The sequence below is a fragment of the Oncorhynchus tshawytscha genome, linkage group LG16 (assembly GCF_018296145.1).
Source record: "Oncorhynchus tshawytscha isolate Ot180627B linkage group LG16, Otsh_v2.0, whole genome shotgun sequence".
NCBI lineage: Eukaryota > Metazoa > Chordata > Actinopteri > Salmoniformes > Salmonidae > Oncorhynchus > Oncorhynchus tshawytscha.
In genome coordinates, this window is record NC_056444.1 from 79,851,181 (window position 1) to 79,923,269 (window position 72,089).

Below are 72,089 nucleotides of genomic sequence, written 5' to 3' on the forward strand. Positions count from 1 at the left end.
CTAGGGTACCAATGCCATGATATTGTATTTAATCATATATCGGACTATCCCTAATATGCATGTGTGACATACTTCACATACCTTCGTGATAATACACATATCTGTGGTGGCATGCGTTGTCATAACACCACATCAAGCTTAGATTTCATGGATACCATTTCCATGTCTCTGCATCCAGTATGAAGGAAGCTAGAGGTAGTTTCACGAACCAATGCTAGCAGATACCATAGACTTCCAGGCATTACGCTAACGCTAGTTAGAAATTTCCTTCAAACTGCACGCAGAGACATACAAATGGTATGCACGAGTTAATCTGTCTTTGGGGAAGTAGATAAGGGGCCTCATTTCTGCTGTGCAGGGTAATTCTCAGCAACAAAAGAGTGATCAAATTAAGATCCAACATTTGTATATCATAATGTCACGCTATATCACCAAGCGGTTTATAGACTGACTAAAATAAATAACAGATTCTTTACATGCAGTAAATCGTTATGATACATAACCTATAGTAATGAATCATAATACCATACATCCCCCATTACCCGTGTCTGTGTGGTAACCCATTCTGTGTAGTCATCACATGGAGATGAAGGCTTATCGCTGTCCACTCCATGTAATTGCTCGGTCTGAGAAAGCCTGGCAGTAATACACTGTGTGCAGACGTTCACATTCTTCCCAGTTAATACAGAGCCTGGAGCTCCAACTCTACTGAGCCTTAACTCAACGAAGGAGGAAGGACGTTGGGAAAGAGGGAGCGAGTTTGGTCACAGAGATGACCACATTGAGCTGTAATTGTATTGTTGAGTGTGTGAAGGGCTGGGTGGGAGGGGGTGAATGGGGAGTGGTGTGTGTGTGTGTGTTGTGTGTGTGTGTGTGTGTGTGTGTGTGTGTGTGTGTACTGTGTGTGTACTCTGTGTTGTACTGTGTGTGTGTGTGCACTATGTGTGTGTACTGTGTGTGTGTGTGTTGTACTGTGTGTGTGTGTACATTTGTACTGTGTGTCTGTGTGTGTGTGTGTGTGTGTGTGTGTGTGTGTGTGTGTGTGTGTGTGTACTGTGTGTGTGTTGTTCTGTGTGTGTACTGTGTGTGTGTGTGTGTGTGTGTGTGTGTGTGTGTGTGTGTGTGTGTGTGTGTGTGTGTGTGTGTGTGTGTGTGTGTGTGTGTGTGTGTGTGTGTGTGCACTGTGTGTGTGTGTGTGTGTGTACTGTGTGTGTGTTGTACTGTGTGTGTATGTGTGTGTGTGCACTGTGTGTGTGTGTGTGTACTGTGTGTGTGTTGTACTGTGTGTGCGTGTACTGTGTGTATGTGTGTACTGTGTGTGTGTGTGTGTGTGTGTACTGTGTGTATATGTGTACTGTGTGTGTGTGTGCACTGTGTGTTTGTGTGTGTGTGTGTACTGTGTGTATGTTTGTACTGTGTGTGTGTGTGTGTGTGTGTGTGTGTGTGTGTGTGTGTGTGTGTGTGTGTGTGTGTGTGTGTGTGTGTGTGTGTGTGTGTGTGTGTGTGTGTGTGTGTGTGTTCTGTGTAATATAACATATCCATGTAATATAAATCATTTCATAACCCGACTCATTATATAGTTTATAATTACATCTTGTCTGCTTTTCTAAAAAGTCAGCAATTCCAAATTTATTAATAATATTGAATAATATTGATTGATGAACTGGTCGCCTCTTTCTCACCTCTCTGTCATTCACAGCAGTTTGGCACGGATTCCTCAAACCAGACTATGTGAAAGAGGTGTGGGGTACAGACAGACAGAAGTGTGAGGTACAGACAGACAGAAGTGGGAGGTACAGACAGACAGACAGAAGTGTGAGGTACAGACAACAGAAGTGTGAGGTACAGACAGACAGAAGTGGGAGGTACAGACAGACAGAAGGGTGAGGGTACAGACAGATAGAAGTGTGAGTTACAGACAACATAAGTGTGAGGTACAGACAAACAGAAGTGTGAGGTACAGACAGACAGAAGTGTGAGGTACAGACAACATAAGTGTGAGGTACAGACAGACAGAAGTGTGAGGTACAGACAGACAGAAGTGTGAGGTACAGACAGACAGAAGTGTGAGGTACAGACAGACAGAAGTGTGAGGTACAGACAACATAAGTGTGAGGTACAGACAGACAGAAGTGTGAGGTACAGACAGACAGAAGTGTGAGGTACAGACAGGCAGAAGTGTGAGGTACAGACAGACAGAAGTGTGAAACCTCTTTTTGAGGTGTAATATGTTCAGGGCATATGACTTCAGCCAATCAGAGCCAAGAGCAGCCTGCTGGCACTGACACACTCAAAGACAGACACACCATGCAGCTAGGCAGACACACACACACACACACACACCACACACCACACACACACACCACACTGAATTGTTGTAAACAAGGGTAGACATGGCTTACTGCAGGAGAACTAAGGCCTGTCGGACAAAGCGACAAAACAATGTAATGAAGAACGCTGACCTTGTCACCCCAATATCCAAACTCCGTTATATCTCCAGGTCAATATATCACCACTGCTCAACAATTGAAATGTCTACCTCTTCTTTGTGCTGGATGTGGAGATGGTTACACTATAGTAACCTTCTATGGGAGACAGTTATCAAGGGTTACACTATAGTAACCTTCTATGGGAGACAGTTATCAAGGGTTACACTATAGTAACCTTCTATGGGAGACAGTTAACAAGGGTTACACTATAGTAACCTTCTATGGGAGACAGTTATCAAGGGTTACACTATAGTAACCTTCTATGGGAGACAGTTATCAAGGGTTACACTATAGTAACCTTCTATAGGAGACAGTTAACTAGGGTTACACTATAGTAACCTTCTATGGGAGACAGTTATCAAGGGTTACACTATAGTAACCTTCTATGGGAGACAGTTATCAAGGGTTACACTATAGTAACCTTCTATGGGAGACAGTTAACAAGGGTTACACTATAGTAACCTTCTATGGGAGACAGTTAACTAGGGTTACACTATAGTAACCTTCTATGGGAGACAGTTAACTAGGGTTACACTATAGTAACCTTCTATGGGAGACAGTTATCAAGGGTTACACTATAGTAACCTTCTATGGGAGACAGTTATCAAGGGTTACACTATAGTAACCTTCTATGGGAGACAGTTATCAAGGGTTACACTATAGTAACCTTCTATAGGAGACAGTTAACTAGGGTTACACTATAGTAACCTTCTATAGGAGACAGTTAACTAGGGTTACACTACAGTACAGTAACCTTCTATAGGAGACAGTTATCTAGGGTTACACTACAGTAACCTTCTATGGGAGACAGTTAACTAGGGTTACACTATAGTAACCTTCTATGGGAGACAGTTATCAAGGGTTACACTATAGTAACCTTCTATGGGAGACAGTTATCAAGGGTTACACTATAGTAACCTTCTATAGGAGACAGTTAACTAGGGTTACACTATAGTAACCTTCTATAGGAGACAGTTAACTAGGGTTACACTATAGTAACCTTCTATGGGAGACAGTTATCAAGGGTTACACTATAGTAACCTTCTATAGGAGACAGTTAACTAGGGTTACACTATAGTAACCTTCTATAGGAGACAGTTAACTAGGGTTACACTACAGTACAGTAACCTTCTATAGGAGACAGTTATCTAGGGTTACACTACAGTAACCTTCTATAGGAGAGTGTTAACTAGGGTTACACTACAGTACAGTAACTGTCTATAGGAGACAGTTAACTAGGGTTACACTATAGTAACCTTCTATAGGAGACAGTTAACTAGGGTTACACTATTAGTAAATCAAATCAAATCAAATCAAATCAAATCAAATCAAATTTTATTTGTCACATACACATGGTTAGCAGATGTTAATGCGAGTGTAGCGAAATGCTTGTGCTTCTAGGTTAACGAGCAAGTAATCTAACTAACAATTCCAAAAAAAAACTACTGTCTTATACACAGTGTAAGGGGATAAAGAATATGTACATAAGGATATATGAATGAGTGATGGTACAGAGCAGCATAGGCAAGATACAGTAGACCTACAGTATATACATATGAGATAAGTATGTAAACCAGGTGGCATAGTTAAAGTGGCTAGTGATACATGTATTACATAAGGATGCAGTCGATGATATAGAGTACAGTATCAACGTATGCATATGAGATGAACAATGTAGGGTAAGTAACATTATATAAGGTAGCATTGTTTAAAGTGGCTAGTGATATATTTACATAATTTCCCATCAATTCCCAGGATTAAAGTGGCTGGAGTAGAGTCAGTGTCATTGACAGTGTGTTGGCAGTAGCCACTCAATGTTAGTGGTGGCTGTTTAACAGTCTGATGGCCTTGAGATAGAAGCTGTTTTTCAGTCTCTCGGTCCCAGCTTTGATGCACCTGTACTGACCTCGCCTTCTGGATGACAGCAAATAGATGGTAACCTTCTATAAGAGACAGTTATCTAGGGTTACACTACAGTAACCTTCTATAGGAGATCTCTCAGATATCTTGAATGTTCTTTTTCACAAAATATCCATATTTCAATCTTCAGAGAACCATGGTGTCGCTAATGTACCTCTTTGTAACTCAGACGCAAAACATCACTACCCTGAACTACAGTGCCATAGATACTGAACTACAGTCAATATATAGACTACACACATGGCAAATTGGGGATTTGAACCTGCAACCTTGGTGTTACTAGCATTGTTTTCCAAATAACTGAGCCATCAGAACTTTACAACCTGTCTACTAAGGCATGTTGGATAACAGCCTGCTAGGCCAGGAATCAGCAATTGGCTGGGTTAGTGTGGGTAATTAGAAACCATTGGAGATCTTTAAGCTGTTATATGAATCATGAGGGGTTATAGTACCAAACTACTCGCCTTCAGGCTATTGACTCACCAGGCGTTCGCATCACTGGCTCACATCACCAAGGGACTGGAGAGAACAGCATACCGTTTTATAGGGTGAAAATCCTTAGTTTTCCACAATCTGCCTCGTTTCAACTATTTAACACGGTTCAGTACCCTATTTTGGGTTTCTTTAATTCAAGAAATAATAGCAGAAAGAGTCCTTTGGTACCGAAGTCCTTCTCCGTTGTGTTGGAACGTTCTCCCAGTGAATAGACGCAGTAGAGGAGTCAATGGAACGCAGACGTTTGACCAGACTGGTGCACATTCAACAAATCTGTTCTAACAAAGTGGATATTTGTCAAATCCGTCATGATTATGTATTGTAACAGGCCCACAATGTGGTTACTTAAGTCCGATTTGGATATACTGTATATGGCTGTTTTTACTGCGTGTAACATGTAACTTAGAAGTTGTCCCTTTTCGGGTTTTAGGAAAAGGGACTGCTAAATGCTAACCGTTCGTATAAGCTGGTTAGCATAGCGAGCATACAGAAATCGGTGGTAGTTGATTGGTAATGATGACATGAACATGTGTTTGGGTTGACATCCATACAAGCATTATACAGAGTATCAAAAACATATAAACAATAGTCTAAATATAGGCAAATTTTGCTGGGGGGGACAATGAGGAGACCTCTTTACCGTATCTATATTGAAGTAGGTAGAGATGTCATTTCTGGTTCTGTACGATTCTGTTTAATGTTTGTGTGGAACTTAAAGATTCTGAGATGTAATGGCGACCTCTTTGTTCGTTTGACATGTCTTGAGAGTTTTAGATCTTAGTGGGTTTTTTGCAAAAGTATGTGTAATTTTGCAGAACAGATTTCAGTTTATGGGTGCTGTGCTAAGATTTGACAAGGGGAACAAGTGGTTTGTGAAATGTGCTCAAACAATAGTAAGTAACAACTGTAAGATGATATGGACAAAGTGAGAGGTTTAACTAAAAAGTTCCGTTTTCACTGTTGCAAAAGATTCAAAGCTACAAAAAAAAACTATGATTTTGCTGGAAAGATGAAGCTTTTTTCCTCACATGTTACTTTTTAAAGAGTTCTGTATGAATGATTGATGCCCAAACAAAATAGAGTGATGTGATGCAAGCTATGCACCGTATCAAGCTATACACCCTCAAAGGGAGAAAAAGTGAGTCTTTTTTTTCTCAACACATCTGCCTCTCCTGTCATTTGCCATGTCCTTCATCAGAAAACCTCTGCCAGTAAATGTTCTTGTTTATCACAGAATAAACTAAATGACTGATTTACACACCTGCCAAGACAATGTAAACAAAAGGACAAAAGAGATTTTTTGCACTGACAAAGAAACTTTTCATAGAGATAGCTCTAAGGTTATTTGGGTGAAATTTGATGAATGGCTTTTAAACATAATGTGACAGAATAAAGATTAGCTAGCGGCAGCAATGCTTTCTCAATGATTTAAATAACCTAGCTGACACTTTGCCAAGATCTGCTCTTTCAAAACTCATCAGCATCAACACTATTAAAGAAATGTTGAAGTGATAAATATTTGATTTGTGCCATTTCATTCCATGAACTGCCTTCTGCAATTTACTAAACATGTGGATTCTGCGCTGGTTTTTGTTTCTTCCTTAGTTTTTTCCAGGTGTGTGCATAACCTGATCAATCTGTGACATCAATGAACTGCGAGAGGGAAGAAACAATTAGTAGACCAGAGATTCCCAAAGTCAGTCAGTCCACATCTCATTCAGCTCACCGTGGCCCAGATTGAAAACCGTCATTAAAGTGTATTCTTCTGAATAGGGGTGCTAATGCTGGGTTGGAACCAAAGCCTGTGGCTCTCCTTGAATGGAAATGTTGACCCCCCCTTCCTAGATGAAGTACTTGGACGTCCCACAAATCTAAATACACTAAGGTCAAAAGGGAAACCTTGGCACCATTGCGCTCTTCCTCACATCCCTACTTTCAGTATTCCTGTCGCCGCAGCAACCACACGGGGGCCGCAATTACCTCAGAGCACCGCGCTCCGTTCCTTAGCAGAACAGCTGACTCCTGCATGGCCAGCGGGCTTGGTAACAAATGCAGCATTACTGAGAGGGGAAAAAAACGAGACAAAGAAGAAAGCGGTCCAAATGAATACCAATCAAAGTGAGCGACATGAGACATGAGAGCCGGGGGAACGAGGCACGGAGAAGACAAGTCTCCGACATTATTTATCCACTCGAGTGGCAGAGCCGCCAAAGTGGTGCTTGCCTTGTGGGAAGAGAACTCACTTTTCCAACCAGAGTTAAGAGCCCTTCTGCTGTTACGTTCCTGTTCTCAAACTACAGGCTGAGAGACGAGGGGAACCTCGGGGATACAGGGACTCCTTTTGCATAATTCACAGTAGACTTTCACAGTCACTTAGTAAAAAAAAAACCTTCATGAAAGTCCCAGGATCCCCTAAAAGTAACACAGGGTAACGCCAAATAAAAGTTCCTGAGGAACAAACGCTGTTAAAGTCTTAGGGTCAGCATTTTGGTTGGCAAATGGAAAGCGATCAACTTGAGATCACCGGCCACCGTGATTGTGTACATGCCTGTGATCAGTTTATTTACATATGATGGTGTGTTAAACCCCTAGAGTCGATGTCCGTGCCCCTGCGGAAATCAAATGAACATAATTAACATCTACATAAAAATCTGTCCGTTTAAGCTAGATGTCTCAAACCTCCGCATCCGTCGATGTCGCACTTCCGCATCTGAGGTGAAAGGTGACAGAGCTAAAGCGGTGTTTGTCAGACCATGTGACATCACAATATTTGGTTTTCCCAAAATCGTCTGCAGCATCCAAACTATTATGACCCCTCAATGGAAGGATGAGTCTCGATGGAGACTTGATGGTGTTCTCCGTCTGAAGTCAGTCTGTAGCTTTTGAACAGTTTGGGCTACACACAATGCTCCCCATCCAACCTGACAGAGCTTGAGAGGATCTGCAGAGGTGAACGGGAGAAACTCCCCAAATACAGATGTGCCAAGCTTGTAGCGTCAAACCCAAGAAGACTCGAGGCTGTAATCGCTGCCAAATGTGCTTCAACAAAGTACTGAGTAAAGGGTCTGAATACTCATTTAAATATGATATTTCAGGTTGTTTTTTTAACAATTGGCAAAAAGATGAAAAAAACTGTTTTTGTTTTGTCATTATGGGGTATTGTGTGTAGAGGGATGAGAATATATATTGTTTTTTAGTCTAATTTTAGAATAAGGCTGTAAACTAACAAAATGTGGAAAAAGTCAAGAGGTCTGAATACTTCCCGAAGACACCGTACAGTCGTGGCCAAAAGTTTTGAGAATGACTCAAATATTAATTTTCACAAAGTTTGCTGCTTCAGTGTCTTTAGATATTTTTGTCAGATGTTACTATGGAATACTGAAGTATAATTACAAGCATTTCATAAGTGTCAAAGGCTTTTATTGACAATTACATGAAGTTGATGCAAAGAGTCAATATTTGCAGTGTTGACCCTTCTTTTTCAAAACCTCTGCAAAGCCGCCCTGGCATGCTGTCAATGAACTTCTGGGCCACATCCTGACTGACGACAGCCCATTCTTGCATAATCAATGTTTGGAGTTTGTCAGAATTTGTGGGTTTTTGTTTGTCCACCCATCCCTTGAGGATAGACCACAAGTTCTCAATGTTATTAAGGTCTGGAGAGTTTCCTGGCCATGGACCCAAAACATTGAGCCACTTAGTTATCACTTTTGCCTTATGGCAAGGTGCTCCATCATGCTGGAAAAGGCATTGTTTGTCACCAAACTGTTCCTGGATCTATTGTTCTATGTAGTGAATCTGTTATTCAATCGCACATGCATGAGCTAACAGCAGTAAAACCAAATAAAAACGCTCATCAAATATCTTTTTATCATTTCATTTGATACTTCAAGGGGTCTTAAAATTAGAAATAAAATAGCATAACGATCCTTGGTATGACCTTGTTGGTATGACCTTGTTGGTATGACCCCCGGCTTAGACTGTAATGGGTTGGGCATACTGTTACAGTACTAACACCAGGCACGCCTGGATGTCGTTAGCCTCTAGGAAGTCTGGCCTTCATTTTTATTTTTTTTTACTTTGACAAAGATCTTTGAAGGCCTTTGAGGAACTACTCTTGTTTAATTCATAAAACTAAGACCTTTGTTCATGACAGCATCCCATTTTCTTTCTCAGGGATGCAGTCATATGAAAAAAACATTCCCAAGGGCCTTTGCAATATATGTAAAAGACGCTAAGACACAGCTATTTGTGCTCCCTTAGTGTATTTGGATAAAATAAACAATTGTAATCGTATATCTTTTTTTGCCACCTTGATTATCTTTGAAAAAATAATCAAACAATAATTTACATATTCTTGAACTCTCAATTCACAAACACACACAGACACACACTCACAACGCAAATGGTACCTACTCTGCCAAGGCTGTCGGCAGCGCCCACATACTGGCAATGCTAAAATATTATGGAATTGTAGCATCAGCTTTGAATTCATTTTCATGGTGTAATAGTAGCCTGCAGAGTTTGGGAGATGAACTGGGTATAGCGCCATGCTGATGTGGCTTCGCACATTTGAAAGTCAGAATAGACAGCGCATGCCGCCACGTTACATTGAAAAAGGAACTTCAAGGTTTGTGAAATAAATGCCAAGGCAAAGTTTAATCCTGTCAGGGGATTGACTGTACAACGCCGATGTCTGATGTTTGACATTCTTTAGATTAAACGCCAAGCTCTGTTTGAAAGCCAAAATCAATACTGAAGTGACACTGGGGCCTATGAAATAGCCCCTGAGAGAAAATCATTAAGAGCGAAAGCTTGGGAAGAATCCAATGTGAACTGCAGCTGTAGTTTCTGTGGTAAACCTGTTGCACTCTCGTTCTATAGAATGAAAGATTCACTATAAAGCTGCCAATCAAGTCTACAACATGTAGTTAATATTAAGATAAGTTCTTCATCTTAACATGATTAAAAGCAGTTTTCGGGAGTCACAGAAGGAATTATGTCTTCCACAGGGGCCTTGATTGAGATAGCCGATTCGTTTAGGGTTGAGACAGCTGCATCAATTCATCCCTCGATACCCTTGTCGGGTATTTAACAAATGACACGTCATTGCGGACAACCTCTCTCTATGAACGGGAAGATCTGGAATACTAGGCGAATCCATGGCGCTGTATAAAGAACCACGATTCATTTGTCAACGCCACAGATAAGGGGGAAAAAGCAACAATGGCCAAGAATCTAAATGAGACGAACTTTGTCTATATTGACACTAAATCAAATCAAATCAAATTTTATTTGTCACATACACATGGTTAGCAGATGCTAATGCGAGTATAGCGAAATGCTTGTGCTTCTAGTTCCGACAATGCAGTAATAACCAACAAGTAATCTAACTAACAATTCCAAAACTACTGTCTTATACACAGTGTAAGGGGATAAAGAATATGTACATAAGGATATATGAATGAGTGATGGTACAGAGCAGCATAGGCAAGATACAGTAGCTGATATCGAGTACAGTATATACATATGAGATGAGTATGTAAACAAAGTGGCATAGTTAAAGTGGCTAGTGATACATGTATTACATAAGGATGCAGTCGATGATATAGAGTACAGTATATACGTATGCATATGAGATGAATAATGTAGGGTATGTAAACATTATATAAGGTAGCATTGTTTAAAGTGGCTAGTGATATATTTACATCATTTCCCATCAATTCCCATTATTAAAGTGGCTGGAGTTGAGTCAGTGTCAGTGTCAGTGTGTTGGCAGCAGCCACTCAATGTTAGTGGTGGCTGTTTAACAGTCTGATGGCCTTGAGATAGAAGCTGTTTTTCAGTCTCTCGGTCCCTGCTTTGATGCCCCCGGTGATGCGTTGTGCAGACCTCACTACCCTCTGGAGAGCCTTACGGTTGAGGGCGGAGCAGTTGCCGTACCAGGCGGTGATACAGCCCACCAGGATGCTCTCGATTGTGCATCTGTAGAAGTTTGTGAGTGCTTTTGGTGACAAGCCGAATTTCTTCAGCCTCCTGAGGTTGAAGAGGCGCTGCTGCGCCTTCTTCACGATGCTGTCTGTGTGAGTGGACCAATTCAGTTTGTCTGTGATGTGTATGCCGAGGAACTTAAAACTTGCTACCCTCTCCACTACTGTTCCATCGATGTGGATAGGGGGTGTTCCCTCTGCTGTTTCCTGAAGTCCACAATCATCTCCTTAGTTTTGTTGACGTTGAGTGTGAGGTTATTTTCCTGACACCACACTCCGAGGGCCCTCACCTCCTCCCTGTAGGCCGTCTCGTCGTTGTTGGTAATCAAGCCTACCACTGTTGTGTCGTCCGCAAACTTGATGATTGAGTTGGAGGCGTGCGTGGCCACGCAGTCGTGGGTGAACAGGGAGTACAGGAGAGGGCTCAGAAGGCACCCTTGTGGGGCCCCAGTGTTGAGGATCAGCGGGGAGGAGATGTTGTTGCCTACCCTCACCACCTGGGGGCGGCCCGTCAGGAAGTCCAGTACCCAGTTGCACAGGGCGGGGTAGAGACCCAGGGTCTCGAGCTTGATGACGAGCTTGGAGGGTACTATGGTGTTGAATGCCGAGCTGTAGTCGATGAACAGCATACTCACGTAGGTATTCCTCTTGTCCAGATGGGTTAGGGCAGTGTGCAGTGTGGTTGAGATTGCATCGTCTGTGGACCTATTTGGGCGGTAAGCAAATTGGAGTGGGTCTAGGGTGTCAGGTAGGGTGGAGGTGATATGGTCCTTGACTCACTAATCAATCACTTTTCGTCAGCTCTTTGATGCCGACACGGTCACGTGGTCGGTTTGGTGATCCATCAAGCCACCAATTCTAGTTGTTGTTTTTCAGCATTTATTTTTTCACAGTTTCAGATTCAAAGGTCAGAATAATTGTCAGCACCCCTGTCATCATCGGCCAATGTATGTGCCTCCTTGACCGGAGGCACTGTGAATATGTGGTCATAAATATCAATGCCACTGTCACTAAAGTTATTAACTACTTTACATAAAAGAGGCGAGTACCATTTTACTTGTTTTTTATATTTGGCCTTTCCAATGTTACTTACAGACAATTTAACATATTTTATCCCAGTAATTTTAACATGCATTTAGAGTAAATGTCCCCCCCCCTACGTCATTCGGTATGTGGTCCAAAAAAAAGGTGGTGGTGTAAATGTTAGAAGATATTCCGTATCTACAGGGTAGAATATCTATTATTCATAAGTGTCCATACAGCTCCACACATTGTTATTTTGGCCTGAAGCACACTGGTGAGATTCAAGCTTTTACCCACCCTGCTCAAGATGTCCCTGAACAGAGACCCTGCTAGCAAATGTTTCTCGTGCCTAGAAACCAATGCACAACTAGTCCAAGTACTTTAAAAAGAGAAGAATATAAATGCACTGAAGACACCTTGGGCCTCATTTATAAATGTTGCGTACGTACAAAATATGCCCCAAAACATGTGTGTGCCAGTTCTCGCAAAAGTTGTTAATTATAAAAACTTGAACATGACGTAAGAATATACTTCACTCTGACCTAAGAATATACTTCACTCTGACCTAAGAATATACTCTGACCTAAGAATATACTTCACTCTGACCTAAGAATATACTTCACTCTGACCTAAGAATATACTTCACTGACCTGACCTGAAGAATATACTTCACTCTGACCTAAGAATATACTTTCTGACCCTTGACCTGAAGAATATACTTCACTCTGACCTAAGAATATACTTCACTCTGACCTAAGAATATACTTCACTCTGACCTAAGAATATACTTCACTCTGACCTAAGAATATACTTCACTCTGACCTAAGAATATACTTCACCTTGACCTAAGAATATGCTTCACTCTGACCTAAGAATATGCTTCACTCTGACCTAAGAATATGCTTCACTCCCGGCAAACTTCAGACAATGCGTACCCACAATATCTAGTGGTTGAAGTATTGTATCACAAGTAGGCAAGTAAGTACTTATATTTTTAAGGGGATGACACAATTTTCATAAATATGTTTTAAACAGGAGACATTTGCCATTAGTGAAAAGAGCCCCCCAAAAGAATGTGGACATACGAATCCATTTCCTATTTATTTTACATTTTCATAAATAATGGAATAAGATCATAAACACTTCACCTTTTCTGGCCGTGATGGGTTCATAGTCCTGAAGTAGCCATAGTCATCTCTCATTTAATTGGGCCTAGTAGTCTACAAAATAGAGATAGGTATTTAAAGTTTCACCGTATACAACCCTATATGCAGTGCAGTTTATAAGGCTACACAGTCAAATGTAAGTAGGCTACTGTAATTTGTTTTCTATTTATTTATTCTACCTTTATTTAACCAGGCAAGTCAGTTAAGAACAAATTCTTATTTTCAATGATGGCCTAGGAACAGTGGGTTAACTGCCTGTTCAGGGGCAGAACAACAGATTTGTACCTTGTCAGCTCGGGGGTTTGAACTTGCAACCTTCCGGTTACTAGTCCAACGCTCTAACCACTAGGCTACCCTGCCGCCCTAGACACAATGTTTTAGGATTCTCAAGCAGTCAATATTAAGGTCGGGGGGAAAAGACATTGGATTGAAGCGTTCTGCTGACAGGTCCACAACAATGAACCATTGTTTTCTCCTTCAGAAACGGTCACAGTCCTTTGACAAATATAGCACAAGTTATTGCAAACGATTAAAACACTGTAAATAGGCCGGTAGCTTATGTAAAGGAGATAGAAACACAATAACCTATTGATAAACTAAATATTGAACAACAAATTTGTCTTTTGCATTTACTATTAAATAGTTTAGAATTTACAATAAAAAAATATAAATATGAATATAAAAATATAAAAAATTTAAATCATTCTTCCAGATGGCCTGTATAGTATATGGTACTGAGTGTGTATGGTACTGACAGTGTTTGGCACTGAGTGTGTATGGTGCTGACAGTGTGTGGAACTGACAGTGTGTATGGCACTGACACTGTGTATATGGTACTGACAGTGTGTATGGTACTGACAGTGTGTATGGTGCTGACAGTGTGTATGGTACTGACAGTGTGTATGGCACTGACACTGTGTATGGTGCTGACAGTGTGTATGGCACTGACACTGTGTATATGGTACTGACAGTGTGTATGGTACTGACACTGTGTATATGTGACTGACAGTGTGTATGGTACTGACAGTGTATATGGTGCTGACAGTGTGTGGTGCTGACAGTGTTTGGTGCTGACAGTGTGTATGGTGCTGACAGTGTATATGGTACTGAGTGTGTATGGTGCTGACAGTGTATATGGTGCTGACAGTGTGTGGTGCTGACAGTGTGTATGGTGCTGACAGTGTATATGGTACTGAGTGTATATGGTGCTGACAGTGTGTATGGTACTGACAGTGTGTATGGTACTGACAGTGTGTATGGTACTGACAGTGTGTATGGTACTGACAGTGTGTGGTACTGACAGTGTGTATGGTACTGACAGTGTGTGGTACTGACAGTGTGTATGGTGCTGACAGTGTGTGGTGCTGACAGTGTGTATGGTGCTGACAGTGTATATGGTACTGAGTGTGTATGGTGCTGACAGTGTGTATGGTACTGAGTGTGTATGGTGCTGACAGTGTATATGGTACTGAGTGTGTATGGTGCTGAGTGTGTATGGTACTGAGTGTGTATGGTGCTGACAGTGTATATGGTACTGAGTGTGTATGGTGCTGAGTGTGTATGGTGCTGACAGTGTGTATGGTACTGACAGTGTGTATGGTGCTGACAGTGTGTATGGTACTGAGTGTATATGGTGCTGACAGTGTATATGGTACTGACAGTGTGTATGGTGCTGACAGTGTATATGGTACTGACAGTGTGTATGGTACTGACAGTGTGTATGGTGCTGACAGTGTGTATGGTACTGAGTGTATATGGTGCTGACAGTGTATATGGTACTGACAGTGTGTATGGTACTGACAGTGTGTATGGTACTGACAGTGTGTGGTACTGACAGTGTGTATGGTACTGAGTGTATATGGTGCTGACAGTGTGTATGGTGCTGACAGTGTGTGGTACTGACAGTGTGTATGGTACTGAGTGTATATGGTGCTGACAGTGTGTATGGTACTGACAGTGTGTGGTACTGACAGTGTGTATGGTACTGAGTGTATATGGTACTGACAGTGTATATGGTACTGACAGTGTGTATGGTGCTGACAGTGTGTGGTGCTGACAGTGTGTATGGTGCTGACAGTGTGTATGGTGCTGACAGTGTATATGGTACTGACAGTGTGTATGGTACTGAGTGTGTATGGTGCTGACAGTGTATATGGTACTGAGTGTGTATGGTGCTGAGTGTGTATGGTGCTGACAGTGTGTATGGTGCTGACAGTGTGTATGGTACTGAGTGTATATGGTACTGAGTGTGTATGGTGCTGACAGTGTATATGGTACTGACAGTGTATATGGTACTGACAGTGTGTATGGTACTGACAGTGTGTGGTACTGACAGTGTGTATGGTGCTGAGTGCGTATGGTGCTGACAGTGTGTATGGTACTGAGTGTATATGGTGCTGACAGTGTGTATGGTGCTGACAGTGTATATGGTACTGACAGTGTGTATGGTACTGACAGTGTGTGGTACTGACAGTGTGTATGGTGCTGAGTGTGTATGGTGCTGACAGTGTGTATGGTACTGAGTGTATATGGTGCTGACAGTGTGTATGGTGCTGACAGTGTGTATGGTACTGACAGTGTGTGGTACTGACAGTGTGTATGGTGCTGAGTGTGTATGGTGCTGACAGTGTGTATGGTACTGAGTGTATATGGTGCTGACAGTGTATATGGTGCTGACAGTGTATATGGTGCTGACAGTGTATATGGTACTGACAGTGTGTATGGTACTGACAGTGTGTGGTACTGACAGTGTGTATGGTGCTGAGTGTGTATGGTGCTGACAGTGTGTATGGTACTGAGTGTATATGGTGCTGACAGTGTGTATGGTACTGACAGTGTATGGTGCTGACAGTGTATATGGTACTGACAGTGTATATGGTACTGACAGTGTATGGTACTGACAGTGTGTGGTACTGACAGTGTGTGGTACTGACAGTGTGTATGGTACTGACAGTGTGTATGGTACTGACAGTGTGTGGTACTGACAGTGTGTATGGTGCTGACAGTGTGTGGTGCTGACAGTGTGTATGGTGCTGACAGTGTGTATATGGTACTGAGTGTGTATGGTACTGACAGTGTGTATGGTACTGACAGTGTGTATGGTACTGACAGTGTGTATGGTACTGACAGTGTGTGGTACTGACAGTGTGTATGGTACTGGCAGTGTATATGGTACTTACAGTGTGTATGGTACTGACAGTGTGTATGGTACTTACAGTGTATGGTACTGACAGTGTGTATGGTACTTACAGTGTATGGTACTGACAGTGTGTATGGTACTGACAGTGTATGGTACTGACAGTGTGTATGGTACTGACAGTGTGTATGGTACTGACAGTGTATGGTACTCGGCAGCTTGCATGTTTAGTTTGAAAAAGTGACCCTAACACAGGCCAATCTAACACTGGTCAATCTAACACTGGTCAATCTAACACTGGTCAATCTAACACTGGTCAATCTAACACTGGCTAACCTAACACTGGATATCTAACACTGGCTATCTAACACTGGTCAATCTAACACGGGCCAACCTAACACTGGTCAATCTAACACGGGCCAACCTAACACTGGTCAATCTAACACGGGCCAACCTAACACTGGCCAATCTAACACAGGCCAATCTAACACTGGTCAATCTAACACTGGTCAATCTAACGCTGGTCAATCTAACACTGGTCAATCTAACACTGGGCCAATCTAACACTGGCTAACCTAACACTGGTCAATCAAACACTGGTCAATCTAACACTGGTCAATCTAACACTGGTCATTCTAACACTGGCTAACCTAACACTGGATATCTAACACTGGCTATCTAACACTGGTCAATCTAACACGGGCCAACCTAACACTGGTCAATCTAACACGGGTCAACCTAACACTGGCCAATCTAACACAGGCCAATCTAACACTGGTCAATCTAACACTGGTCAATCTAACACTGGTCAATCTAACACTGGGCCAATCTAACACTGGCTAACCTAACACTGGCCAATCTAACACTGGTCAACCTAACACTGGATATCTAACACTGGCTATCTAACACTGGCCAATCTAACACTGGCTAACCTAACACTGGACAATCTAACACTGGACAATCTAACACTGGACAATCTAACACTGGTCAATCTAACACTGGTCAATCTAACACTGGGCCAATCTAACACTGGCTAACCTAACACTGGCCAATCTAACACTGGTCAACCTAACACTGGATATCTAACACTGGCTATCTAAAACTGGTCAATCTAACACGGGCCAATCTAACACGGGCCAATCTAACACTGGCCAACCTAACACTGGACAATCTAACACTGGCCAACCTAACACTGGATATCTAACACGGGCCAATCTAACACTGGCCAACCTAACACTGGCCAATCTAACACTGACCATTCTAAGTAACCCGGATGAGACCTCATGACAAAGCACTCCATGACTGATAACAAGATCCATGATGTCATAAATGCTGCTTCTGGCCATGTGTGGCAGAACAGCAGAACAATGTTAAGAAACTGCAGACAGAACCGCCCACACAGGTCTTCACCAGGGCAGCACTGAGCAGAGAAATGTAAAGTAATGAAACTAGAGTCAGTGACCATCAGTGTGACAAGGAGCGTTAGGCCTACACGTTGGTTACATTTTCTCGTCACCACCACCATTGTAAATCCAGCCATTCACCCAAAATGGCCACCTGAATGTCCTTTCATGATAATCTCTATGCAGGTGCCAGGGATCACAATTGGGTTCTCTTTCGAAAACATGAACCACCCACGCAGGTCAACAGGGCAGAGAGAGATTAAAATAAGGGCAAGAGATAGCCTAGGGAGAGAAGTGGGGAAGAGACAGGTTGAAAATAAATTATATTCAGGCCTTCAGGCGATCTTCACGAGGTGACTGCTGTGCTCTTCCTCCATTAATCACTACACACACCTCGCTTCACATCTTTACAAACACACACACACACTCTGACACTTTTCCACACACCACCACACTTGAGCGAAGGCATGGGAGAAATGTATGTAAATGACCATCTTCACCACTTTAGTTTCTATATATTCTACTGAATGTCTCTTGGTGTTACTGTATAACTTCGAGATGGCTGAGCCATGTGCAAAAGTGTGTGGAGAACCACTTCAGCTACTTTCCTGAGTTAATTCTATCCTAGCCATGGAGGCACAAACTCAGGTCGTCAATACTGGAACATGGATCTTCGAACGGACCTTGGATGGGACGTTAAGGGTTCATCACCAGTTTAATGGGCTAGAAAATGTCCCCTGGGTTTGAGTTGAGTCAGGGCAAGAGCCTGGACAGACAGTGAGTCCTGGAGGGTTTGAGTTGAGTCAGGGCAAGAGCCTGGACAGACAGTGAGTCCTGGAGGGTTTGAGTTGAGTCAGGGCAAGAGCCTGGACAGACAGTGAGTCCTGGAGGGTTTGAGTTGAGTCAGGGCAAGAGCCTGGACAGACAGTGAGTCCTGGAGGGTTTGAGTTGAGTCAGGGCAAGAGCCTGGAGGGTTTGAGTTGAGTCAGGGCAAGAGCCTGGACAGACAGTGAGTCCTGGAGGGTTTGAGTTGAGTCAGGGCAAGAGCCTGGAAAGACAGTGTGTCCTGGAGGGTTTGAGTTGAGTCAGGGCAAGAGCCTGGACAGACAGTGTGTCCTGGAGGGTTTGAGTTGAGTCAGGGCAAGAGCCTGGACAGACAGTGAGTCCTGGAGGGTTTGAGTTGAGTCAGGGCAAGAGCCTGGACAGACAGTGTGTCCTGGAGGGTTTGAGTTGAGTCAGGGCAAGAGCCTGGACAGACAGTGAGTCCTGGAGGGTTTGAGTTGAGTCAGGGCAAGAGCCTGGACAGACAGTGAGACCTGGAGGGTTTGAGTTGAGTCAGGGCAAGAGCCTGGACAGACAGTGTGTCCTGGAGGGTTTGAGTTGAGTCAGGGCAAGAGCCTGGACAGACAGTGTGTCCTGGAGGGTTTGAGTTGAGTCAGGGCAAGAGCCTGGACAGACAGTGAGTCCTGGAGGGTTTGAGTTGAGTCAGGGCAAGAGCCTGGACAGACAGTGAGTCCTGGAGGGTTTGAGTTGAGTCAGGGCAAGAGCCTGGAGGGTTTGAGTTGAGTCAGGGCAAGAGCCTGGAGGGTTTGAGTTGAGTCAGGGCAAGAGCCTGGACAGACAGTGAGTCCTGGAGGGTTTGAGTTGAGTCAGGGCAAGAGCCTGGACAGACAGTGTGTCCTGGAGGGTTTGAGTTGAGTCAGGGCAAGAGCCTGGACAGACAGTGAGTCCTGGAGGGTTTGAGTTGAGTCAGGGCAAGAGCCTGGACAGACAGTGTGTCCTGGAGGGTTTGAGTTGAGTCAGGGCAAGAGCCTGGACAGACAGTGTGTCCTGGAGGGTTTGAGTTGAGTCAGGGCAAGAGCCTGGACAGACAGTGTGTCCTGGAGGGTTTGAGTTGAGTCAGGGCAAGAGCCTGGACAGACAGTGTGTCCTGGAGGGTTTGAGTTGAGTCAGGGCAAGAGCCTGGACAGACAGTGAGTCCTGGAGGGTTTGAGTTGAGTCAGGGCAAGAGCCTGGACAGACAGTGTGTCCTGGAGGGTTTGAGTTTAGTCAGGGCAAGAGCCTGGACAGACAGTGTGTCCTGGAGGGTTTGAGTTGAGTCAGGGCAAGAGCCTGGACAGACAGTGTGTCCTGGAGGGTTTGAGTTGAGTCAGGGCAAGAGCCTGGACAGACAGTGTGTCCTGGAGGGTTTGAGTTGAGTCAGGGCAAGAGCCTGGACAGACAGTGTGTCCTGGAGGGTTTGAGTTGAGTCAGGGCAAGAGCCTGGACAGACAGTGTGTCCTGGAGGGTTTGAGTTGAGTCAGGGCAAGAGCCTGGACAGACAGTGAGTCCTGGAGGAAACCGTTCAAGGGAAATTGAGTCATGAAATAAATATGATGCGAAGATGAGTCTGATCAATCGCATTATAGGAAAGCGAAATGCACTGACTCGGTCAGTCTTGCAGAACAGCTACTTGTATGTCAACGGTACACTCAGTTGGGTTTCAGATGTGGATGCACAGTGATGAGTGTGAACCCCAATGGAGGAAACCTAGTTTTAATAGATCAAGTCTTACATCAACAAAAATCAGCATCAAATGCTTGTTACATAAAGCTCCAAAAGGATTTGGACGGTGAGACATTTTTGTTGTTGTTTTGTCTTGGAACTCCAGCACTTTGGATTTGAAATGTTACAATGACTATGAGGTTAAAGTGCAGACTGACAGCTTTATTTTGAGGGTATTTTCATCCATATCTGACCCGTTTAGAGATTAGACCACTTTTTGTGTTAGTCCCCCTCATTTTAGGGTACCAAAGGTATTGGGAGAAAATTCACTTCAAGTACCAGTCAAAGGTTTGGACACACATACTCATTCAAGGGATTTTCTTTATTTTTTACTATTTTCTACATTGTATAATCATAGTGAAGACATCAAAACTATGAAATAATACATATGGAATCATGTAGTAACCAAAAAAGTGTTAAACATTCTACATATATTTTATATTTGAGATTCCTTCATAGTAGCCACCCTTTGCCTTGATGATAATGCACACTCCTGGCATTCTCTCAACCAGCTTCATGAGGTAGTCACCTGGAATGCATTTCAATTAACAGGTGTGCCTCGTTAAAAGTAAATTTTATGAAACGTATTAAACTGGGTCTCATGAGAACCGCCACAGGAAAGAAAGACCCAGAGTTACCTCTGCTGCAGCGGATACGTTCTTTAGAATTAACTTCAAATTTCAGCCCAAATAAATGCTTCACAGAGTTCAAGTAACAGACACATCTCAACATCAACTGTTCAGAGGAGACTGTGTGAATCAGGCCTTCGTGGTCGAATTGCTGCAAAAGAAACCACTACTTAAGGACATCAATAAGAAGAAGAGACTTGCTTGGACCAATGGACATTCGACCGTTGGAAATCTGTCCTTTGGTATTGATTAGTCCAAATTAGATTTTTGGTTCCAATCTCTTTGTGAGACGCTGAGTAGGTGAACGGATAATCTCTGCATGTGTGGTTCCCACCGTGAAGCATGGGGGAGAAGGTGTAATGGTGTGGGTTGCTTTGCTGGTGACACTGTCAGTAATTTATATAGAATTCAAGACTAACTTAACCAGCATGACTACCACAGCATTCTGCAGCGATACGCTGTCCCATCTGGTTTGCACTTAGTGGGACTATCATTTGTTTTTCAACAGGATAATGACCCAACACACCTCCAGGCTGTGTAAGGGCTATTTGACCAAGATGGAGAGGGATGGAGTGCTGCATCAGATGACCTGGCCTCCACAATCACCCGACCTCAACCCAATTGAGATGGTTTGGGATGAGTTGGATTGCAGAGTGAAGGAAAAGCAGCCAACAAGTGCTCAGCATATGTGGGAACTACTTCAAGACTGATTGGAAAAGCATTCCATGTGAAGCTGGTTGAGAGAATAACAAGAGTGTGCAAAGCTGTCATCAAGGCAAAGGTGGCTACTTTGAAGAATCTCAAATATTAAAAAAATATCAAATTTGATGTCCATGATGTCATAAATGCTGCTTCTGCCCATGTGTGGCAGAACAACAGAACAATGTTAAGAAACTGCAGACAGAACCGCCCACACAGGTCTTCACCGGGGCAGCACTGAGCAGAGAAAGGTAAAGTAGTGAAACTAGAGTCAGTGACCATCAGTGTGACAAGGAGCGTTAGGCCTACACGTTGGTTACATTTTCTCGTCACCACCACCATTGTAAAACTAGCCATTCATCCAAAATGGCCAGGACAACAGAGCAGAGAGAGATTAAAATAAGGGCAACAGATAGCCTAGGGAGAGAAGTGGGGAAGAGACAGGTTGAACAGAAATTATATTCAGGCCTTCAGGCGATTTTCACGAGGTGACTGCTGTGCTCTTCCTCCATTAATCACTACACACACCTGTTCAACACTTTTTTGGCTACTACATGATTCGATATTTGTTATTTCATAGTTTTTTTCTAAATTCTACAATGTAGAAAATTGTTTTAAAAAATATATAGAAAAACCGTGCTGCTATCCTCACTACCTCTCACAGGTCTAAGAGAGAGAGAGGCTGCTGCCCTCACAGGTCTAAGAGAGAGGCTGCTATCCTCACTACCTCTCACAGGTCTAAGAGAGAGAGAGGCTGCTGCCCTCACAGGTCTAAGAGAGAGAGAGGCTGCTGCCCTCACAGGTCTAAGAGAGAGGCTGCTATCCTCACTACCTCTCACAGGTCTAAGAGAGAGAGAGGCTGCTGCCCTCACAGGTCTAAGAGAGAGAGAGGCTGCTGCCCTCACAGGTCTAAGAGAGAGGCTGCTATTCTCACTACCTCTCATAGGTCTAAGAGAGAGGCTGCTGCCCTCACTACCTCTCACAGGTCAAAGAGAGAGGCTGCTATCCTCACTACCTCTCACAGGTCTAAGAAAGGCTGCTGCCTGGCTGTCTGTCTGGGCTTGAGAGAGAGAGAGAGAGAGAGAGAGAGAGAGAGAGAGAGAGAGTGAAGAACACACACCATTGTAAATACAACCCATATCTATGCTTATTTATTTTATCTTGTGTCCTTTACCATTTGTACATTGTTAAGACACTGTATATATATATATAATATGACATTTGTAATGTCTTTATTGTTTTGAAACTTCTGTATGTGTGATGTTTACTGTTAATTTTTATTGTTTATTTCACTTTATATATTCACTTTATATATTATTTACCTCACTTGCTTTGGCAATGTTAACACATGTTTCCCATGCCAATAAAGCCCTTGAATTGAATTGAATTGAGAGAGAGAGAGAGAGAGAGAGAGAGAGAGAGAGAGAGAGAGAGAGAGTGAGTGCAAGAGAGAGAAAGTGAGTGCAAGAGAGAGAGAGAGTGCAAGAGAGAGAGAGTGAGAGAGAGAGAGGGAGAACCTATTTAAAGGCATTGTCAGATCTCTATTCTTGTTTTGAGTTTATTGCCCATGAGTTTATGAATGCATTAAGTTAAATGAGTGATTTCCAGATTGGCTCTTGCTACAGCCTTTCAAGTTTCTCCTATAATATCCCGAAACTGTGCCAGCGAAGCAAGAATAATCTCAGCCTCAGCCCACAGAGGAGATTGACACCGTTTTGAACCCTATGAAGTCTACGTTCGACAAGAAGTTAGCTGCATTCTGTCTCCATGGTATCTGACAGGAACAAGCAGCAGAGCTAGAAACCCTCCAGGGTCAGAGATGAGCTCACACACACTACTGCATAGTCTACACAGTATTACAGGAACACACACACTACTGCATAGTCTACACAGTATTACAGGAACACACACACTACTGCATAGTCTACACAGTATTACAGGAACACACACACTACTGCATAGTCTACACAGTATTACAGGAACACACACACTACTGCATAGTCTACACAGTATTACAGGAACACACACACTACTGCATAGTCTACACAGTATTACAGGAACACACACACTACTGCATAGTCTACACAGTATTACAGGAACACACACACACACTACTGCATAGTCTACACAGTATTACAGGAACACACACACTACTGCATAGTCTACACAGTATTACAGGAACAACACACACACTACTGCATAGTCTACACAGTATTACAGGAAACACACACACTACTGCATAGTCTACACAGTATTAGGAACACACACACTACTGCATAGTCTACACAGTATTACAGGAACACACACACACACTACTGCATAGTCTACACAGTATTACAGGAACACACACACTACTGCATAGTCTACACAGTATTACAGGAACACACACACACACTACTGCATAGTCTACACAGTATTACAGGAACACACACACTACTGCATAGTCTACACAGTATTACAGGAACACACACACACACTACTGCATAGTCTACACAGTATTACAGGACACACACACACTACTGCATAGTCTACACAGTATTACAGTAACTGCACACACTACTGCATAGTCACACAGTATTACAGGAACACACACACGGACTGCATAGTCTCACAGTATTACAGGAACACCACACACACACTAGTCTGACAGTATTACATAACAGCACACTACTGCATAGTCTACACAGTATTACAGGAACACACACACACACTACTGCATAGTCTACACAGTATTACAGGAACACACACACACTGCATAGTCTACACAGTATTACAGGAACACACACACTACTGCACAGTCTACACAGTATTACAGGAACACACACACTACTGCACAGTCTACACAGTATTACAGGAACACACACACTACTGCATAGTCTACACAGTACTACAGGAACACACACTACTGCATAGTCTACACAGTATTACAGGAACACACACACACTACTGCATAGTCTACACAGTATTACAGGAACAACACACTACTGCACAGTCTACACAGTATTACAGGAACACACACTACTGCATAGTCTACACAGTATTACAGGAACACACACACTACTGCATAGTCTACACAGTATTACAGGAACACACACACTACTGCATAGTCTACACAGTAACAGGAACACACACACACTACTGCATAGTCTACACAACAGGAACACACACACACTACTGCAAGTCTACACAGTATTACAGGAACACACACACTACTGCATAGTCTACACAGTATTACAGAATGAACACACAACACTACTGCATAGTCTACACAAACAGAACACACACACACTGCATAACAGAATACAGGAACACACACACTACTGCATAGTCTACACAGTATTACAGGAACTCACATCGAATTTCTTCTCCAGGACACATACAGTTTACACACAAAAATAAATCTCTCTCTCTCGCTCACACACACACACACACACACACACACACACACGCTCGCACTTTTAGTGCAATTATACTCAGTAGCTGCTCTGATGGCGTCAAGCAGACGAAACAAACGGACACAAGGCCTCCGTGTGGTTCCATAGCAACACTGGTGTGAGGGGAATTGAATAAAGCACATAGGAGGAAGTGATAACGCAGGCAACCATTACTGAATTAGATACCGAAATACAAGTCATCTGCTGTCCATGGATTTTCTCCAATGTTGAGGCAGAGGAGAATAGAACACAGTCACATCCACAAACAGGAGAGTACAACACAGTCACATCCACAAACAATAGAATACAACACAGTCACATCCACAAACAGGACAGTACAACCCAGTCACATAACAAACAGACCGCTGCATGTTTCTCTCTTGATCACAATCACCTTTATCGCCAAGAACATTAACATGTACCCGGGATAGGACCTGGAACTGCCACAACAAACAGAATGTACACAAACACAATGTACACAAACAGAACGTACACAAACACAATGTACACAAACAGAATGTACACAAACAGAACGTACACAATAAACACAATAAACAGAATAAACAGAATAAACACAATAAACACAATAAACAGAATAAACAGAATAAACACAATAAACACAATAAACACAATAAACACAATAAACACAATAAACACAATAAACAGAATAAACAGAATAAACACAATAAACACAATAAACACAATAAACACAATAAACACAATAAACTGAAAAAACAGAATAAACACAATAGCACAATAAACACAAGACACAGTAAACTGAATACACACAATAAACACAATAAAACACAATAAACACAATAAGCACAATAAACACAATAAGCACAATAAACACAAACAGAATACACAGAATACACACAATAAACAGAATATACACAATAAATGTAATATAATGCTATAACATGATGCATGTCGCACCTCTCTGATTCAGAGGGGTTGGGTTAAATGTGGAAGACACATTTCAGTTGAATACATTCAGTTGGACAACTTGACTAGGTATCCCCCTTCCCTTTCCACATTAGGCTAGCCGCTAACGCTAACTTAATGTTAACCTAGCTAAAGGCTCATCTCCGTGAAGTCAAAGATCTACACAGAACGGAGAAAAATTGTTACACTAGATGAACCGTCAGTCATAATTTAAGAGAGAGAACATCTTTCACGAGACGGAGAACAGCAACTACAGCGTCTAGAATGTGAGGGGCGTGATTGAAGCAAAACATTTAATTGGGATAGCACTGTAATTAACTTGGTGTCAGGCAGCCATCACGGTGTCGTGCTAAAGATGACATCTGTTTTAACCCTCCTTGTGAACGCTCATGACAACTAATGATAAATGACCGCTCGAAGCAACGATACGGTGGCATGTATAATAATTAGAAGCTAATTGACTACTGGTGTTACAGCTGGAATATAGTGTTCCATGTCATGGTATCAAGTCATTAAATTAATAGAACCTAACTTATGAATACTTATTAGGTATATGTCATATTTTGATGGGACTGAATTGTATTTTCTGACACATCGTCTTCACAGTCGCTTGGGTCGGCTATTCCATTGTGGATGTCAAATGATATTGTGTCAAATTAAAATAATGTTGTTTTTTTCCCCTCCTAGTATTATGTGTAGCTCTGTTCTCTGTTCAAACCACATTAGTACTAAAAAGCAGATTTACTATCATTTGATTGTAGAATTATTTAGTTTTTTAGTATTATGAAATATTCGTTTACTAGTTTAAACGTAATTACAGTTAATTTGCATATTCTGTCAGTATAAAATGTACTAGTACTAGTACTAAAAAATAGATTTACTAGAATTTTGAAGTAAATATGAATATTTGTTCCACTGAACCGACGAGACAACGACAAAAGAATACGTCTCAGTTTTCCCCCCACACAGCTAGCATTAGCATCGCTGCTAGTGAAACAGTGGGAGTGGTAATACCTATGGCAAGATGCTTCAAAAATCATGCCCAAATCCTCAAAGTTACTTCAAACCAAATGTTATAGTAACCCAAATACCATAACAAGTTGCACATATAGAATATTATAGGAATTCTGGTGTTTATATAACGTTTCTGGTAGATAAACAAAACAATTGGGGGGATACAAACTTTTATGAGCTGTTTTGACTGTAACTAAGTATATATGTATGGTAATGTCCATTTTCTGGATGGTCATACATAGTTATAACCATATACAGGCACATAAGGTGCTCCATCTCTGCAGGTGATCTGTCTATCTGGTCAAAAGAGCTCCAACTGGTTCCCCTCCACCCTCTGAGGATATGAAATTATGTAGAATTGAATATTGTCTCCTCGAAAAACCTGCATTTGGGAGAACTACTTTTGGGAGAAAACACACCAGTCGAGCTCTCTGTGAGGATTACGAGTGTATCTGAGTTTTGCAATGTAGTTCTACTAAATATTTAAACCATTAGCAGACCTCGTATACCGTTGTCAGATTTTTATTTGCACAAAAAATGTAGGTCGTTTTGGATTTGTACAAAGTCTTACGTTATGTGGTATAGAAAAGTACAATCTTATGCGAGTACACACACACACACACGCACGCACGCACACACACACACACACACACATATACACACACACACACACACATATACACACGCACACACACACACACACACACACACATATACACACACACACACACACATATACACACACACGCACGCACACACACACACACACACACACACATCGAGCACATGGGGAGCTTTATCTGTGCAAGTGATAGGTTGATCTGGTCAACGTCACTGATACAGGCCCCACTCCCCTCTCTGGTGGAATGATACCGTGTTATTATGTCTCCAGAGAAACCTACATTCAAATAAAGGTCCTATCTATCAAATTACTATAGGTGGAATAAGGTGTTTTGGGCTGTCAAAGTCAAAATGACCACAAATGACTTGATACAGAAACACGAAATAACTAAACCAAATATGATTTTGATTGATTAAAGATGCACTACGCAGAAATCACTCCGCCATTTCCTGGTTGCTACGTTCTGTTTATATAACAAAACGAGCAGTCATTGTGTAGAGAATCATTGTAGCATCTAAACCGCTGTGAAATATATTTTCCATAACCAAACATATAGTATTTTCAGCTGTTTGAAGCTGGCGTACAAAACCCAAAGTTAAAGACACAAAAACGAAACGTAAAAAACAGGAAGCATAGAAATAGAGCACATAGAACACATCTACCGCTTCTTAGACTTGCTTTCAATGAGAATGAAATATCTTTAACTAACATTTCTATGTGAATTTGGTCAGGTCACCCAAAAAGTTACATATTGTAACTTTTAAAAAAAAAGTTGATTGACAAAGTCATGAAAAACATTTAAGAATTGAATAAACCAGCATTGGGTTATGATTTTTTTTTTTAAATATGCCTCTGGTGTAAAAAATGACCTCAGTCAGTAGTATGAGGGTTGATAAAGTAATCATTGTTATGTCTTCAATGGCAGAGATTTGCAAGACCAGGGAATTGCAATGGTAACTAGCAACAGTAAAACTATAAGTGTTTCTAGACTGAACAAAAATATAAACGCTACATGCAACAATTTCAATAATTTTACTGAGTTACAGTTCATATTTTTAAATTTTTTTAATTTTTCCGTTATTTTACCAGGTAAGTTGATGGAGAAGACATTCTCATTTGCAGCAACGACCTGGGGAATAGTTACAGGGGAGGAGAGAGGAGGGGGATGAATGAGCCAATTGTAAACTGGGGATTATTAGGTGACCGTGATGGTTTGAGGGCCAGATTGGGAATTTAGCCAGGACACCGGGGTTAACACTCCTACTCTTACGATAAGTGCCATGGGATCTTTAATGACCTCAGAGAGTCAGGACACCCGTTTAACGTCCCATCCGAAAGACAGCACCCTACACAGGGCAGTGGATATTGCCCTGGGGCATTGGGATATTTTTTTTTAGACCAGAGGAAAGAGTGCCTCCTACTGGCCCTCCAACACCACTTCCAGCAGCATCTGGTCTCCCATCCAGGAACTGACCAGGACCAACCCTGCTTATATATACAGAAAGTCAGTCAATTGAAATAAATTCATTAGGCCCTGATCTATGAAGTTCACATGACTGGGAATACAGATATGCATCTGTTGGTCACAGATATATATTTTTAATTAGGAGCGTGGATCAGAAAACCAGTCAGTATCTGGTTGACCAACATTTGTCTCATACAGCGCGACACATCTCCTTCACATAGAGTTGATCAGGCTGTTGATTCTGGCCTGTGGAATGTTGTCCCACTTCTCATCAATGGAAGTGCAAAGTTGCTGGATATTAGCGGGAACTGAAACACGCTGTCGTATACGTCGATCATCCCAAACCAGCTCAATGGGTGACATGTCTGGTGAGTGTGCTGGCCATGGAAGAACTGGGACATTTTCAGTTTCCAGGAATTGTGTACAGACCCTTGCAACATATGTGTCACGACTTCCGCCGAAGTTGGCTCCCCTGCATGTTCGGGTGGTGCTCGGTGGTCGTCGTCACCGTCCTACTAGCCGCTACCGATCCCTTTTTCGTTTGTCTGTTGATTTTGTCTTATGAGTTTCACCTGTGTGTTTTTTGGTTTAATTAGCTTCCCTATATGTAGTAGTTTGACCCGCCCTTGTTTTGTGCGGGATTGTTTTTTGTTACTCCGTTGGTTGTGGTTTCCATGTGTGTATTCTCCGGACTGTTTGGTCCTGTGTTTGGGCTGGTCTGTTTTATGCTCCCTGTATGTTGGCGTGACCGTTTTTTGCAGGAGAATAAATGACGATTTACCGAACCCTGCTCTCTGCGCCTGATTCCAACCCACCACTCCTAGTAGGCTGTGACAATATGGCTGTGCATTATCATACGGATCAATGGTACGACAATGAGCCTCGTTACGGTATCTCTGTGCATCCAAATTGCCATCTATAAAATGCAGTTGTAACGACGAGCACACAGATGAGCTTCCCTAAGATGGTTTCTGACAGCTTGTGCAGAAATTCTTCGGTTGTGCAAACCCACACTTTCATCAGCTGGGTGGCTGGTCTCAGACGAAGAAACCGGATGTAGAGGTCATGGGATGGCGTGGTTACACGTGGTCTGAGGCCGGTTGGATGTACTGCCAAATCCACTAAAACGACGTTGGAGGAGGCTTATGGTTAAGTAAAATAAACATTCAATTCTCTGGCAATAGCTCTGGTGGACATTCCTGCAGTCAGCATGCCAATTGCACACTCCCTCAAAACTTGAGACTTCTGTGGCATTGTGTTGTGTGACAAAACTGCACATTTTTGTGGAATTCTATTGTCCCCAGCACAAGGAGCAACTGTGTAATGATTATGCTGTTTAATCAACTTCTTGACATGCCACACCTGTCAGGTGGATGGATTATCTTTGCAAAGTAGAAATTCTCACTAACAGAGATATAAACAGATTTTTGTGTGTATGGAACATTTCTGGGATCTTTTTAATTCAGCTCATGAAACAAATGGGACAGACACTTTATATGTTGCGTTTATATTTTTGTTCAGTACACTATAGAAATGATTGCTGAGTTCCAACAAAGTAATATCAATGACATAAAGGATCTATAACAGTAATGACAGATCGTGTCAGAACAACGACATTACTGTTATGACAACGACCAGGTCAATGACAGGTTACGTGAAAACGTTGAAGGATTCTAAAGTGTAGCCTTGACAACCGCTTAGGATACAATGTAGCACTAATATCTGATCCTGTCTTATGTCGATGCCTGTTGAAAGTATCAGGGAAACATGTAAATATCGCTAACACTGTCCCACAAAACATGCCTTTTTGCCTCTGCATGACACAGTGGCAGGGTTGGTGAAAGGCCCTTGGCTCAACAGGCAAAACATGAAGGGTGGGCTGACAGGCGCACACAAAGGAAATCTGGAACCGAGTTCATAGAAAATACAAAAAAAAATAGGACATAAGGGAGGCCAAATCATCGGATTGCCGGCAGCTTTTTCATAGGATATTTTTCAGCGCACAACAAATTTGCTGCGGTCGGCTGCCTCTAAATTGGTGCTTCATCAAAACTATTGATTTGTAATGTCTTACCGGCCTTGATCTGGAACTGCAGCAAGGACACTTCCTGAAATTGGTGCTTCGTTAAAACTATTGATTTGTAATGTCTTTCCGGCATTGATCTAGAACTGCAGCAAGGCCATTTCCTGCTGGGTAGAGATGATGAGACAGATCTGCAGACAAGAAACATTTACATAGTCTCCATATCCAGCGCAGTGTTCATGTTGGTAGTCGTCTTTATTTTGTTGGTCTAGTTGTAGTCATTTTGACTAAAATATTGGTCTAGTTGTAGTCATTTTGACTAAAATATTGGTCTAGTTGTAGTCATTTTGACTAAAATATTGGTCTAGTTGTAGTCATTTTGACTAAAATATTGGTCTAGTTGTAGTCATTTTGACTAAAATATTGGTCTAGTTGTAGTCATTTTGACTAAAATATAATGAAGTCTTAGTCACATTTTTGTCATTTGAAAAATTATTTAGTCTAGTTATTTGTCAAAATGACAAAAACAATGGGCCATTTTAGTCAACTAAAAGCCCTTTTAGTAATTCACGTAATCCACAGTGATTTAGATTGTGTAACAGACTACTGAGATGTAGACTATTGAAGAAATAAGTTGTTTCATCTTTCAGGAATACATGATTGAAGATATTTTGATGTACAACCTCATCCAGTGATTGTCATGAATTGTGAATTGACATTAAGGTATTGTTGTTTTATTGTACTGTTAGGGCTCCTGAATTTTCTGAATTGTGTTGTTCAAAAGAGATTAATTTGCCTACACCTTTATGTGTACTAATATCATTGGCTAATTAATTTTTCATTTGGAGCTAATTTACCACACGAGGAAGTGAAAACTCAGAATACATTTGCTAGATTGCTAACAGTAAATATAATACCCATTGTTAGTAGTCATGTATTAATCTAATAGTAAATTGTATGTCCTAAAAAATACTGCAGTTGTACAGTGCATTCAGAAAGTATTCAGACCCCTTGACTTTTTCCACATTTTGTTACGTTACAGCCTAATTGTTTTAATGTCCTTTCAATCTACACACAACACCCCGTAATGACAAATGTCCTCTCAATCTACGCACAACACCCCGTAATGACAAATGTCCTCTCAATCTACACACAACACCCCGTAATGACAAATGTCCTTTCAATCTACACACAACACCCCATAATGACAAATGTCCTTTCAATCTACACACAACACCCCGTAATGACAAATGTCCTCTCAATCTACACACAACACCCCGTAATGACAAATGTCCTTTCAATCTACACACTTGACAAATGTCCTTTCATCACACAACACCCGTAATGACAAATGTCCTCTAATGACACAATGACAAATGTCCTCTCAATCTACACACAACACCCCATAATGACAAATGTCCTTTCAATCTACACACAACACCCCATAATGACAAATGTCCTTTCAATCTACACACAACACCCCATAATGACAAATGTCCTTTCAATCTACACACAACACCCCATAATGACAAATGTCCTTTCAATCTACACACAACACCCCATAATGACAAATGTCCTCTCAATCTACGCACAACACCCCATAATGACAAATGTCCTTTCAATCTACACACAACACCCCATAATGACAAATGTCCTTTCAATCTACACACAACACCCCATAATGACAAATGTCCTCTCAATCTACACACAACACCCCATAATGACAAATGTCCTTTCAATCTACACACAACACCCCATAATGACAAATGTCCTTTCAATCTACACACAACACCCCATAATGACAAAGCAGGTTTTTAGAGATTTAACCGAATTTATAAAAATATCAAACTGAAACATCACATTACAGAAGTATTCAGACCCTTTACTCAGTACTTTGTTGAAGCACCTTTGGCAGAGATTACGGCCTCCAGTCTTCTTGAGTATGACGCTACAAGCTTGGCACATCTGTATTTGGGGAGATTCTCCCATTCTTCTCTGCAATATTCCCTCAAGTTCTGTCAGGTTGGATGGGAAGCGCCGCTGCACAGATATTTTCAGGTCGGGTTTTCGATCGGGTTCAAGGACAATTAGAGACTTGTCCCGAAGCCACTGGCTGTGTGTCATGGCTGTGTGCTTCGGGTCATTTTGCTGTTGGAAGGTGAACCTTCACCCCAGTCTGAGGTCCAGAGTGGTCTGGGGCAGGTTTTCATCAAGGATCTCTCTGTACTTTGCTCCGTTCATCTTTCCCTTGGTCCTGACTAGTCTCCCAGTCCTGCCGCTGAAAAACATCCCCACAGCATGATGCTGCCACCATCATGCTTCAGAGTAGGGATGGTGCCAGGTTTCCTCCAGAAGAGAAGCTTAGCATTCAGGCCAAAGAGTTCAATCTTGGTTTCATCAGACCAGAGAATCTTGTTTATTATCCTCTGAGATTCTTTAGGTGCCTTTTGGCAAACTCCAAGCGGGCTGCCATGTGCCTTTTACTGAGGAGTGGCTTCCGTCTGGCCACTCTACCATATAGGTCTGATTGGTGGAGTGCTGCAGAGATGGTTGTCCTTCTGGAAGGTTCTCCCATCTCCACAGAGGAACTCTGGAGCTCTGTCAGAGTGACCATCGGGTTCTTGGTCACCTCCCTGACCAAAGCCCTTCTCCCCCGACTGCTCAGTTTGGCCGGGCGGCCAGCTCCAGGAAGAGTCTGGTGGTTCCAAACTTCTTCCATTTAAGAATGATGGAGTGCACTGTGTTCTTGGTGATCTTCAATACTGCAGACATTTTTTGGTACCCTTCCCCAGATATGTGCCTCGACACAATCCTGTCTCGGAGCTCTATGGACAATTCCTTCAACCTCATGGCTTGGTTTTTGCTCTGACATTCACTGTCAACTATGGGACCTTATATAGACAGGTATGTGCCTTTCCAAATCATGTCCAATCAATTAAATTTACCACAGGTGGACTCCAATCAAGTTGTAGAAATATTATTAAGGATGATCAATAGAAACAGGATGAACCTGCGCTCAATTTCGAGTCTCATGGCAAAGGGTCTGAATACTTATGTAAATAAGGTATCTGTTGTTGTTTTTTCACAATTGCAAAAATGTCTAAAAACATGATTTAGCTTTGTCGTTATGGGGTATTGTGATTGATGAGGAAAATGTTTTGGGGAAACTGTGGAAATGTTGCATTCGGTCTTGTTTGAATGATGCCAAGATAAGTAAACATTGCATCTTTTTCACCAGGAGCCACCGGGAGACTAGTCATTGCATGTGCCTTATTTGCATCAATGATATTTTACTGCCAGATTGGAGAATGGTGTCAATCTCTCCAAAAACTCCTGTCCAGTCCATTCAGATTTTAGTCACAGAGATCATTTGGTCTCGTCTCATCTGCCACTGAATAATATGTGTTTGACAAATATTTTTGTTGACAAAGTGAGTTCTGATCCAGTGGCACAGAGCAGCTCTTACAAGCAGATTGATCAATTGATTTGACGGAATCCAAATGGATGTTTGTGTTGTTTTTTTCTACTCTCCTCTGTTTTGGGAACTCATTTTGTCTTGGTGATATGCGTTTGACACATGAAGTTGGCTGTGCACCAAGCATTTGTGAATAAAACATGTAATCTCGCTTATTCTAATAACAATGTAATAGCCCATTTCCACCTGAGCAGAAATACACAGAGTACCTGGCACCTCAACGTTAATCCAGCCAGGCAGATGCACTACCTTTGTATTCCACCACACCAGGGGCGTTCCGCTTCCTGTGGCACTGTGTGACAGATCACTATGCAGAGCAAATGGGACAGGCCCTCTGATTACGGGGACTAATGCTATCTGCCGGCCATGCTTCTATGTATATGAGGAGAGGTGAGAGAAGGGGAGTGGGCGAGATTTGAAGTGAATGGAGTCAGCACTCCTGCGGGCCACACAGTACACACAGTACACACACAGACACACAGTACACACACACACACACACACACACACACACACACACACACACACACACACACACACACACACACACACACACACACACACACACACACACACACACACACACACACACACACACAGTACACACACACACACACACACACACACACACACACACACACACACACACACACACACACACACACACACACACAGTACACACACAGTGCACACACAGTACACACACACACACACACACACACACACACACACACACACACACACACACACACACACACACACACACACACACACACACACACACACACACAGTACACACACACACAGTACACACACACACACACACAGTACACACACACACAGTACACACAGTACACACACACACACACACAGTACACACACACACACACACACACACACACACACACACACACACACACACACACACACACACACACACACACACACAGTAAAAACACACACACACACACACACACACACACAGATCACACACACACACAGTACACACACACACACACACACAGTACACACACACACACACACGTGTAGGCTCGCCCCTAATTCAAGAGCTCTACGACACCTGGAGTTTGTTAGACGGAGGCCAATGCCAAAGGACAAGTCAGCCTCCCCCCCTCCGTGGGGCCTAAATGTATCTCTGTTACAGTATCCAGAGGACTGATGATTGAATGAGTGACAGATTAATGTGGAAGTATCCATGTCTGGTGTGTATCTTAAACTTGTTCACTGAGGATAATTCTGATGCTGTCTACATGTATGTATTATCTCTGTGGTTAGTTGTATCTGTATAGGGTGAACTCTAAATTACTCTGATACTATTTATATGTATGTATTATCTCTGTGGTTAGTTGTATCTGTATAGGGTGAACTCTAAATTACTCTGATACTATTTATATGTATGTATTATCTCTGTGGTTAGTTGTATCTGTATAGGGTGAACTCTGAATTACTCTGATACTATTTATAAGTACAGCTGAAATCAGAAGTTTACATACACTTAGGTTGGAGTCATTAAAACCAGTTTTTAAACCACTCCACAAATGTCTTGTTAACAAACTATAGTTTTGGCAAGTCGGTTAGGACATCTACTTTGTGCATGACACAAGTCATTTTTCCAAAATTTGTTTACAGACAGATTATTTCACTTACAGTGAATTGTATCACAAGTCCAGTGGGTCAGAAGTTTACATACACTAAGTTGACTGCCTTTAAACAGCTTGGAAAATTCCAGAAAATGATGTCATGGCTTTAGAAGCTTCTGATAGGCTAATTTACATAATTTGAGTCAATTGGAGGTGTACCTGTGGGTGTATTTCAAGGCCTACCTTCAAACTCAGGGCCCCTTTGCTTGACATCATGGGAAAATCAAAAGAAATCAGCCAAGACTTCCAAAAATTGTAGACCTCCACAAGTCTGGTTCATCCTTGGGAGCAATTTCCAAACGCCTAAAGGTACCACGTTCATCTGTACAAACAATAGTACGCAAGTATAAACACCATGGGACCACGCAGCTGTCACACCGCTCAGAGATGAACATACTTTGGTGCGAAAAGTGCAAATCAATCCCAAAACAACAGCAAAGGACCTTGTGGAGATGCTGGAGGAAACAGGTACAAAAGTATCTATATCCACAGGAAAGCGAGTCCGAATTCGACATAACTTTAAAGGCCGCTCAGCAAGGAGAAGCCACTGCTCTAAAACCGCCATAAAAAAAGCCAGACTATGGTTTGCAACTGCACATGGGGACAAAGATCATACTTTTTGGAGAAATGTCCTCTGGTCTGATGATACAAAAATAGAACTGTTTGGGCCTCCCGGGTGGCGCAGTGGTTAAGGGCTCTGTACTGCAGCGCCAGCTGTACCACCAAAGACTCTGGGTTCGCGCCCAGGCTCTGTCGTCACCGGCCGCGACTGGGAGGTCCGTGGGGCGACGCACAATTGGCCTAGCGTTGTCCGGGTTAGGGAGAGATTGGCCGGTGGGAAATCCTTGTCTCATCGCGCACCAGCGACTCCTGTGGCGGGCCGGGCGCAGTGCGCGCTAACCAAGGTTGCCAGGTGCACAGTGTTTCCTCCGACACATTGGTGCGGCTGGCTTCCGGGTTGGATGGCGCTGTGTTAAGAAGCAGTGCGGCTTGGTTGGGTTGTGTATCGGAGGACGCATGACTAAACAATTGGATACCACGAAATTGGGGAGAAAAAGGGGGTAAAATGAATAAAAATAGAACTGTTTGGCCATAATGACCATCATTGTGTTTGGAGGAAAAAGGGGGATGCTCGCAAGCCAAAGAACACCATCCCAACCGTGAAACACAGGGGTGGCAGCATCATGTTGTGGGGGTGCTTTGCTGCAGGAGGGACTGGTGCACTTCACAAAATAGATGGCATCATGAGGATGGAAAATTATGTGGATATATTGAAGCAACATCTCAAGACATCAGTCAGGAAGTTAAAGCTTGGTCGCAAATGGGTCTTCCAAATGGACAATGACCCCAAGCATACTTCCAAAGTTGTGGCAAAATGGCTTAAGGACAACAAAGTCAAGGTATTTGAGGGGCCATCACAAAGCCATGACCTCAATCATATAGATTTAAATTTGTGGGCAGAACTGAAAAAGCATGTGCAAGCAAGGAGGCCTACAAACCTGACTCAGTTGTACCAGCTGTGTCAGGAGGAATGGGCCAAAATTCACCCTTGGTCTTTATTACGAGTTGCTTGTGAGATATTTATAATATCATATACACTGTTCTACACAAATATTACTGCTCACTACACACACACACCTCCCCACCATCTAATTCCCACGCTCCTTCTGGGGTTGGGGGGGGGGTGACAACTTTATGTCTCCTGGATGGCTTGTCAACTGCAAAGGGAGGGTTTTGATTTCGTTTTGCATCTGGGACCATGAAAGGGCGCGAGATAGATGTAAAAGGATTTGGCTGCTGTACCGTGTTCCCTCGAGTGAAACTCCACTTCCTAATTATCTTAAAGCTGTCTAATGTCTGTCTGGCTTACTGACAGGCTCAGATTCACTGTGGTAGAGAGACTCTGGACCACACATACAGGAAGTGATTATTTTACAGCAGTATCCTCACAGTTGATAGAGAACACTAGACCTGAGGCTGAATGGCACATTCTCCATCGTAGTGTCCATTTCTCCTCAAAGTGAATCTTGTGTTTTGTTCCTTCAGTGACTAGGTCATGCAAATCATCAACACTGAGCAAACCTGTTTTATGCAACAACAACAAAAAGATTGGTTTCATGTTATTTGGATAAAGGGACACATTTGACTTTAGGTTCAAGCCTGAGTAAAATGATCTGCCACAGGAACCAAAGAACCCCAGGTGTGGGGGAATCCAAAAGATAGTGAGTCTGCAGCCTGACTGGATTAACGTTATGCACCAGCAACTCTTTGTCCAGACTGCAGTGCAATATCTCTGCTCAGATTGAACATTCTCCATGGGGGCTGTGGATCACATCAGTAGGTCTACCGCTGCCATAGTAGATCAACCAGATTCTTGGTGTTATAACGCCTCATATATCTTTTTTTATTATGCATGACTAAACCATACCTGTCTCTTATCAGTTTGCTATAATGCTGTTACGGTTCTAGAACATACGTGTCTGTATAATCAGGCATCCGGCGGGCAGGGGGGAGGCAACTTTATGTCTCCTTGACGGCTCGTCAACCACAAAGGGAGGTTTTGATTTCGTTCAGCATCTGGGACCATGAAAGGGCGCGAGATAGATGTAAAAGGATTTGGCTGCTGTACCGTGTTCCCTCGAGTGAACTCCACTTCCTAATTATCTTAAAGCTGTCTAATGTCTGTCTGGCTTACTGACAGGCTCAGATTTACTTGTTCCCATTGGATGGTTACTATGTGAGAGACACTAAGATAGGGATTCATGGGCTGTGCTCCAAATCACAGACCTCCATACTAGTTAATAGGCTCTGAACAGAGTAAACCATTCTCTTGCGTGTGTCTAACTCTGTGGTCACTCGACTACATGTTGATACGTGGGGGAAGCTCCTGCAATGTCTTCAACGAAGAGATATTTACTTTTTCAAATCAACACAGTCGTGAAACTCGTGGAAAAAATAACTGTTTTGCAGTTCACGTCACCTCGAAGCGTAAATACAATCCCCAAACAGCCGTCAACTTGTTGGGTATATGAAAGAGAACTCCAAAGGATGACATCTCAGCTGAGGGTGATCTCCAATTACCTTCAATTGGTTCAGATTCACTACCGCTTCCCCTGCATTTAAAAAAACACCAACAAATGTGCTTCACTTTGAACTGAGAGAGAAAACGTCTCTAGCTTATTAAAATTGTTGTGGAGGAAGAAAGAGCAGCCCAGAGTCTGTTGTTGCGCTGTTGTTGTTTTGTACACATCTTTATGTTTCCTCGGGTGACTGGATAACTGCCCTGGGGTTCGATGTCACATCTGCACTCACTCACACGCTTGCACGTTACACACACACACTTGCACGTCACAAGCACACACACACACGCACACACACACACACACACACACACACAGAGGAGTAAGAGCCTTTGTGTGTAAAAGCATTAATGATGACAGACAAACAGGAGTGTGGAGGATATGCAAGATGAGAGCTTTACAAAGTATAATTTTCTATCTTTCTGTTTGTGTTGCTGGGATAACGCTGGGAGGAATACGCCTTGCATTGCTATTTAGCGTACAGGTACAATGTTCTTACATCAAGCTTTGGTTTACAGTGGGAGTATAAAACCGCACGTCCCCCACCCTCCGAAAACAATATCTTCTTTGTGGCAGAGGTAGTGAAGTGATGTCACAATCTCCACTGACGATTGGATTAACATGAAAGGCTTTTTGGAAATGTTTGCTAATTTAGCGTTAGTGCTGAGTGCTGTGAATCAGAGTGGAATCTCTAATGATCCTGTTCAAACATGCAGCAATAACCATGCTATAATTATCTGAAGCACAATTAAGCAGATTTATTGACATAATGCTTTTACTCTCTTTAAAAGTCCATGATTATATCATCTATCTCACCAAGATATGGAGAGAGGTGCCATAACAAGTTAGGGAGAGAGTACAATCTTGCCTAGGAACAGTGGTGGAAAAAGTATTCAATTGTCATACTTGAGTAAAAGTATAGATACCTTAATAGAAGACACCCAATAAAATACTACTTGAGTAAATGTCTAAAAGCACGTGGTTAATAAATACATTTAAGTATCAAAAGTAAATGTAATTTCTCAAATATACTTAAGTATCAAACGTAAAAGTAAAAGTATTAAAACATATATTTATTCCTTATATTAAGCAAAGCAGACGGCACAATTTTCTTGTTTTTAAAACGTATGGATAGCCAGGGGCACATTCCAACACTCTGACATTATTCACAAAAGATGCATTTGTGTTTAGTGAGTCTGCCAGACCATAGGCAGTAGGGATGACCATGTGTTCTCTTGATAAGTGTGTCCATTTCACAGTTGTCCTTTACACCACTGCCTAGGACAGCTGCTGACAAGAATTTGGAAAACAGAAGTCTTTCAACCCTTGGGTTGGTGTCTCTCGTGGGTTCAAATTCAATCAGGACATTAAATAATTCCTCCTCACGCTGCCCAATCAAATGTTCACCACCATGTCTCTTCCTTATAGTGTCGGTTGACAGTGAGCCTCAAGGGCACTTTCAACACGTGAGTCTGGGACTAACTGCAGTGTTTCCAATCAGTACATTCCTGGAGGACCTCCGCAGGGAGTGCCCATTGATTTAGCCCAGCACTTACACAACTGATTCGACTAATCAAGGGGCTCTGTGATTAGTTTGATTAGTTGAATCAGGTGTGGTCTAATGAATGCTCTATTTACCCTGCCACTGACCTAATGAAGGCTCTATTTACCCTGATCTGATCTGACCTAATGAAGGATCTATTTACCCTGATCTGACCTAATGAAGGCTCTATTTACCCTGCCACTGACCTAATGAAGGCTCTATTTACCCTGCCACTGACCTAATGAAGGCTCTATTTACCCTGCCACTGACCTAATGAAGGCTCTATTTACCCTGCCACTGACCTAATGAAGGCTCTATTTACCCTGCCACTGACCTAATGAAGGCTCTATTTATCCTGATCTGACCTAATGAAGGCTCTATTTACCCTGCCACTGACCTAATGAAGGCTCTATTTACCCTGCCACTGAGTTAATGAAGGCTCTATTTACCATGCTACTGATTTATAATCAATGGTCATTACAACAATAACCACTGAGGAAAATGGGAAAAACATGACATTCTTAACAATATTAACCCATTGTGTGTGTGTGTGTGTGTGTGTGTGTGTGTGTGTGTGTGTGTGTGTGTGTGTGTGTGTGAGAGTGTGTGTGTCAGTACCAGTCAAAGGTTTAGACACACCTACTCATTACAGAGTTTTTCTTTATTTTTACTATTGTCTACATCAAATCAAATGTTATGTACATGTAAATATATGGATGAGCGATGGCCGTGCGGCATAGGCAAGATGCTCTGGGATAAAATCCCATGTCCAGGATGGAGGTCCGAACAAAGGATCCGCCTCAGGAAAGACGTCTTCCTTGTCGTAATGTTGGTAAGTTGACAACGCTTGCTGAATAGTAGTGAAGACATCAAAACTTTGAAATAACATGGAATCATGTGTGCAAAGTTGCCATCAAGGTGGCTACTTTGAAGAATCAAAAATATAAAATATATTTTAATTTGTTTAACACTTTTTTGGTTACTACATGATTCCATATGTGTTATTTCATAGTTTTGATGTCTTCACAGTTATTCTACAATGTAGAAAATGGTAAAAAAAATAATTAAAAACTCTTGAATGAGTAGGTGTGTCCAAACGTTTGACTTGTACTCTGCATGTAAATAGGGACAAAGGCTAGCACCTCAGCGCTTAATGATCGGGTATTGTGGACCGACCTGCAGTTCTCTGGTTATAAATATCTGCTCCAATAGGATGGGCTAAGAAACCGCACTGCAGCTGTCTCCATGTGGATCGCTGCTGTGACAAAGGAAGATGCAACATCACAATGACCAGGTAAACGTTTGGATCCACTGAGCAAACACTCTCCCCTCTCTGTCAAACCCACCTGACACTCTGACAGTAATATGTCTACCCTAAGCTGACTCCCTGTGTGTGTGTGTGTGGGGGGGGGTGATATGCATGTTTGATTGTGAGCACTCTGCTCTTCAGCCCAGCAGAGACACACGTGTGCCTATGTGTGTGTGAGAGGGGGTGATTGCCTGCCTGCCTGCCTGCCTGCCTGCCTGCCTCTGCCTGCCTGCCTCTGCCTGCTTGCCTGCCTGCCTGCCTGTCTGTGTACACGTGGTCTTACAGATCTAGCTAAGGTGTGAGACGAGGGCTAAGGTGCCCATTGCATGCAGTAAGCCTCTGACACATTCCCCTTAGGAGCCTAGGAGCTGTCCACATGCAGTGGTGCTGAAAGTACGATGGTACAGGCAATATGGGACAGGCACTGAGAAACAGACACCATGGGACAGGCACTGATAAACAGACACTATGGGACAGGCACTGAGAAACAGACACCATGGGACAGGCACTGAGAAACAGACACCATGGGACAGGCACTGAGAAACAGACACCATGGGACAGGCACTGGGAAACAGACACCATGGGACAGGCACCAAGAAACAGACACCATGGGACAGGCACTGAGAAACAGACACCATGGGACAGGCACCGGGAAACAAACAGACACCATGGGACAGGCACCGAGAAACAGACACCATGGGACAGGCACTGGGAAACAGACACCATGGGACAGGCACCAGGATACAGACACCATGGGACAGGCACCGGGAAACAGACACCATGGGACAGGCACTGAGAAACAGACACCATGGCAGTGGGAAACAGGAACAGACAGTGGGAAACAGGAACAGACAGTGGGAAACAGGAACAGACAGTGGGAAACAGGAACAGACAGTGGGAAACAGGAACAGACAGTGCTCTCACTCCTCATTCCTCATAGTGTAACACTTCTTGACACTTTTCTGAAAATTGTGCTGATTTTGAATGTCTTTCACAATAAGAAGCTTGTTCTTTCTGGTTCTCGAGTGCCTTTTGCTATTGAGAACATTCTCCCATGACAGAATTACATCTGTGTTTACCGGCGTGTTATCATTCTTCTCATCAATTAAAAGTCAAAGAAATGAATGGTTGAAGAACATCTGTAGTTTTGTCATTTTAAGCACCCAAGCTGACGGATCATTAGGATGGCACAACATGGTAACCTTGGAGACAGACATTTTTACACTCCTCCCCCCGCGGTTCATCAAATCACATTAAAAGGTCTAAACTGAAGCTCTGTATCGTGTCAAAACAATACACATGTAATCACCAATGACTGCATCACAGTTCCATGTGACAGTGTAATGTAATCACGCATGCACATACACTACATGACGAAAAGTATGTGGACACCTGCTGGTCAAACATCTCATTCCAAAATAATGGGAATTAATATGGAGTTGCCCCCCCCCCTCTTTGCTGCTGTAACAGCCTCCACTCTTCTGGGAAGGCTTTCCACTAGATGTTGGAACATTGCTGCTATAACAGCCCCCACTCTTCTGGGAAGGCTTTCCACTAGATGTTGGAACATTGCTGCTATAACTGCCTCCACTCTTCTGGGAAGGCTTTCCACTAGATGTTGGAACGTTGCTGCTATAACAGCCTCCACTCTTCTGGGAAGGCTTTCCACTAAATGTTGGAACATTGCTGCTATAACAGCCTCCACTCTTCTGGGAAGGCTTTCCACTAGATGTTGGAACATTGCTGCTATAACAGCCTCCACTCTTCTGGGAAGGCTTTCCACTAGATGGAACATTGGCTATAACTTCCACTCTTCTGGGAAGGCTTTCTACTAGATGTTGGAACATTGCTGCTATAACAGCCTCCACTCTTCTGGGAAGGCTTTCCACTAGATGTTGGAACATTGCTGCTATAACAGCCTCCACTCTTCTGGGAAGGCTTTCCACTAGATGTTGGAACATTGCTGCTATAACAGCCTCCACTCTTCTGGGAAGGCTTTCCACTAGATGTTGGAACATTGCTGCTATAACTGCCTCCACTCTTCTGGGAAGGCTTTCTACTAGATGTTGGAACATTGCTGCTATAACAGCCTGCACTCTTCTGGGAAGGCTTTCCACTAGATGTTGGAACATTGCTGCTATAACAGCCTCCACTCTTCTGGGAAGGCTTTCCACTAGATGTTGGAACATTGCTGCTATAACAGCCTCCACTCTTCTGGGAAGGCTTTCCACTAGATGTTGGAACATTGCTGCTATAAACACCTCCACTCTTCTGGGAAGGCTTTCCACTAAATGTTGGAACATTGCTGCTATAACTGCCTCCACTCTTCTGGGAAGGCTTTCCACTAGATGTTGGAACATTGCTGCTATAACAGCCTCCACTCTTCTGGGAAGGCTTTCCACTAGATGTTGGAACACTGCTGCTATAACATCCTCCACTCTTCTGGGAAGGCTTTCCACTAGATGTTGGAACATCGCTGCTATAACTGCCTCCACTCTTCTGGGAAGGCTTTCCACTAGATGTTGGGACATTGCTACTATAACATCCTCCACTCTTCTGGGAAGGCTTTCCACTAGATGTTGGAACATTGCTGCTATAACAGCCTCCACTCTTCTGGGAAGGCTTTCCACTAGATGTTGGAACATTGCTGCTATAACAGCCTCCACTCTTCTGGGAAGGCTTTCCACTAGATGTTGGAACATTGCTGCTATAACAGCCTCCACTCTTCTGGGAAGGCTTTCCACTAGATGTTGGAACATTGCTGCTATAACAGCCTCCACTCTTCTGGGAAGGCTTTCCACTAGATGTTGGAACATTGCTGCTATAACAGCCTCCACTCTTCTGGGAAGGCTTTCCACTAGATGACTGAAACATCGCTGCGGGGTACTTGATTCCATTCAGCCACAAGAGCATTAGTGAGGTCGGGCACTGATGTTGGGCGATTAGGCCTGGCTCGCAGTCAGTGTTCCAATTCATCCTGAAGCTGTTCGATGGGGTTGAGGTCAGGGCTCTGTGCAGGCCAGTCAAGTTCTTCCACACTGATCTCGACAAACCATTTCTGTATGGATCTCACTTTGTGCACGAGGGCATTGTCATGCTGAAACAGGACAGGGCCTTTCTGTTGGAAGCACAGAATCATCTAGAATGTCATTGTATGCTGTATGCTGTTAAGATTTCCCTTCACTAGATCTAAGGGGCCTGAACCATGAAAAACAGCCCCAGACCATTATTCCTCCTCCACCAAACTTTACAGTTGGCACTATGCATTGGGGCAGGTAACATTGTCCTGGCATCCACCAAACCCAGATTCTTTTGTCAGACTGCCAGGTGAAGAAGGGTGATTCATCACTCCAGAGAATACATTTCCACTGTTCCAGAGTCCAATGGCAGCGAGCTTTACACCACTCCAGCCGACACTTGGCATTGAGCATGGTGATCTTAGGCTTGTGTGCAGCTGCTCGGCCATGGAAACCCATTTGATGAAGCTCCCGACGAACAGTTCTTGTGCTGAAGAGCTGCTGTTGTTGCTCCTAGATGTTTCCACTTCACAATAACAGCACCTACAGTTGACCGGGGCGGCTCTAGCAGGGCAGAAATTTGATGAACTGACTTGTTGGAAAGGTGGCATCCTATAACAGTAACACATTGAAAGTCACTGAGCTCTTCAGTACGGCCATTCTACTGCCAATGTTTGTCTATGGAGATTGCATGGCTGTATGCTCAATTCTATACACCTGTCAGCAACGGGTGTGGCTGAAATGGACAAATCCGCTCATTTGAAGTGGTGTCCACATACCTTTGCATAAACAGTGTGTGCACGCACGAACAGACACACACAGTGGGAGAGAACTGAGCTGTGTAGCCTTCAATGCAGCCTAAGACTGCCTTCATTAAGATATATTCATTGAGTTACAATATCACCATTCTGGTGCGAAACAAAGGAGACATTTTCTGAAAGGCCGCCACAGCAGGATTTACACAGTAAGACCACCACAGCAGGATTTACACAGTAAGACCACCACAGCAGGATGTACACAGTAAGACCACCACAGTAGGATTTACACAGTAAGACCACCACAGCAGGATTTAAACATTAAGACCGCCACAGCAGGATTTACACAGTAAGACCACCACAGCAGGATGTACACAGTAAGACCACCACAGCAGGATTTACACAGTAAGACCACCACAGTAGGATTTACACAGTAAGACCACCACAGCAGGATATACACAGTAAGACCACCACAGCAGGATGTACACAGTAAGACCACCACAGCAGGATGTACACAGTAAGACCACCACAGCAGGATTTACACAGTAAGACCGCCACAGCAGGATTTACACAGTAAGACCACCACAGCAGGATGTACACAGTAAGACCGCCACAGTAGGATTTACACAGTAAGACCACCACAGCAGGATTTACACAGTAAGACCACCACAGTAGGATATACACAGTAAGACCACCACAGTAGGATGTACACAGTAAGACCACCACAGCAGGATGTACACAGTAAGACCACCACAGTAGGATATCCAGTAAGACCTTCACAGTAGGATGTACACACAGTAAGACCACCACAGCAGGATTGATTGTAAGACACCACAGTAGGCATACAGTAAGACCACCACAGTAGGATGACACAGTAAGACCAACACAGGATGTAAAAAGACCACCACTTTAGGATAACACAGTCAAAGACCACCACAGTAGGATGTACACAGTAAGACCACCACAGCAGGATGTACACAGTAAGACCACCACAGTAGGATGTACACAGTAAGACCACCACAGCAGGATATACACAGTAAGACCACCACAGTAGGATATACACAGTAAGACCACCACAGTAGGATGTACACAGTAAGACCACCACAGCAGGATGTACACAGTAAGACCACCACAGTAGGATGTACACAGTAAGACCGCCACAGCAGGATTTACACAGTAAGACCACCACAGTAGGATGTACACAGTAAGACCACCACAGCAGGATGTACACAGTAAGACCACCACAGTAGGATGTACACAGTAAGACCACCACAGCAGGATTTACACAGTAAGACCACCACAGCAGGATTTACACAGTAAGACCACCACAGCAGGATATACACCCATCCATCAGTCCTTCACATTACACCTACATAATGATTGATTGTACATTTAGCATACAGTAATACACAGTTATGACACATAGAAACAGGAAAAAGGCAACTTCTTTTGAAAAACACATCAAATGAAAAAAAAATCAACTTCACAGATGTTCATATATTCCTCCAAAGCCTACTGTGTACCTGAACCCATTGTTCTCCCTATAGGCTACAGAGGAAACAGTGGAGAACACCACCGCAGCCTCGGTTGGAGCCTCACTCTTTAGACCGTCTTTGTTATCGAGCCGCTTCACTCAGCGTTCACACGTTTTGAGCTCTAATATACCACTGTGTGAAGTGTGACACAGGAATGTTGTTAGCTCTGACGCCATGCGCTACCAGCTACATAGCTAGACTCTCGCTCGTGCACATTCCCATCTGTCAAAAGTTAGCCCAGACAGACCGACTAATGGTACCATCACTTGGGCGCATCACAAGATTCTGTCCATGCTTTGCATCTGATATATCTGGATCTATGTCTCACGTCTCTGTTTCTCTCTTTGTTCCTATCTCTCTCTCTCTGTTTCTCTCTTTGTTCCTATATCTCTCTCTCTGTTTATCTCTGTTTCTCTCTCTGTTTCTACATCTCTCTCTCTGTTTCTACATCTCTCTCTCTGTTTATCTCTGTTTCTACATCTCTCTCTGTTTGTCTATCTCTCTCTGTTTCTACATCTCTCTCTGTTTCTCTCATTGTTTCTATATCTCTCTCTCTGTTTCTCTCTCTGTTTCTATATCTCTTTCTCTGTTTCTCTCATTGTTTCTATATCTCTCTCTCTGTTTATCTCTGTTTCTATATCTCTCTCTCAGTTTCTCTCTTTGTTCCTATATCTCTCTCTCTGTTTATCTCTGTTTCTCTCTCTGTTTCTACATCTCTCTCTCTCTGTTTCTACATCTCTCTCTCTGTTTATCTCTGTTTCTACATCTCTCTCTGTTTGTCTATCTCTCTCTGTTTCTACATCTCTCTCTCTGTTTATCTCTGTTTCTACATCTCTCTCTGTTTGTCTATCTCTCTCTGTTTCTACATCTCTCTCTCTGTTTATCTCTGTTTCTACATCTCTCTCTGTTTGTCTATCTCTCTCTGTTTCTACATCTCTCTCTGTTTCTCTCATTGTTTCTATATCTCTCTCTGTTTATCTCTGTTTCTCTCTCTGTTTCTACATCTCTGTCTCTGTTTCTCTCTCTCTCTCTGTTTCTACATCTCTCTCTGTTTCTCTCATTGTTTCTATATCTCTCTCTCTGTTTATCTCTGTTTCTCTCTCTGTTTCTACATCTCTCTCTCTCTGTTTCTACATCTCTCTCTCTGTTTATCTCTGTTTCTACATCTCTCTCTGTTTGTCTATCTCTCTCTGTTTCTACATCTCTCTCTCTGTTTCTACATCTCTCTCTCTGTTTATCTCTGTTTCTACATCTCTCTCTGTTTGTCTATCTCTCTCTGTTTCTACATCTATCTCTGTTTCTCTCATTGTTTCTATATCTCTCTCTGTTTATCTCTGTTTATCTCTTTCTCTCTCTGTTTCTATATCTCTGTCTCTGTTTCTCTCTCTCTCTCTGTTTCTACATCTCTCTCTGTTTCTCTCATTGTTTCTATATCTCTCTCTCTGTTTATCTCTGTTTCTCTCTCTGTTTCTACATCTCTCTCTCTCTGTTTCTACATCTCTCTCTCTGTTTATCTCTGTTTCTACATCTCTCTCTGTTTGTCTATCTCTCTCTGTTTCTACATCTCTCTCTCTGTTTATCTCTGTTTCTCTCTCTGTTTCTATATCTCTCTCTCTGTTTGTCTATCTATCTCTGTTTGTCTATCTCTATCTCTCTCTCTCTGTTTCTCTCTGTTTCTATCTCTCTCTGTTTCTATATATCTCTCTCTGTTTCTATATCTCTCTCTCTGTTTCTATATCAATTCAATTCAAGGAGCTTTATTGGCATGGGAAACATGTGTTAACATTGCCAAAGCAAGTGATGTAGATAATATACAAAAGTGAAATAAACAATAAAAAATTAACAGTAAACATTACACATACAGAAGTTTCAAAACAATAAAGACATTACAAATGTCATATTATATATATATACAGTGTTGTAACAATGTACAAATGGTTAAAGTACACTATATCTCTCTCTCTGTTTCTCTCTCTCTCTGTGTTTCTATGTTTCTCTCTCTCTCTGTTTTTATATCTCTCTCTGTTTCTATATCTCTCTCTGTGTTTCTCTCTCTGTTTCTATCTCTCTCTCTCTGTTTCTCTCTCTCTCTGTTTCTGTATCTCTTTCTCTGTTTCTCTGTTTCTATATCTCTCTCTCTGTTTCAATATCTCTCTCTCTGTTTCTATATATCTTTCTGTTTCTATATCTCTCTGTTTCTCCTTCTCTCTGTTTCTATATCTCTCTCTGTTTCTATATCTCTCTCTGTTTCTATATCTCGCTCTCTGTTTCTACATCTCTCTCTCTGTTTCTATATCTCTCTCTGTTTCTCTGTTTCTATCTCTCTCTCTCTCTCTCTCTCTGTTTCTATCTCTCTCTCTCTGTTTCTCTCTCTCTCTCTGTTTCTCTGTTTCTACATCTATCTCTCTGTTTCTATATCTCTCTGTTTCTACATCTATCTCTCTGATTCTATATATCTCTCTCTGTTTCTAGATATTTCTCTCTGTTTCTACGTTCTCTCTGTTTCTACATTCTCTCTGTTTCTATCTCTCTCTGCTGTTGTGTCATTGACTATCATTAAATGTGAAGACTGTATATTATCAAATCAATTACGCAATTAAAATAATCATGTAACTTTAATTAACTAGGAAGTCGGGGCACCACGGGAACATGTTGTTTATAGAGTGTCAATTTCCCGAATATAACTCTTCAGATATTTTCCTATCTTATCAAAACAGTCGCTTATTAATTCATTTTACCTCGTCAGTTTCATTACTGAACATCGTAAACCCTTGGATATCTGCACGAACCCTAGCCTAGATCATGAATCAGTGATATACAAATTGGTTTAATTATTTCTTTACTAACTAACTAATCAAATCACAGAAATGCATGAAAACACACACAATTAGTTCATAGATGGGTTGCTACACGATACAAAGAAAAAGTCCCTAGGGGACGAAACCAATGTGACGGCTTGGTAGACAAAGGAAAAGGGGGTAGGGACCGCTAGAGAGTGGGAGACTCATAGCTGATAACTACACTCATAAAAATGTCTAATACTTTGAATATGAAACACCACTCATTCGAAAAGGAATTGCACTTTACATATTAATGAGTGTATTTCTTGTTGTCTCTCTCTGTGGTCCCCGGTCCATCTGCTGGAGAGAGTCAACAGAAAAGTCTCTGTGGTCCCCAGTCCATCTGCTGGAGAGAGTCAACAGAAAAGCCTCTGTGGTCCCCGGTCCATCTGCTGGAGAGAGTCAACAGTTTCTAAAAGCCTCTGTGGTCCCCGGTCCATCTGCTGGAGAGAGTCAACAGAAAAGCCTCTGTGGTCCCCGGTCCATCTGCTGGGGAGAGTCAACAGAAAAGCCTCTGTGGTCCCCGGTCCATCTGCTGGAGAGAGTCAACAGAAAAGCCTCTGTGGTCCCCGGTCCATCTGCTGGAGAGAGTCAACAGAAAAGCCTCTGTGGTCCCCGGTCCATCTGCTGGAGAGAGTCAACAGAAAAGCCTCTGTGGTCCCGGTCCATCTGCTGGAGAGAGTCAACAGAAAAGCCTCTGTGGTCCCCGGTCCATCTGCTGGGGAGAGTCAACAGAAAAGCCTCTGTGGTCCCGGTCCATCTGCTGAGAGTCAACAGAAATTTCTCTCTGGTCCCGGTCCATCTGCTGGAGAGAGTCAACAGAAAATTCTCTGTGGTCCCCGGTCCATCTGCTGAGAGAGTCATTGACATCAAAATCTGAAGACGGTCCATCTGCTGGAGAGAGTCAACAGAAAAAATGGTCCCCGGTCCATCTGCTGGAGAGAGTCAACAGAAAAGCCTCTGTGGTCCCCGGTCCATCTGCTGGAGAGAGTCAACAGAAAAGCCTCTGTGGTCCCCGGTCCATCTGCTGGAGAGAGTCAACAGAAAAGCCTCTGTGGTCCCCGTCCATATCTGCAACAGAAAAGCCTCCCCGGTCCATCTGCTGGAGTGAAAAGCCTCTGTGGTCCCCAGTCCATCTGCTGGAGAGAGTCAACAGAAAAGCCTCTGTGGTCCCCGGTCCATCTGCTGGAGAGAGTCAACAGAAAAAAGCCTCAATTGGTCATAGGTCCATCTGCTGGACAGAGTCAAAGAAAAGCCTCTGTGGTCCCCGGTCCATCTGCTGGAGAGAGTCAACAGAAAAGCCTCTGGGTCCCCGGTCCATCTGCTGGAGAGAGTCAACAGAAAAGCCTCTGTGGTCCCCGGTCCATCTGCTGGAGAGAGTCAACAGAAAAGCCTCTGTGGTCCCCGGTCCATCTGCTGGAGAGAGTCAACAGAAAAGCCTCTGTGGTCCCCGGTCCATCTGCTTGGGAGAGTCAACAGAAAAGCCTCTGTGGTCCCCGGTCCATCTGCTGGAGAGAGTCAACAGAAAAGCCTCTGTGGTCCCCGGTCCATCTGCTGGAGAGAGTCAACAGAAAAGCCTCTGTGGTCCCCGGTCCATCTGCTGGAGAGAGTCAACAGAAAAGCCTCTGTGGTCCCCGGTCCATCTGCTGGAGAGAGTCAACAGAAAAGCCTCTGTGGTCCCCGGTCCATCTGCTGGGAGAGTCAACAGAAAAGCCTCTGTGGTCCCCGGTCCATCTGCTGGAGAGAGTCAACAGAAAAGCCTCTGTGGTCCCCGGTCCATCTGCTGGAGAGAGTCAACAGAAAAGCCTCTGTGGTCCCCGGTCCATCTGCTGGAGAGAGTCAACAGAAAAGCCTCTGTGGTCCCCGGTCCATCTGCTGGAGAGAGTCAACAGAAAAGCCTCTGTGGTCCCCGGTCCATCTGCTGGAGAGAGTCAACAGAAAAGCCTCTGTGGTCCCCGGTCCATCTGCTGGAGAGAGTCAACAGAAAAGCCTCTGTGGTCCCCGGTCCATCTGCTGGAGAGAGTCAACAGAAAAGCCTCTGTGGTCCCCGGTCCATCTGCTGGAGAGAGTCAACAGAAAAGCCTCTGTGGTCCCCGGTCCATCTGCTGGAGAGAGTCAACAGAAAAGCCTCTGTGGTCCCCGGTCCATCTGCTGGAGAGAGTCAACAGAAAAGCCTCTGCGGTCCCCGGTCCATCTGCTGGAGAGAGTCAACAGAAAAGCCTCTGTGGTCCCCGGTCCATCTGCTGGAGAGAGTCAACAGAAAAGCCTCTGTGGTCCCCGGTCCATCTGCTGGAGAGAGTCAACAGAAAAGCCTCTGTGGTCCCCGGTCCATCTGCTGGAGAGAGTCAACAGAAAAGCCTCTGTGGTCCCCGGTCCATCTGCTGGGAGAGTCAACAGAAAAGCCTCTGTGGTCCCCGGTCCATCTGCTGGAGAGAGTCAACAGAAAAGCCTCTGTGGTCCCCGGTCCATCTGCTGGAGAGAGTCAACAGAAAAGCCTCTGCGGTCCCCGGTCCATCTGCTGGAGAGAGTCAACAGAAAAGCCTCTGCGGTCCCCGGTCCATCTGCTGGGGAGAGTCAACAGAAAAGCCTCTGTGGTCCCCGGTCCATCTGCTGGGGAGAGTCAACAGAAAAGCCTCTGTGGTCCCCGGTCCATCTGCTGGAGAGAGTCAACAGAAAAGCCTCTGTGGTCCCCGGTCCATCTGCTGGGAGAGTCAACAGAAAAGCCTCTGCGGTCCCCGGTCCATCTGCTGGAGAGAGTCAACAGAAAAGCCTCTGCGGTCCCCGGTCCATCTGCTGGAGAGAGTCAACAGATAAGCCTCTGTGGTCCCCGGTCCATCTGCTGGGGAGAGTCGACAGAAAACCCTCTGGTTGCGTTCCTAATGGATACGTCAGGCATAGAATAGATGGTGGTTGTCTGTATTCTTCGTCCTAGGCTACGTACATTTCCAGCTGCCGACTGAAAAGCCAACACTACACGCTGTATGGTCTCATGGCCTATAGATTGTAGTTATTAATCATTTCACATGTCTCTACCGCTCCATGCTTTTCTGGTCTTGTAGTTCTAAACCATTTGTCAGCTGTGTAGCCACCGCTGAATGCTGTTCGGTCTAATGGCCTATAGAAATGCAGCCATTCCAACGTGGGGACTCCATCCTGGCATTCTCTGACTTCATTTAAATTTTGTAGGAAGTGGGTTTTATACTCTGTGGAAGAAGGGGGCGTTCCATGACGCCGATCAAGTCTATGCTCACGTAGCCATGGACACTGACTTGGTTAAAACCTTTATATAAAGAACAATTCTCATTTAGAAGGCTAACATCACATTGAATCTTTTCACAAACAGTTTCATATTTACTCATTCATTGTATCCAACATCTAGATGTAAACCTGAGTGTACACAAGCAGAGTAATGTGGGTCTCCTGTCTCTCAGGTGGTCACCAAATGAAACAACTTTGACAGGATTGTTCTTTAAATACCCACGGACCATTCCCACATTCTCAAAATCAGAAATATTGTTTAATTATTCAAACTTTTGATTGTCCAAGTGTCTCTCTGTGTTCCACAGTTTACATTCAAATCTGGAACACCACAGAGCATAGAGGCAGCGAATTTTATGACCGACCATAAAACAGCCGAGTTCCCGCCCGCTTTGGAGCTGTTACCTGATCCTTCAGATAGTCACAGGAGATTTACGACACTGTTTCACTCTCATTGTCTGATATTTCATCTCTGTCATTTTCCCTGTGCTCTGTCATTGTCTTATATTTCGTCTCTGTCATTTTCCCTGTGCTCTGTCATTGTCTTATATTTCGTCTCTGTCATTTTCCCTGTGCTCTGTATTTGTCTGTCATTTCGTCTCTGTCATTTTCCCTGTGCTCTGTCATTGTCTGATATTTCATCTCTATGTCATTTTCCCTGTGCTCTGTCATTGTCTGATATTTCATCTCTATGTCATTTTCCCTGTGCTCTGTCATTGTCTGATATTTCATCTTTCATTTTCCCTGTGCTCTGTCATTGTCTGATATTTCATCTCTATGTCATTTTCCCTGTGCTCTGTCATTGTCTGATATTTCATCTCTATGTCATTTTCCCTGTGCTCTGTCATTGTCTGATATTTCATCTCTATGTCATTTTCCCTGTGCTCTGTCATTGTCTGATATTTCATCTCTATGTCATTTTCCCTGTGCTCTGTCATTGTCTGATATTTCATCTCTATGTCATTTTCCCTGTGCTCTGTCATTGTCTGATATTTCATCTCTATGTCATTTTCCCTGTGCTCTGTCATTGTCTGATATTTCATCTCTATGTCATTTTTTGCTCCTGTGCTCTGTCATTGTCATTGTCTGATATTTCATCTCTATGTCATTTTCCCTGTGCTCTGTCATTGTCTGATATTTCATCTCTATGTCATTTTTTGCCTGTCTGTGATATTTCATCTCTGTCATTTTCCCTGTGCTCTGTCATTGTCTGATATTTCATCTCTTGTCATTTTCCCTGTGCTCTGTCATTGTCTGATATTTCATCTCTATTTTCCCTGTGCTCTGTCATTGTCTGATATTTCATCTCTATGTCATTTTCCCTGTGCTCTGTCATTGTCTGATATTTCATCTCTATGTCATTTTCCCTGTGCTCTGTCATTGTCTGATATTTCATCTCTATGTCATTTTCCCTGTGCTCTGTCATTGTCTGACAATTCCATTAAATCGAATAAAGCTTTACTGGCAGGGAACACAAGTAAATATTGTCATTTTTTGTGTGTGTGTGTGTGTGTGTGTGTGTGTGTGTGTGTGTGTGTGTGTGTGTGTGTGTGTGTGTGTGTGTGTGTGTGTGTGTGTGTGACACAGATACAGAAAGAACACACACCACCTCCTCTCTCCAGGTAGCAGTAAGAGGAATGATGGAGATAAGGCAGCCACCTCCTCTCTCCAGGTAGCAGTAAGAGGAATGATGGAGATAAGGAGCCACCTCCTCTCTCCAGGTAGAGGAATGATGGAGATAAGGCAGCCACCTCCTCTCTCCAGGTAGAGGAATGATGGAGATAAGGCAGCCACCTCCTCTCTCCAGGTAGAGGAATGAAGGGATAAGGCAGCCACCTCCTCTCTCCAGGTAGAGGAATGAAGGGATAAGGCTGCCACCTCCTCTCTCCAGGTAGAGGAATGAGGGATAAATCCAGGTAGCAGTAAGAGGAATAAAGGGATAAGGCTGCCACCTCCTCTCTCCAGGTAGAGGAATGAAGGGATAAGGCTGCCACCTCCTCTCTCCAGGTAGAGGAATGAAGGGATAAGGCAGCCACCTCCTCTCTCCAGGTAGAGGAATGAAGGGATAAGGCTGCCACCTCCTCTCTCCAGGTAGAGGAATGAAGGGATAAGGCTGCCACCTCCTCTCTCCAGGTAGAGGAATGAAGGGATAAGGCAGCCACCTCCTCTCTCCAGGTAGAGGAATGAAGGGATAAGGCAGCCACCTCCTCTCTCCAGGTAGAGGAATGAAGGGATAAGGCAGCCACCTCCTCTCTCCAGGTAGAGGAATGAAGGGATAAGGCTGCCACCTCCTCTCTCCAGGTAGAGGAATGAAGGGGATAAGACTGCCACCTCCTCTCTCCAGGTAGAGGAATGAAGGGGATAAGACTGCCACCTCCTCTCTCCAGGTAGAGGAATGAAGGGGATAAGGCTGCCACCTCCTCTCTCCAGGTAGAGGAATGAAGGGGATAAGACTGCCACCTCCTCTCTCCAGGTAGAGGAATGAAGGGATAAGACTGCCACCTCCTCTCTCCAGGTAGAGGAATGAAGGGGATAAGGCTGCCACCTCCTCTCTCCAGGTAGAGGAATGAAGGGATAAGACTGCCACCTCCTCTCTCCAGGTAGAGGAATGAAGGGGATAAGGCTGCCACCTCCTCTCTCCAGGTAGAGGAATGAAGGGATAAGGCTGCCACCTCCTCTCTCCAGGTAGGGAATGAAGGGATAAGACTGCCACCTCCTCTCTCCAGGTAGAGGAATGAAGGAATGACCTCCTCTCTCCAGGTAGGGAATGAAGGGATAAGACTGCCACCTCCTCTCTCCAGGTAGAGGAATGAAGGGGATAAGGCTGCCACCTCCTCTCTCCAGGTAGAGGAATGAAGGGATAAGACTGCCACCTCCTCTCTCCAGGTAGAGGAATGAAGGGATAAGGCTGCCACCTCCTCTCTCCAGGTAGCAGTAAGAGGAATGATGGAGATAAGGCAGCCACCTCCTCTCTCCAGGTAGAGGAATAAGGGGATAAGGCTGCCACCTCCTCTCTCCAGGTAGAGGAATGAAGGGGAGGGACCTCCTCTCTCCATAGAGGAATGAAGGGATAAGACTGCCACCTAAGGCAGCCACCTCCTCTCTCCAGGTAGAGGAATGAAGGGGATAAGGCTGCCACCTCCTCTCTCCAGGTAGAGGAATGAAGGGGATAAGACTGCCACCTCCTCTCTCCAGGTAGAGGAATGATGGAATAAGGCAGCCACCTCCTCTCTCCAGGTAGAGGAATGAAGGGATAAGGCTGCCACCTCCTCTCTCCAGGTAGAGGAATGAAGGGATAAGGCTGCCACCTCCTCTCTCCAGGTAGAGGAATGAAGGGATAAGGCTGCCACCTCCTCTCTCCAGGTAGAGGAATGAAGGGGATAAGGCTGCCACCTCCAGGTAGAGGAATGAAGGGATAAGGCAGCCACCTCTCTCCAGGTAGAGGAATGAAGGGGATAAGGCTGCCACCTCCTCTCTCCAGGTAGAGGAATGAAGGGGATAAGACCTCCTCTCTCCAGGTAGAGGAATGAAGGGATAAGGCTGCCACCTCTCTCCAGGTAGAGGAATGAAGGGATAAGGCTGCCACCTCCTCTCTCCAGGTAGAGGAATGAAGGGGATAAGGCTGCCACCTCCTCTCTCCAGGTAGAGGAATGAAGGGATAAGGCTGCCACCTCCTCTCTCCAGGTAGAGGAATGAAGGGGATAAGGCTGCCACCTCCTCTCTCCAGGTAGAGGAATGAAGGGATAAGGCAGCCACCTCCTCTCTCCAGGTAGAGGAATGAAGGGATAAGGCTGCCACCTCCTCTCTCCAGGTAGAGGAATGAAGGGATAAGGCTGCCACCTCCTCTCTCCAGGTAGAGGAATGAAGGGATAAGGCTGCCACCTCCTCTCTCCAGGTAGAGGAATGAAGGGGATAAGGCTGCCACCTCCTCTCTCCAGGTAGAGGAATGAGGAATGAAGGGATAAGGCTGCCACCTCCTCTCTCCAGGTAGAGGAAGAGGAATGACCTCCTCTCTCCAGGTAGAGGAATAAGGATAAGGCTGCCACCTCCTCTCTCCAGGTAGAGGAATGAAGGGATAAGGCTGCCACCTCCTCTCTCCAGGTAGAGGAATGAAGGAACTGCCACCTCCTCTCTCCAGGTAGAGGAATGAAGGGATAAGGCAGCCACCTCCTCTCTCCAGGTAGAGGAATGAAGGGATAAGGCAGCCACCTCCTCTCTCCAGGTAGAGGAATGATGGAGATAAGATAACTGCCACCTCCTCTCTCCAGGTAGAGGAATGATGGAGATAAGACTGCCACCTCCCTCTCCAGGTAGAGGAATGAAGGGATAAGGCAGCCACCTCCTCTCTCCAGGTAGAGGAATGAAGGGATAAGGCTGCCACCTCCTCTCTCCCAGGTGAAGGGAGGAATGAGTAAGAGGAATGAAGGGATAAGGCTGCCAGTAAGAGGAATGAAGGGATAAGGCTGCCACCTCCTCTCTCCAGGTAGAGGAATGAAGGGTAAGGCTGCCACCTCCTCTCTCCAGGTAGAGGAATGAAATGCCACCTCCTCTCTCCAGGTAGAGGAATGAAGGGATAAGGCTGCCACCTCCTCTCTCCAGGTAGAGGAATGAAGGGATAAGGCTGCCACCTCCTCTCTCCAGGTAGAGGAATGAAGGATAAGGCAGCCACCTCCTCTCTCCAGGTAGAGGAATGAAGAGGAATGAATGGGATAAGGCCACCTCCTCTCTCCAGGTAGAGGAATGAAGGGATGCCACCTCCTCTCTCCAGGTAGAGAATGAAGGGATAAGGCAGTCCAGGTAGAGGAATGAAGGGATAAGGCTGCCACCTCCTCTCTCCAGCTGCCACCTCCTCTCTCCAGGTAGAGGAATGAAGGGATAAGACTGCCACCTCCTCTCTCCAGGTAGAGGAATGAAGGGATAAGACTGCCACCTCCTCTCTCCAGGTAGAGGAATGAAGGGATAAGGCAGCCACCTCCTCTCTCCAGGTAGAGGAATGAAGGGATAAGGCTGCCACCTCCTCTCTCAGGTAGAGGAATGAAGGGAGCTGTCCAGGTAGAGGAATGAAGGGATAAGGCTGCCACCTCCTCTCTCCAGGTAGCAGTAAGAGGAATGAAGGGATAAGGCTGCCACCTCCTCTCTCCAGGTAGCAGTAAGAGGAATGAAGGGATAAGGCTGCCACCTCCTCTCTCCAGGTAAGAGGAATGAAGGGCTGCCACCAGCCACCTCCTCTCTCCAGGTAGAGGAATGAAGGGATAAGGCAGCCACCTCCTCTCTCCAGGTAGAGGAATGAAGGGGATAAGGCTGCCACCTCCTAAAGCTGCAAAGAAAGCACAAATACCCTGACACTGGCTAACCATGTGCTCCTATAAGTACCACGGCTTTACCTTCTATCGTACAGTATTACCTTCAAATAAACATAATTTGTCCAGACATGAATGTAGACATCCCATTGAATCACTGCTCTTTCACCTCAGAGCATCAGTAAATGAGTATCACCATGCAAGAAACAACCAAACCTGGTACATACTAAATGCCATAACGTACCCTTTTTCAACCTGACCAAACCAAGTGTATCATAACAACAGCTGAACACCTTTCAGCTCATTCATCTCATCCTGGGCTTTCTCCAGACTTTCTCCAGACTTTCTCCAGACTTTCTCCAGACTTTCTCCAGACTTTCTCCAGACTTCTAGCTACTACACGAGAAGGTGTGTGCAACGGTCTTCCCGCCACATCCCCATTCAATACCAAACTCATGCAGCTCAGATGAACGGAGGGGCTTCATATATATATATATATATATATATATAACGTTGAGCATACCTCTGACAGAACACCGAAAGCAAAGAAGAGAATAAAAAAGAACAACCTGCAGTAACAAATCTGCAGGAGTTACGACTACAGTTTGACAACCAACAGCAGGTAAGTTGCAGGCACCTTTAGTGCAGAACCAACTTCCATCTCACTGCAGAACCCTCCCTCTATGAGAGTTACCATTCAAAATACACCAAATGCAGAATATGACAATAAGAAAATAACACACTGGAAGAAGAGAAAAGAGAGCAGGTACGTACTGTATCTCTGAGGCAACACGGCCACTCCGGACAGCTCCATGCTGAAGCTAGTCAGAGCACTGAGAGGTGTGGAGAGAAGGGCAGCTCCTGCCAGCAGACACACGATGTGAACACTGAAGGGAGCGTCTGGCTTCGTGAGCACTCTGCTCTTCAGCCCAGCAGAGACACACACAGCATATGTGTGCCTATGTGTGTGTGAAAAGGGGTGATTGTCTGTCTGTCTGTCTGTGTGTCTGTCTGTGTGTGCGTGTGTGTGTGTGTGCGTGTGTGTGCGTGTGTCTGTGTGTGTGTGTGTGTGTGTGTGTGTCTGTGTGCGTGTGTGCGTGTGTGTGCGTGCGAGAGAGGAGAGTTCATGCATGTGGGGGGGGGGCATTATGTTTTGTGAGACATGTTTATATGTAATGACTGGATGGATGGTCGGAGAGATGGAGAGATAAGAGAGGAAGGGTGTGGACAGATGAAGACAGACAAAAGAGAGAAAAGGTGGAAGAGATGGAGAGATAATGAAACAAGGGAAAGGTAAAGGGGACATTAAATAAGGATACTGAGACACAGAGGATGAGAGAGAGAGAGAGAGAGAGACGATGAGAGAGAGAAAGAGAGGGAGAGAGAGAGATAAAGAGATGGAGAGAGAGAGAGAGAGAGAGAGAGAGAGAGAGAGAGAGAGAGAGAGAGAGAGAGAGAGAGAGAGAGAGAGAGCGAGAGAGAGAGAGGGAGAGAGAGAGAGACGGAGAGAGAGAGAGAGAGAGAGAGAGAGGGAGAGAGAGAGAGACAGAGAGAGAGAGAGAGAGAGAGAGAGACAGAGAGAGGGAGAGAGGAGAGGGAGAGAGAGAGAATGTGTGTGTGTGTGTGTGTGTGTATGTGTGTGTGTGTGTGTGTGTGTGTGTGTGTCGTGTGTGTCTGTGTGTGTGCGTGGGTGTGTGTCTGTGTGCGTGTGTGTGTGCGTGCGTGCGTGTGTGCGTGCGTGTGTGTGTGCCCGTGTGTGCCCATGTGTGCCCATGTGTGTGTGTGTGTGTGCGCATAAGTGTGTGTCTGTGTGTGTGTGTGCGTGCGTGCGTGCGTACGTACGTGCGTGTGTGTGCGTGCGTGCGTGCGTACGTACGTGCGTGCGTGCGTGTGTGTGTGTGTGAGCAGAAAGAGGGAGGGTTTTCATTAGAGAGGTTTATTAGCTGAGCCCTGGCGGTATCACACTATGGGGAGCAACACTCACCTCCTCTGTATTGGTACAGTAATGTACTGATTTCCAATAAACAGAAGTGCTGAGGGCATCTGTGTGTATAGGTGTTAGTGTGCATATGTGTGTATGCTAAGGTAACAGCGGGAAGTTGATACATGGAGCGCTTTTGGGGCAGTGGGCTGGGCAGAGGCACCTATCACAGCAAAGCTCTCGGCTCCAATAACATCCCTTCTTCATAGACCTCCTTTACTCATGGTACCGTATCCCAACAGTCCTGGTACTGTCTACCAATAGTCCTGGTACTGTCTCCCAATAGTCCTGGTACTGTCTCCCAATAGCCCTGGTACTGTCTCCCAATAGTCCTGGTACTGTCTCCCAATAGCCCTGGTACTGTCTCCCAATAGCCCTGGTACTGTCTCCTAAATAGTCCTGGTACTGTCTCCTAAATAGTCCTGGTACTGTCTTCTCCCAATAGCCCTGGTACTGTCTCCCACTGTCTCCCTAGGTACTGTCTCCCTAAATAGTCCTGGTACTGTCTCCTAAATAGTCCTGGTACTGTCTCCTAAATAGTCCTGGTACTGTCTCCTAAATAGTCCTGTACTGTAGTCCTGTCTCCTAAATAGTCCTGGTACTGTCTCCCAATAGTCCTGGTACTCTCTCCCAATAGTCCTGGTACTGTCTCCCAATAGCCCTGGTACTGTCTCCCAATAGTCCTGGTACTGTCTCCCAATAGCCCTGGTACTGTCTCCCAATAGTCCTGTTACTGTCTCCCAATAGTCCTGGTACTGTCTCCCAATAGTCCTGGTACTGTCTCCCAATTGTCCTGGTACTGTCTCCCAATAGTCCTGGTACTGTCTCCCAATAGTCCTGTTACTGTCTCCCAATAGCCCCAGTACTGTCTCCCAATAGCCCTGGTACTGTCTCCTAAATAGTCCTGGTACTGTCTCCTAAATAGTCCTGGTAATGTCTCCTAAATAGTCCTGGTACTGTCTCCCAATAGCCCCGGTATTGTCTCCAAATAGCCTCAGTACTGTCTCCCAATAGTCCTGGTACTGTCCTAAATAGTCCTGGTACTGTCTCCCAATAGTCCTGGTACTGTCTCCCCCAGCCCTGGTACTGTCTCCTAAATAGTCCTGGTACTGTCTCCTAAATAGTCCTGGTACTGTCTCCCAATAGCCCCGGTATTGTCTCCAAATAGCCTCAGTACTGTCTCCCAATAGTCCTGGTACTGTCTCTTAAATAGTCCTGGTACTGTCTCCCAATAGTCCTGGAACTGTCTCCCAATAGTCCTGGTACTGTCTCCCAATAGTCCTGTTACTGTCTCCCAATAGTCCTGTTACTGTCTCCCAATAGTCCTGGTACTGTCTCCCAATAGTCCTGTTACTGTCTCCCAATAGTCCTGTTACTGTCTCCCAATAGTCCTGGTACTGTCTCCCAATAGTCCTGGTACTGTCTCCCAATAGTCCTGGTACTGTCTCCCAATAGTCCTGATACTGTCTCCCAATAGTCCTGGTACTGTCTCCCAATAGTCCTGGTACTGTCTCCCAATAGTCCTGGTACTGTCTCCCAATAGTCCTGATACTGTCTCCCAATAGTCCTGATACTGTCTCCCAATAGTCCTGGTACTGTCTCCCAATAGTCCTGTTACTGTCTCCCAATAGTCCTGATACTGTCTCCCAATAGTCCTGATACTGTCTCCCAATAGTCCTGATACTGTCTCCCAATAGTCCTGGTACTGTCTCCCAATAGTCCTGTTACTGTCTCCTAAATAGCCCTGGTACTGTCTGCTATATAGTCCTGAAACATAGAATGTCATACTCTGTGGACTGTCTCGGATTTACATACAGAATAATATGAAATGCTGCAAGACCAGATTGGATATCCGACATCAGGCCTTTTTTTCTCCACCCTCCGACCAACCCCCATAGAATAGTTTCCGAGAGCCCATCAGTGACCCGCAAAATAACATAAATGTATGTAATTATTTGTATGACTCCAAAGCAGTAGTTATTAGGTCATTCCACACCATGCATTAATTCATTTGTCTGCATGTCTATTATTGGGGTGGCAGGGTAGCCTAGTGGTTAGAGTGTTGGACTAGTAACTGGAAGGTTGCAAGTTCAAACCCCCGAGCTGACAAGGTTAACCCACTGTTCCTAGGCTGTCATTGAAAATAAGAATTTGTTCTTAACTGACTTGCCTAGTTAAATAAATGTTAAATAAAATTCAACATTTGGAAACCCTGCTAAGAATTAAGGCAGGTTGAGGGTTAGCATTGGGGTTAAGGTTTGATTTATGACTTTGAGGCTGTTCCAGCTAGTCACCACTTTGCAGAGCTGTCTCCTGGGGAAGATTTATGACAATAAATGCCAACCTCCTGAATTAAGAAGGAAAGGCCTATCTTCTCATTTTCACAATGCTTCACATTGACAACCGAAATGGATTTTGAATAAGAGCCTTCTAATTAGCCTTTTTCTTACCTAAAGCTTATAGCCGACATAACAAAACAATACCTTTTTAAATTCAATAGTTCAGATAATAACATTGTTTAATTGAAACTTGAATATAAAAATAACCAAATTACCGTAAACAAATACCTGCTTGCGCTTATGCAGGCGGTGCATCCATCTACCAGGTTTTCCTGCTTGGCCACAATGACTCCAATATCCTTCCAAACCGGCGCTTTCACTCGCACAGCACCTGTTTCCACGATAGTGTATTTCACCATCATCACCTTTAGTTGATTGTTTTTCCTGTTAAGTTAGCCATGTTTGCGTGAGCTAGGAGGCAGCGAAAATAAACTTGACAACGCGTTGTCGGGTGGCGGAAGGGAACACGAGCTCTGCAGGTGGACAAATTAGAGTGTTTCAGAACCACATAAATAATGGACAGTTCTCTGCTCCACTCTCTCTGTGTGGCTATCAAGCTCCTGGTGTCCGATCTCAAGGCTCGACAGAGGATAGTGCGGAAGGCCCAGTTCATCACTGGGGCCGAGCTCCCTGCCTTTCTGGACCTCTATACAAGGCGGTATCAGACATCCATAAGACTGCGAAATAGTTAGTTAAATAGTTTCACCAAATATCTACCCAGACTATCTGCCTTGACCTATTTTTTTCACAAATGTGTTTTTACTCATCACATGCAGCTGATACTGTTTACTATGTGTTCCTGTATTCCTAATTATATGTAGAAATATCTACCTCATTTACTTCGTACCCCTGCACATGGACTCGGTACTGGTACACCTTGTATATAACCAAGTTATCGTTACTCATTGTGTATCTATTATTCGTTTTTTATTATTATTACGTGTTTTTACTTCTCTATTATTTCTCTCTTTTCTTCCTCTCTGTGTTGTTGGGAAGGCCGTAAGTTTCACCGTTAGTCCATCTGTTACTTACAAAAGCACGTGACTAACTCAAATTTGTTTTGATTTAAAAATATTATACATATATATATATATCTTGATTTAAAACGTTTAGGCCAGCAATAGAATTGTTCTGAACTGCGATTTTTCTGTGGTCAACTGCAGGGAACCATTGATATCCGACACAATGTAGGACTTCAGTTGTGCATTGGAATGGAGGACTGTTGGTTCATATCCCTGTACAGCCTCCATCACATTCTCAGCATTCGGGCTCACACACACCAGCGCACTTTTACCAGAAATATCCTACTTTGAAACTGCCACATGTGAAGGTAATGCATCTAATCGCAGGCAGTGGTGTGTATTCATGGATGCCAAGGGAAGACAGGCTCCCCCCCCCCCCAAAAAAAAGACAGAAAAAAAGAAAACCATACAAAATAACGAATATTTAGTCTCTGTTTTCCTTCAATTCGCAAGAGGCTGAATATATCTCATTGGAGAAAGCACCAGAGCGAATGAAACGGCGCCCCTCAGTATGTGTAGCGTATCTATCTGATGCTGTCTGGTGATAAACAGTATGACGTTGTTGACGCCCGTAGCGTTGAATGGGAAGGGAAGCCAGCAAGCATTTGGCCTGCCTTGAAAAAATATATATAAATATAATATCCAATCAGCTTTGAAATGTGGCATCTAGTTGTGTTGCTGTCCTCTGGTGGCTAGCTGGCTAGCTAGAAATCGGCCCTTTTCTAAATTAGCCATGGATGGAGATATGGATTTGGACTTGATTCTTTTTTTTTTGTTTAACCTTTATTTAACTATGCAAGTTAGTTAAGAACAATTTCTTATTTACAATGCTGGAACTAACCCGGACAATGCTGGGCCAATTATGCTGGGCCAATTGTGCGGCGCCCTATGGGACTCCCAATCACGGCCGGTTGAGATACAGCCTGGAATCGAACCAGGGTCTGTAGTGATGCCTCTAGCACTGAGATGTAGTGCCTTAGACCACTGCGCTACTCAGAAGCCCATTATAATGGCCAATGATTATAACGGTGATTCTGATCCAACCATAAATTCATGCAGTGATGTGGCCCTGGCCTGAGTTGATGGAAGTTCAACATGCAGCTAGATGTGGTACGCTAATGTTAACTAGCTGGCCTGGCGCATCGTTGCCCATGAAAGGAAGTTAAGCTAGCAAGCAAGTATTTTAGCTAGGTAGCCTAGGAAAACAAAACTAAAAGTTTGTACTGTCATAGACCGTTTTAGGCAACATGAAAGAGAAGGATGGCATTGGCGTTTCTCTACCAGTAGGGGAGTCAACAAGCTTTTTTGACTTGCACCCAGACACACACACACACACACACACACACACACACACACACACACACACACACACACACACACACACACACACACACACACACACACACACACACACACATACACGCACACACACGCACACACACACACACACACACACGCACACACACACATACACACACATACACGCACACACACGCACACGCACACACACACAAACACACACACACACACACACATACACGCACACACACACACACGCACACACACACACACAAATCAGAACCATGGACTGGCACATCATATTTAGCTTACGTTGATTGGACTAAATCGTTTTTGTTATCTTGTAGGAGTAAGCAGAGGTGATTTGATGATGTTGAAATGTTGACATTGAAATGGTGCTGGAATAGTGGAGGCAGTTCCTGTTTTCTTTGTGACTTGTGGTAACTCTCTGAGGTTCTAAATCAATAGTTTAGTAGTCCGAACATTATCTTGCTTCACCATGCTGTAGGTCATGTAACTGTTTGTTACATGCTATATGTTTTGTGGACGTCACCTGACAGAGGTTGCTCTCTGGTGTTGTGATAAAACAAAAAGGTGTGGTTGAATTTATTCTGCCACTGTGTCTTCTTATTGTCTCGGCCTTAGGCCTCTATATCACAGTCACAAGGCATATGAACTAACAGGTTATAACAACACAATTACCACAACACATACAGTTGAAGTCGGAAGTTTACATACACTTAGGTTGGAGTCATTAAAACTCGTTCTTCAACCACTCCACAAATTTCTTGTTAACAAACTATGGTTCTTGCAAGTTGGTTAGGACATCTACTTTGTGCATGACAAAAGCCATTTTTCCAAAAGTTGTTTACAGACAGATCATTTCACTTATAACTGCATCAAAATTCCAGTGGGTCAGAAGTTTACATACACTAAGTTGATGTGCCTTTAAACAGCTTGGAAAATTCCAGAAAATTATGTCATGGCTTTAGAAGCTTCTGATAGGCTAATTGACATAATTTGAGTCAATTGGCGGTGTACCTGTGGATGTATTTCAAGGCCTACCTTCAAACTCAGTGACTCTTTGCTTGACATCATGGAGAAATCAAAAGAAATCAGCCAAGACCTCAGAATAAAAATTGTAGACCTCCACAAGTCTGGTTCATACTTGGGAGCAATTTCCAAACGCCTGAAGGTACCGCGTTCATCTGTACAAACAATAGTATGCAAGTATAAACACCATGGGACCACGCAGCCATCATACCGCTCTGTCTCCTAGAGATGAACGTACATTGGTGCGAAAAGTGCAAATCAATCCCAGAACAACATCAAAGGACCTTGTGAAGATGCTGGAGGAAACAGGTACAAAGTATCTATATCCACAGTAAAACGAGTCCTATATCGACATAACCTGAAAGGCTGCTCAACAAGGAAGAAGCCACTGCTCCAAAACCGCCAAATAAAAGCCAGACTACGGTTTGCATCTGCACATGGGGACAAAGATCAGACTTTTTGGAGAAATGTCCTCTGGTCTGATGAAACTAAAATAGAACTGTTTGGCCATAATGACCATCGTTGTGTTTGGAGGAAAAAGGGGGAGGCTCGCAAGCCGAAGAACACCATCCCAACCAAGAAGCACAGGGGTGGCAACATCATGTTTTGGGGGTGCTTTGCTGCAGGAGAGACTGGTGCACTTTACAAAATAGACATCATGAGGGAGAAAAATTATGTGGATATATTGAAGAAACATCTCAAGACATCAGTCAGGAAGTTAAAGTTTGGTCGCAAATGGATCTTCCAAATGGACTATGACCCCAAGCACACTTCCAAAGTTGTGGCAAAATGGCTTAAGGACAACAAAGTTAAGGTATTGGAGTGGCCATCACAAAGACCTGACCTCAATCCTATAGAAAATTTGTGGGCAGAACTAAAAAAGTGTGTGCGAGCAAGGAGGCCTACAAACCTGACTCAGTTCCACCAGCTCTGTCAGGAGGAATGGGCCAAAATTCACCCAACTTCTTGTGGGAAGCTTGTGGACCACGAAAAGTTTGACCCAAGTTAAACAATTTAAAGGCAATCCTACCCAATACTAATTGAGTGTAGGTAAACTTCTGACCCACTGGGAATGTGATGAAAGAAATCAAATCTGAAATAAATCATTCTCTCTACTATTGTTCTGACATTTCACATTCTTAAAATAAAGTGATGATCCTAACTGACCTAAAACAGGGAATTTTTACTAGGATTAAATGTCAGGAATTGTGAAAAACTGAGTTTAAATGTATTTGGCTAAGGTGGATGTAAACTTCCGATTTCAACTGTAGGTTATAATATAGCTTTTTTTGTGGGAGGGGATTGGCTTCCCGGGTGATTTTACCCACGCTCTGCTACTGATAGCAGGCAATGGCAAATAACCCTGGATGTGTCTACGATGGAATAGAGTGAAAGCCATTTGAATGTGCAGGATGAAGATAGCATAGCATGCAATATTAAATAAGGACTGGATCAAAAAGAAGAGAGTTGGTATGCACACAGCATCAAAGGAGGGAGTGTGCACTGGAGCGAAGAAATAGGAATGGCCCGCTTATTATGCCTAGAAAGTGTGTGTGTGTGTGTGTTTGTGTGTTTGTGTGTGTGTGTGTGTGTGTGTGTTTGGAGAGACTGGACTGGGCCATCCTGTCCCTTTGGGCAGAGAGAAAAGCTAATGATGTCTCCTATGGAGCTTTTAAAAACTTCAACAAAGATCAAAAGACACACCAGGATTGTGCGTGCCTGAGAGAGAGAGAGAGAGAGAGAGAGAGAGAGAGAGAGAGAGAGAGAGAGAGAGAGAGAGAGAGAGAGAGAGAGAGAGAGAGAGACAGAGAGAGAAGAGAGAGAGAGAGAGAGAGAGAGAGAGAGAGAGAGAGAGAGAGAGAGAGAGAGAGAGAGAGAGAGAGAGAGAGAGAGAGAGACAGAGAGAGAGAGAGAGAGAGAGAGACAGAGAGAGAAGGAGAGAGAGAGAGAGAGAGAGAGAGACGGAGATAGACAGAGACAGAGAGAGAGAGGTGTAGGGAGAGAGCAGTAGAGAGAGTGAGACAGAGAGAGAGAGACAGAGAGAGGTGAAGAGCGAGACAGAGAGGAAAAAGAGAGAGAGAGAGCGAGAGAGCGAGAGAGAGAGAGTACTTTTTCCCTCTACTGTGCGAAATACTCCCAAATAAGAACATTTCTATTGTATATAACTGACAGTAATACATAGTGGAACCATCATCATGTCCTTGTTTATGTATTAGCTATTGTTTCTTTTTCTTTTTTGAATCTTATTTGTATACATGATTATATGTACTGTTATTATTACTACTGAAATTAACTGTATTTCATTATCCTCATTGCATTGTACTGGATTTACTGAACTGCTGTACCACTATACTGCTCTGGCAATATCTACAAGATGTTTTTCAGCCAATAAAGCAATCTGAATCTGAATTTGAGAGAGAGAGAGCGGGGGAAAGAGAAAAAGAGAGGGGAGAGATGGAGGAAGAGAGAGAGAGAAAGAGGATAGACAGACAGGGGAGGGGGAGAGAAAGAGAGGAAAGAGAGAGAGAGAGAGAGAAAGAGGGTAGACAGACAGGGGAGGGGGAGAGAAAGAGAGGAAAGAGAGAGACAGAGAGAGAGAACGAGATTACAGTCGGACCAATGGCGTGGGCCATTCCAATATCAATATCATTCCAATATCAGTGATATTGAGCAGTGCCGCTTCTCTACTCATAGACAATGGTTACCTAATTACGAACTGAGTATGATTCCAGGCATAACATGACATAAGACTGGACTGGCATTGTAAGATACCTCTTTCTAGAGTACATTCTCTCAGCTTTCCATCTGTGTGTAATGAATAATGCAGGTGTAGTGAACTAAAAGAAGTCCAATCCAGTCCATTACCAAACTCGAATTAAGAGCTGACAAAACAATGGGAGACGGAAGACTAATGTCGACAATGTGAATATGGAGCTTCTTGCCTGAGAAGGCTAGGAGGAAAAATACTGCCAGGCACATTGCTAAGCACTGCTGAGCTCAAAAGGCATAACCTAAGTGCCATAAGCACCTTAATGGGAGAAGAGGAGGGAAATAGAGGCAGATCCTTCTTTAGCAAGGCGGGAATGAGAAGGCATTTGTCTGCAAATCCTGCATTGTCTCCTGCTCCATTTGCAAGTGGAGCAGAGCAAACCGGTTTATCCTCAGTCGCACCACAGGGTTTGCCTGCGTTGGTGAAAAAATGCATGTTTATTCGTCACACGAGCTAAATAACAGACTTTACTATGAAATGCTTCCTTACGAGCCTTTACCAATAATACAGAGTAACAAAATAATACTAAAAACAAAAATATAACACGAGGAATAAAATACACAGGAATGGAACTATATACAGGGAGTACCAGTACCAGATCAATGTAGAGCTATATTCAGGGAGTACCAGTACCAGATCAATGTAGAGCTATATACAGGGAGTACCAGATCAATGTGGAGCTATATACAGGTAGTACCAGATCAATGTGGAGCTATATACAGGGAGTACCAGATCAATGTGGAGCTATATACAGGAGTACCAGTACCAGATCAATGTAGAGCTATATACAGGGAGTACCAGATCAATGTGGAGCTATATACAGGGAGTACCAGATCAATGTGGAGCTATATACAGGGAGTACCAGATCAATGTAGAGCTATATACAGGGAGTACCAGTACCAGATCAATGTAGAGCTATATACAGGGAGTACCAGATCAATGTGGAGCTATATACAGGGAGTACCAGATCAATGTGGAGCTATATACAGGGAGTACCAGATCAATGTGGAGCTATATCAATGTACCAGATCAATGTGGAGCTATATACAGGAGTACCAGTACCAGATCAATGTGGAGCTATATACAGGGAGTACCAGTACCAGATCAATGTGGAGCTATATACAGGGAGTACCAGATCAATGTAGAGCTATATACAGGGAGTACCAGTACCAGATCAATGTAGAGCTATATACAGGAGTACCAGATCAATGTAGAGCTATATACAGGGAGTACCAGATCAATGTGGAGCTATATACAGGGAGTACCAGATCAATGTGGAGCTATATACAGGGAGTACCAGTACCAGATCAATGTGGAGCTATATACAGGGAGTACCAGTACCAGATCAATGTGGAGCTATATACAGGGAGTACCAGTACCAGATCAATGTGGAGCTATATACAGGAGTACCAGTACCAGATCAATGTGGAGCTATATACAGGGAGTACCAGATCGATGTAGAGCTATATACAGGGAGTACCAGATCAATATGGAGCTATATACAGGGAGTACCAGATCAATGTGGAGCTATATACAGGGAGTACCAGTACCAGATCCATATGGAGCTATATACAGGGAGTACCAATACCAGATCAATATGGAGCTATATACAGGGAGTACAATATCGATGTGGAGCTATATACAGGGAGTACCAGGACCAGATCAATGTGGAGATATATACAGGGAGTACCAATACCAGACCAATGTGAATCTATATGCAGGGACTACCAGTACCAGATCAATGTGGAGCTATATACAGGGAGTACCAGATCAATGTAGAGCTATATACAGGGTGTACCAGTACCAGATCAATATGGAGCATATACAGGGAGTACCAGTACCAGATCAATGTGGAGCTATATACAGGGAGTACCAGATCAATGTGGAGCTATATACAGGGTGTACCAGTACCAGATCAATATGGAGCTATATACAGGGAGTACCAATACCAGATCAATATGGAGCTATATACAGGGAGTACAATATCGATGTGGAGCTATATACAGGGAGTACCAGTACCAGATCAATGTGGAGCTATATACAGGGAGTACCAGTACCAGATCAATGTGGAGCTATATACAGGGAGTACCAGTACCAGATCAATGTGGAGCTATATACAGGGAGTACCAGATCAATGTAGAGCTATATACAGGGTGTACCAGTACCAGATCAATATGGAGCTATATACAGGAGTACCAGTACCAGATCAATGTGGAGCTATATACAGGGAGTACCAGATCAATGTGGAGCTATATACAGGGTGTACCAGTACCAGATCAATATGGAGCTATATACAGGGAGTACCAATACCAGATCAATATGGAGCTATATACAGGGAGTACAATATCGATGTGGAGCTATATACAGGGAGTACCAGTACCAGATCAATGTGGAGCTATATACAGGAGTACCAGTACCAGATCAATGTGGAGCTATATACAGGGAGTACCAGATCAATGTGGAGCTATATACAGGAGTACCAGTACCAGATCAATGTGGAGCTATATACAGGGAGTACCAGTACCAGATCAATGTAGAGCTATATACAGGGAGTACCAGTACCAGATCAATGTGGAGCTATATACAGGAGTACCAGTACCAGATCAATGTAGAGCTATATACAGGGAGTAACTGTACCAGATCAATGTGGAGCTATATACAGGGAGTACCAGTACCAGATCAATGTGGAGCTATATACAGGGAGTACCAGTACCAGATCAATGTGGAGCTATATACAGGAGTACCAGTACCAGATCAATGTGGAGCTATATACAGGAGTACCAGTACCAGATCAATGTGGAGCTATATACAGGATACCAGTACCAGACCAATGTGAATCTATATGCAGGGACTACC